Source organism: Triplophysa dalaica, chromosome 16 (assembly GCF_015846415.1).
Source record: "Triplophysa dalaica isolate WHDGS20190420 chromosome 16, ASM1584641v1, whole genome shotgun sequence".
NCBI lineage: Eukaryota > Metazoa > Chordata > Actinopteri > Cypriniformes > Nemacheilidae > Triplophysa > Triplophysa dalaica.
The window spans coordinates 7,508,921-7,569,868 of NC_079557.1; the positions used below are offsets into that span (position 1 = coordinate 7,508,921).

Genomic DNA, 60,948 nt, shown 5'->3' on the forward strand with positions numbered 1-60,948 from the left:
CCTTTTACGTTCCATCCTGCCCTGCTCTCCTTTCTGGCATTCAGTTCATTTGAGAGGTAATGATGCCTCTTCTCCACTTTAAAAAGGGACACAGAGAGAAAGAGAGAACAAGACTGTTCTAGGAGGTTTCTTGGAGGGCAGGTGAGTGAAAAGACCTTATCGTGTTTTGCACGGGAGGGGTTGTATCTGCTCGTGTATGAGCGCGTCTAACCTTATTTCCCTGCCAACCCATGCAGCAAGACTCCATTAAAGAGAGAGGAAGAGAAGAGAGTGAAATAAAAGAGGTGATGTGAACAGGATGTCCCTGCGTTCTATAAGTGATCTCTGGTGCCCTCCTTTTCCAACTCACCCATGGATAATAGCACACCTCTGACTCAATGCCTCAGAATAGGGGTTCAAGAAGAGAGATGGAGAGAGAGAAACAGAAGGACTACAGATATGGAGGGTCAATGACACATCTGAGGCTATATCTGCCAAAAAACGGAATTCTAGAAGGTGATAGTCAAAGTCCATATTCGTTTTTAAAAAGGGAATGACGTGTAAAAAGAAAGCCGGGGAGGGTTGAAGCAAATGGATGGGAATGATCACTCTGCCTTTTTCTCTATACAAAACATAAAGCAAAATAGAAAGTGAACAGCTGTGATTGTCTTTCAGATAGCCTCGCAGTGATGCACTCGCACTGGTGACAGGTCATCTTTCAGCTCGGCGCGTTCGTGTTCTTTATTGTTTTCTGTTGTGACAGTACATTTTTAAAACTTTCTCTGCACCATTTTTACAAAACTACTCAGTCACAATTCTAAAGCTCCTCTCGCCGTATCAAAATAATAAAAAATCAAGCCTTAACTCAACACAACTATCGATATTTTGAGAATATTGGTCAAGCAAACAATGGCGGTACCCATTCGTTTCTTTTGTATAGAACAAAAAAGTCAATGGGTACCGCCATGTTGTTATCAACACTCTTAAAATAATCTTCTTTTGTGTTCTGCAGAAGAAAGAAAGTTATACAGGTTTGGAATGACAAGAGAGTGAATGATGGCAGAATATTCTTTTTTGGTTGAACTATCACTTTAAGGTCCACCCTGAGCTTCTCCCACCCCTTTTGTTTCTAGACATTTGTATGAATTGTGCTTTTAAACTTCCACTGGACGTGATCAAACAGGCAGTCGTTGGTACACGGTCATGCATACAAATACATACATTTACACTTAAACCACTTTTACTTGATTATAGGTTTCAAGGTACTATGAGATTGCATTAGTAAATCACATTGTGCATGCTCTTGCAGTGATCCAAACGCAGCACTCAGTAGACCGTGAAGAGCATTATTACACATGGGCATAAACTACCAAGCACTCACCGTGTTCGATTTCCACACCAGTCCAACACTGATTGACTGTGGGACAGTAATAACAATCAGGCTTCAGAACACACTCTGTAATATGTTGTATAAGTCTCCATGAAGTCTAGAAAAGGACACCAGTGATGTGTAACATTATGTGTGAGTGGTGGCCACAATTGCAAACCTCGATCTGAATCTTTAGGGTTTATTTTCTCCCACATACACGTGTGTGCGCGTGTGTGCAAACACTGACACGGATACAACATGACAACAAATGTGATGCCATATAGCTAGACAAATAATGGCTGAAGATAGTGGCTGTGTCTTGAATGCAGATCAATCTAACTTCAAATACAAAAATTAAACAGTTATTTTCTTAAATGCTTATTAATTTATTTTAACATTTTCACCATTTAAAGGTAGAGTTTGTAATAAATTTGCAGTAAAATATCCAAAAACCTTACAATATCTCAAATGTTTAAAACTGCTTTTAATCTGAGAAAATCACCATTCTAAACAGTGGACCGGGGCCGTTTAGTTGCTTGTCAATGGCGTCATGTCCGCGTTACAGTTGTTACCGCCTTTACTGACATAGCAACCGCGTGACACTGTGGTAGACAGATGCGGAAGTAGTTAGTACTATCGGTCCGTCTAGCATTATTGCAAATGATGTGGGTACATACGAAATAACTTTTACTATAATTGATTTGAACACTTAAAACAGTGCAGTGTTATCACAACATCGAATTGGACATACTAAAACATCTATTGACTAACAATTTAGTTTTAAACCATACATTACTCTGGTCTAATTCATTATAATGAAATAAAATGATTTCATCAAACGCAACATTTATAAAACTTTATTACTTTACCTCCTCAGCTAACATGTTTCTCGTTCCCGTCTGATTGATGTATCAGCGGTACCATCAGCGTGAGTTGAAGACAACATATCTCATCATTCCACGCTTCACGCAGCGTCATCAAGCTACGTGATTGTTGTTGTTTTGATCGAGCGTTCTACAAACTGTACCTTTAAAGGAATAGAACTTTAGTTACTCAATTCTGTAATTAGTTACTCACCCTCTTGTTATTTTAACCTGTATGACTTACTTTTACAGAACACAAAATATTTTGGAGAATGTTGGTAACTAACTGAACAACGGCGATACCCATTCACTTCTATGGACTCAAAACCAATGCAAGTCAATGGGGACTGATGTAGTTCAGTTACCAACCTTATTTAAAATATCTTATTTGGTGTTCTACAGAGGAAAGAAAGTCATGATGATTATTGGGTGAACTATGCCTTTAATTCTGTTCTAATTTAAATCTAATCCATACAGCCACCTGGTCTACAATGATGGAGTTGAGATAAACACACAAATTGAGGTGAGTCGTAACATAAAGAACCACTAAAGTAATTTGGGGTATGGTAAAACTATTTTAATGAGTTGATGTTTTACACTATTCTCCCAAATTAATATTATTGGATTAATGTTGTGATGAGGGCCGTAAAATGCATGTGTGTTCAATCAATGCATGTGTGTATGAGCTGTTTCTTCTCCCGTGGCACTGTGTGTGAATAGTGGAGGTTTGTGGTGTCTGACACTGCAATGCAGGCTGAGAAAGGCAAGCAGAGTTTATAAAGTGATATTATCAGTTTACGGCTGTACATCATCTCCCAAATCAAATCACCCCCAGGGGGCTTTTCCCTGGCCTGCCCCATCCCCCTCAGGCCCCACTCTGAGATGGAGCTTTTTCATTTCCGTAATCGCCCGACTGCCATACACCACCACCGCTGCCAAGAGCCTGCAACTCCATTACCGTTGTGACAGCGTGTAAATGTGCACGTATGTGTGACCATCGAAGAATCAGTCCCACAGGAGACTGAATTGAGACGTTTATAACTTAGGGGCAACTAAAGAGTGAAGATACCAATGTCGATTTGAACAGAAAATGCTTCGGGACATTGTTTCCGTTTGATTTAAGAATTTTCAAGTTTGTGTGCCACTAATCTTGGAAAATAAAGAGTTTTGTTTTTCCCAAATGGAACTGAGGTTGCAAAATACTCCTGGGTATTTGTTCAGCCTCCAAAGCCAAGAAAGTAACAGATTGTGTCGCAGCAACAAATGCTCTGAATGAATAATCAGGAAATTAAACAGCTTAATATCTAATGACAGGAGGTGTGGAGGTGCAGCGGATTTAAACTTTGAATTAAAGTAGTTTTTCAAACGCAACACGGCGGCTTTTAATGGAACGAGCTGCCATGCCCTTCCACACAAGTATTCTTCTCTAGCGCTACAGAATTGTTTTGCAAGGGTGGTCCGAATGAAGATGGAGTGTTGTGTCAGGAGGCGAGCTGCCTCATTTTTAGGGTTAGTAATTCTTATGGAGATGAAAATGGCAGCCACCGTTACAGAATACAGCTCAGATAAACTCAAAGCCATTTCCTTTCACGCTCCAAAGCAAAAAGCTACCTCCATCTGGCCCGTGAATCATAAACGACCTTTCTCTGATGGGTTTCTGGGTATTTTTCTTTCTGATTTTCTGTTTAGATGGAATGTGTTCATTTTCTCTCTTTGGAGAAGGAAGGTTTCCTAAAAAAGTGGTAATGACTAGTTGGTTAAAATCTACATCTGTCATTATGGAGAAGTCATGTTCAATGTGTATTTGCCATTTTTTGTCTGAAGAAGAACAGAGTAAAACCACATTCGAATGTGATTTTCTTTATTCTACGTTAAACACATACAAGTGTTACCAGATCTGTCTTCTGTGACCTTATTTTCTAGAATCATTTATTTCAGTTATTGACTAGCCAGCCAGAAGCAACAGCAAACAAAATCTCTATTGATTAAGTGGCATTGTACATTAATGTTCCAGTATTAAAGGAATAGTTCACTCAAAAATGATTTTTTAACAACATTCTAATCATTTTTTACACTAAAAGCTATAGTAGTTCAAACGTACAATGTCAGTTTATAGTGACCATGTGTCAATTTTTTTATAAAAGGAACATTGTAAATGAACAATTGAAGTGGTCTATATGAGTCTCAAACTAAATTTAAACTAGCATTTTTTAGTAAACGCTTTTGACATCCTGCAAACGCCACAATTTTATGTGAATAACATGCATCCATGGCTTTATACTGGAATTTAGCGCGTACAACTTTGGACTATTCAATAGTTTATTGTCACATTTATAGCCTTCCTATTTAAGTAAGTTTGACAGCAAAAAAAGGAAAAACCTGTTATTACTACATTATTTGTAATATTAATATTTACATGTATAACATGAAATAGCATAAGAGAGATATATCTTCATTGATTTTATCCCCAATTTTTTCTGTCTCACCATAGGACACTTGTCAACTACTCCTATACAAAAAACGTAAAGATTTCTGTGTTGGTGTACGATTCTCCATGGAACTCCATTCCACTGAGCTTTTCTGACAGTTAGTTTTACAGTTGAACGATGTAGTTTTATGAATAAGGTTAATTCGGATCAACCCTGTCAGCTGCTAATGCAGAAAAATGTCTGTTTTTGGAATATTGATTCTCTTTGCGTGTCTCAGTGATTACTGCTCATCACACTTGGTGACTGTCTTTAAAAGTGCATTGCTGAAAAGCCTGGCAGGTGACATTTGAAAATCACTAAAGCATGCATCTGCAGAACCAAACAGCATTTTTATATGACGAAAGATAAAGATACATTGTTGGTTATGGCAGACCGTTTGCAGCAGAAGACTCTCAACTAGCACAATGTCTAATTAGCTGGAAGCTTGTTGTAAAGTGCACTTGTAACCTCATTACGTGGGTTGCGGTTTTACATTTTAGAACAAAGAGAGGTGTTTACATATATTTGACCTCCACGCAAGAATATGTAAATGTATTATCGGCAGAAATTGGCCCCGTGCTGACGATGTGGCTGAAGTTTGGGGTGGGAGTATGCGTTCCTTGATTTTATCAAACTGTAAGCAATCTCTCAAGGTCATTTAAGGGATGTTTTGTCCCATGAGCGCATTCACGGTCTAATTAGATGTTGTTGTTTTTCTTTTTCCTTTCTGACAGTCATCAGAAATAAAATGTTTAAGAGGCGGCAACCATGAATACAGGGCTTGCTGACTACCTAGAGACACAAACCGGCTGAGGAGGAGGTGCTTCATCTTTTAACATTACTTGCAAAGCTTTTTTGGAATATAAGGCATAATCATTTAGCTGTGATTGTACACTAGGGCAGTCATTACTGTGGCCCCTAGAGAATGAATGTAAGAACATAAACCCATAGTGGCTGGATCAAAACTATTCATACATCACACTGGGGCCAAAAAATAAAACGGGATCATAACGATATGCATTCATAAACAAGGGTCTGAAAGACGCATAAATGGATTGACTGCATAATGAGGAAGCTTGGACTAAACAGGTTGTTTTTTATCTATAAATGCGGCACATATAACAATGCTAAAGTGCATTAAAAATGTATTGAACACTTGGGTTTGGTTAAATTGATAGAAGGGCAGGTAAACATACAACTCTATAGTCTCACTGTGTATATCAATAACGTTACAAGTGCACAAAAATGCCATGATCTCATTCTTATTCATAAGTGCATAAAGTGTGGTTCTACCATATTGCATTTTTTGTGCTTTTGTGGATAGACACTGAACACTGTACTTTGTCAAACAGATGTGCTTTGATAATAAATTAGAGGGTGCAAATGGCTTTTCTTATAACAGTCCCATCTTTGCAACATGCATTTAAAAATTACATTGACAAGTTCAATCGATTTTTAAAGAAATTCTAACAGAACTAGCACAAGCGTGCACAAGAAACAATGTGCATAGCTTGATCACAAGATTCATGACATCAATACGTAAATCTGGAACACACATTAAAAAAATGATTGAGTGCTCATATCCACAGAACAACAAAAAAATGCCCTTGAATTGATTAGGGGCCAACGACTATAAAATAAGAGATTAATTTGTTTTTGAGATGAAAATCACTGTTACCATTATAACGGAACAGTGAGTAATGGAGTGTGTTGTGATTGGGAATCGCTCCACAGCTGCAGAATACCTGTCAGGCCTCACAATACCGTGAAATCAACAAAAAACACAACTCGCATCATTGCAGCAATTATGAAGTACAATCACACTTATACATAAAGTTATGCATTAATCATAAAGTAGGTCTTCCATCATTTTCATGTTGGCACTTATAGGCAGTCGAGCGCACTAGTCTTTGGTGTGCAACAGTGTGCAAAACAAATATGTTTGAAGACTTATACTGAACATTACACTACAGTATGAAAAAATATTCCAGAGATAAAATATAGCCTGTACAAAAGACCATTTTTGGGCATGTTTGTGCCAGTTGCTTCATTCTTTTAGTGAATCCGGTACACTCATTTGTCCAAATATCTTTCTTTGAGTTCATCCGAATATTGAAAGTTATGGAGGTTTGGAACAACATGAGGGTGAGTATTTTTTGGTGGAGTATGCCTTTAAGATACACAACAAGTTTACTTCCCAGAGAAAGAGTGTATTGCTCAGAAGTCTGGAGATTTCAGTGTTTTTCAGTGTTGTGTCCAGGATAAAACGTACAAATGAGACAAATGATTGATTGTTTGATGAAGTTTTTACAATGAGTACAGTGATTTTTTTTAATTATTTTGATGAGAATTGTTCATAAGAAAAAAATTAATATCTAGGCTACTCTTTACATGTCAGTTGTCAAGCAAGGTCATATGGTTGCCACTGTGAAAGTCTTCAAAAATAGATATAGGTAACTGTGTTATTGACCTTCTAGGGTAAAATCCTCAGCACAGAGGTCTGTTGGAGACAATAATTGAAACAGCAGTTCATTAGGCCTGAGATTGCAGAGAGAGAGAATTGGTTTGTTCATCTCATTTTGGACATCCAAGGAGAATTGACCTTGGCCTTCTGGAGTCAGTGTTTGAGAACAGTACAAATGAGACAATTTGACCTAATTGAAAGTCAGATGCACTCAATTCATTTAAGCACTGCTAGTGAACAAACATCTGGTCTATTGTTTGTTTTAAGAAAACTATTCATTAAAATATCCTTAACAATTTAAATCTTAAAAAACTGTGTAAACTGTGTAAAAGTGTAAACAGAAGTCATTAAAATATTTAAAATCAAAAGTAAGACCAATTTATGTGAAAAGCAGTGCATGACGCAAAATGTTTGCGTATGAGAGTATAAGAGCGCGAAGAAGCATATGTATGTCATATACAGAGAGTTCAGGATGCATCAAGTGTTGAGAGGTGAGGTCACATTGTCCCAGTCTAACAGCCATCAGCTTAATGTGCTATGATACATCATTAAAAACCCATCCTACTGGCTGTCAATCATACCGCTAATGTGAGACAGAGGAGTGGAGAGAGAGGCTTAGGGAATAGAAAAGAGGAAAGCGGTTTGTGAAGGGTAGTCTCCACCCATTCGCTGCAAAAAAGTGATAGTTTGAGGGGGCTGACCGTCATTCCATAGAAAAGGATTAAAGGGATACTTCACCCAAAAATGAAAATTCTTTCATCATTTACTCACCTTCGTGTTGTTCCAAATCTAAATACATTTCTTTGTTCTGATGAACATAGAGAAAGATATTTGGAAGAATGCGCATAACCAAACAGATCTTTCGACCCATTGACTCCTATACTATTTCTGTTTAAACATTTACAAAAACTACTATTTATTGATGGTATCTGTTTTGACAGTTTATATGGAGCTATAATCATATTGATACTTAATTTACTACACAAGTACTTGTAGTATTTCCATACTACCATGTCTTTAAAGTGATAGTTCGCCCAAAAGTGAAAATTAATCTGTTAACCTCTTGTCATTTCAAAACTGCAGAACACCACAGAAGATATTTTAAAGAATATTGGTAAGCAAACAATGCCGGTACCCATTCTCTCCTATTGTATAATGTAATCCAATGTAAGTCAAAAGGTACCGCCATTGTTCGGTTCCCGACATTCTTCAAAATAGCTTCTTTTGTGTTCTGCAGATGAAAGAAAGGGATACAGTTTTGAAATGAAGTGTAAGTCGTTGTCTCGGGTGAGCTATCCCTTTTGTGTGAACTATATTTGAGTTATTAATCTGCATTATACTTTGCTACTAAATAAGAGTTTGGATTTTCTTGGTTAAATTATACATACATGGTACAGCACATGCCTTAAAAGTCCCTTTTGTTTGTTTGCTACAATTTGCTAAAAGTTATCTGTGTCTCCTCTTCCTAAGCCTTGCTGGAGGTATTCCAGTCCTTAATACAAGCTTCTCTCCCTGTCATTAAAGTTTATCTTCAGCGTAATAAGATTTATTGAGTGTATTATATGTGTGAGTATGTGCGGGTGCATCTCTGTTATGAGCTGATATTGCTCTCATTTCAGCATGGCTGCCAAGAGGTGCCCACAACATCACCTGTGAATCCTATTAACTTCTTATCATTCAGTGATTAATGTTTGCCTTCAGCCAATACAATGGAATTTGATATCCATTATCAGCCACATCACAAAATATGTTGACATTCTTTGACATTGCAATAAACAATGCAATTATGACTGTGTGAATAAGTGTATTGCTTGTGATGGGATCCAGAATGGTGATTGGGTCTTTTCTCCCATTTAAATGGCACATCATAAGCAACTTCAGAAGTTTTTTGTGCGGTGCAGATTCGTGCTTGGTGTTTGTTTGTGTGGGTGTAGGAATGAGAGAGAGCGAGAGAGGGAGACAAGAAGTACAGAGAGATGGAGCGACAGAGACCTTCAGCCCTGGACTCTGGCATTTTAAAGGTCAACGGTGAGTATAGTCTGAGGAACGAGATGCTCCGAGGCGCAAAGAATGTCTGAGGAATGCTCATGCGTTGAAAGCCCATAATGTACAGACTCACAGCTGAACTTATTACTGTCAGAAAAAACACAAGATGACTATAATTAGAATGACAATTCCATGAATCACACAGAAAGGCTTAGACATAGAAATTTATTAGGTAGGCGATGCAAATTAGCAGACCATAATTAGATGTTTGTCAAACTAGCCGACAGACTTAACACTTAGCCACCTGACGTGCATCACGAAACTGAAAGTAGTCGGCACATTCTGCAAAATCTCAGCTTTGTAAATAAGCATGAATTTTTGCTATTGTGGACCACATTTTTATGATGGATGCTTACAGATGCCTTCGCAAAGCACTGTGGTAATACCATGGTACTTTTTTGTTGCTATGCTGTGTGAATCTTTACTGCTTGCCTGAGAAACACAATAAAAGAAAATTTCCACAGAGGACTAGTAAATAAATACTTTATTGGGTCCACTTACAAAAAGTACCATTACAATTATATAAGTCGGGGCAGAGCCTGCGCCGGCTCACTATACTCTCAGAGTAATTGAATTTCTTTAACGGACGATATGAAGAGATTGAGAAACACCCACAAACCATGTGAGACTTGTTAACTGCTATAACTGCTAAACATAGGAAAGAGGTTATCCAGGCATTTCTTAGTGAATCATATAGATACACTGCACAGTGGAATATAGTCTTGTTCTCTTTCTCTCCCCCCTCTCACCTTCTCTCTGCAGGATAAATTAAATTTTAGAATAGAGGGGTGTGAGAATAGGCCATGCGAGTGGATAGGGTGATGTCGGGTGAAATGATGCAGAGTGGAAAGGCAGAATGGGATGGGAATTACAGCCGGACTTGGTAATGGGAAGCCTGGAAACAGACCAAGTTAATAAAGCCACCGGCACTCTGGTCCAAGCTCCAAAGTGATTCAGGCAAACTGCCCAATCCAGTCATTAAGCTGATGATACAAATGAGAAGTGAAAAAGGAGTGTGCGCGTGTGATTGTGTACGCCAGTGTGTGTGGATGTGTGTGTGTGTACATTTCGAAGGGACATTGAACGGCAGACTGATTGGTGCCTCTTCAGCTCGAGGAAGAATAGTCTTGATTCTGGCTTGCGTCCTTGTCTTCAGCTTCTGTATCTCGTGATTAAAAGTAATTACTCTCTTGACTGAGTTCCACTCCACAGAATACGCTTGTGCACAGTATCAACAGTATACAACCGTATAAACAACACAAGCTACTGAGATCTCACACGCTTAAAATGGGGAGCTCCACTTCAAATAGTCTTGGACTTTAGTAGTCGACCAACTGCAAAAAAAAACTGCAGAACTCAAAGAGCTGTAGATATTATGAACATCAAGCATTTGATTTTCTCATTTCTTTTAAGGCACGAATTAAAGGGATGTTCACCCAAAAATAAAAATGTTGTCACCCTCTTGTCTGTATGACTTCTTTCTTCTGCAGAACACAAAAGAAGATATTTTAAAGAGAACTGAACATGAGATCACGAAAATTACACGAAAATTACATTTCATGCAGTGTGTAATGTTGCCGTGTTTGAAAGTAAGCAGCCTGCCAAGTTGTAAATCCGAATGTGATGAATAAAGTTATAGGCTTGGACAAAAGGAAGTCGATCTGAATCACGCACAAGAGTCGACCCTTGCCTGCTTCGTGAACCGCCGCGGATTTACGTCACTACATAAAGTCCCCTCCTACATTTTGCTAGGACTGCCCACAAAAACTTCACTCTTCTCCCCCAAACACTGTAGCTCAATTCGTGGTAGACCAATCACAGCACACTAGATTGTCTGACCAATCACAGCACACTAGATCATCTGACCAATCACAGCAGACTAGATCATCTGACCAATCACATCAGACAGGGGTATCGGAAAGGAGGGGATTAGACAGATGAATCGAGCATCAAACCATTTGAGAGTCAGTGAAGAACTAAGGCAAGTATAATTACCTATTACGAAATAATAGTGTTTTTACACCATCTCTGTACATAAACTTGTTGTTGGACTCCATGAACCAAAGTAGGACCTTAAAAATCCCTAGATATGTACTTTTTAAAGAATGTTAGTGATTGAAAAACTTGCATTGGTTTCTCTACGATAGAAGGAAATGGGTACCATCATTGTTCGGTTACCAACATTCTTCAACCAGAATATAAGGCGCCTTGAGGTAATACAATTCCTCTTAATAAGAAATTGTCACATATCAAATATGTATGGCTTTATTTAGTGATAACGTGAAGATTCAAGATTGTAGTCTTGAGTCATTTAACAATCATTATGAAATGCATTGTTACAGTGCTGGACGTGTTTCGTTTTATTCAACAATTCAAGCATCCTAATATTTGCAATATTGTAACAGTCATGAAATAAAACACCTGTAGCTGTATATCAAACCAAGGCATCCATGAGGACATCGACACTGAATGACAACAAAAGGAAGAATGTGATGATAACAAAGACCATATCTTCTACACAAATGATGAATTAGGCTGAAAAAAAGCTTTCATGCAAAATTGTGTGATTTAATAAAACCTTTTATTAAAGCAAAAGGGCACTCTCTGCATGTCATGCCTAAGTGCAATGACTATTTCACTACTTATGGTTAATAGGTGGGGTTTCCGAGAGTCCTGCGAAATATGTATATTTGACATTTAGCAGACGCTTTTTATCCAAAGCATTTCTAATGCAGAGGCAGTCCCCTGGGAGCAACCTGCAGTTACATGGGCGTAGTGGTGAAAGGTGAGCACAGCAAACCCCTTTAGGGGGTTTTGAAGCTTCGACCTTTTGGTTACCAGCTCAGATCTTTAACCATGGCACTACCACATAACAGAGGCATTTCTCTGCATTCAAAACATGGTATTGATTCCCTTCCCCATGGCTGTTTTGTTCTGCATACAATTGTGTGCAGAAACGCATTCAGACAACAGTAAACAAAGCATTCTCTTCTATAAAAGAGCACAACATAATTGTGTGTGTATTCATGTGCCTAGGAATGATTAGGTGGCTCATATCCCAAATAATTTCCTGCCGTGTGTCAGAGTCTGTCAGGCAGGTGGATGTTAACCCAATGAAGTTTCTTAGTTTCTTTTCTTAATTTGGTTCCCGTTCGTTTACATTTTTACAGACCAAACATATGAAATCAACAGATTGCTAACTAAAACACATGCATTCGATTAGATTTAGATCTTATTTAGCTGGTTCATGTGTGATTGTATTTGTTATAGATAACAATGTCCAAGAAAGTAGGCGATGTTTACAAATGGTATAATGTTCTTCTGCAGCATTCTGGTGAACTTAAAATTACGCCGTGTCTGTACATCTACACAATTCATCCTTCAGAAAATGATAAATGTTCCTCCCACATAAGGTGAAAATGTGACTACTGAGGTGTGTAGATGAATTATCAAGTGTGGAGGCATTTTTTACTTAGAAATATCGTGTTTAGCAACAGTAACTTACAAATTGAAGCTGGTTCATTTCCAAATCTTGATATTTATATTACCACCAGCCAGAAGGTAATGTGTCAGAGTGACTCTGCGCAGCAAATTTTACATGTTGTGTAGTAAATCTATGATATTTATTATTTCACAGCTCAACCCACATGGTTGAATACTTTTAGGTAACCAACAAAAGTCCTATTACTGTTCTAATATAATCCAACGGTACATTCAAATCGTAACCCTGCATGAAAATTCACCTATTGCTAATATAAATGTCTAATTCAGTATACAATAGTATTACAGTATGTCAAAAACCTGCAAAAAAACATACAAATAACTTGATGGTCTACTAAAACACTTAGATTTCTCAGTATGCTTTGGATACTTATAATTCTTTTCTATCCCATGAGACTAAATGGGAGCTGAGGGGCAGCCAAAAAGATAAACATTTAAGTACAACAATTCCAGAACACTGAGCCTGAGTAAAATATGTTCACTGTTGTTGTTAATATGTCATCAAACATATGGGACACATGACAAAAACATGGCAAATGTTAAATGTATTATGTCCATGCACCAACATACTGTACTATATAAAACCATCAAGAATTAGGTAATTCAACTAATTCAGTGTCTACTGTAGTAGCAGCTGTATGCTATTTTGGATGCGCGGTTCGGTAAGAGTTGCATTGCAATGCGTTAACGTTAACCAACTGTGAAGGTCGACAAACAATCTTTTTGTGTGCTGCCATCTATCAAGGTCAGTCTCCAGCCTTGTGATTTGGCTTTAGGAAAACTCCAATCTACATGAGTTATGTCATAATGGAAACGTGTGATGATGAAGTCTTTTGTGCCGGTGCTCACACAAGTGACTCACTAGTTTGTTTAAAACTAATTTTTGTCACCGCTTTTTTCCTCCTAATATTCTTTGGGAGACGCATCCAGTCATTCAATAACAATCTTATCTAAAGTGTTTTGTTTCCTTTTAAGGTGAGAATAATGGGCTACACTGCAGCAATGAATGAGAAATAAATTACATATCTGTTATGTGTATGCCAATGCACAATACTAATGTCTGTAAACTCAAAAAGACAGCCTTGAGGTGGAATTAACAGATAGCTGTTAGTCTTATCTGACCTCAAGTGAGATAAAGTGGTTGATGAAGCCATATTTAAAGATGAAGACAAGTCTACACACACACGTCTGATACATTTTAGGGAAAATGTCAAACCAAGATTAAGATAAGGATTGTTTACAAGACTGATACAGATTTTACACATATTCTACATGTATTATAAATAAAGCTAAACATGTACAAAACTATACTACTTCACTAAATGACAAATGGCTTATGTTTTATAATAAATCTCCTATTTAAAATAAGTCAGTTTGAGATTTATTAAAGATTCATTTAATATTTTAGGAGTTTTGTTCAGTGAGTGGCTTAACTGCACATTAACCACATAGACCAACAGTGCCATCTATTGGTGAGAAAATTATTTCTAAGGGTTTCTTCCGCTTGTTCACTTATCTAGCATCAACTCACATGTCTGTTTTTTTTCTTTTTATCTGTCTTCTAAACTTGGAGCACTGTCCAGCATTAAATGAATTAATACAGAAGCAAAAGTAAAGAAACCTTAAATAACGCAGAGTTAAAGATAACACAAACAAACTGTAATTTTTTTTTAAATTTAATATGGAGATAGATAGTACATTACATTTACATTAAGTCATTTAGCAGACGCTTTTATCCAGAGCGACTTACAAAGAGTTAGGGAGCAACAAGCGATAAGTCATACAGGAAGTACTTGTAAGAACGTCATGTGCAAAAAATATAGAATTTTAAAATGAAGATCAGGAATTTACTACAACAATACAGATTGAATCCACATATGCAGATTTTTCACTTCTGTTCTTTCCTTTCACTGCCGTGCAAAGAAATGGGCCATGTCTCATTGAAGTGCTCAGAAGTAGCACTCCAAATCCACCAAACACCGCACTTGTCTCTATTCTAAAAACCAGTCAAAATAGGTTTAGTAGGAGTGTCAACTGTGGAAAGTAAAACTGGCCACTTGATTTACGGCAGCCACCGGGTCAAGTGCATGAAAGCCCATTGAGTTAATAATGACAGCCCTAACTCCAGCAGAATGGATTCATGCAGGTTTGTGTATTTCTTGGAAACAATCAACGAGCAACAGAGCAAGAATTCTAGAGGTTGCATGGCAACAGGAGTATAAAGTTTAAATGTTTTAGATGTTAGAAACCACAGCGGAAAGCTTAGCATCCAGCTTATCATCCAGCAACAAAAATGAGGTAGATCATTGTTACACAGGATCAAGGAGTGTCGATAAAGGACACAAGGAGGGATTTATTGGGGTCAAGAGAAACGCTATTTCCAGATTTGGTTTTTGTAAGCGATAGACAGACACCTGTCACCTGAGGACTATGAGAGTTACTGAAGTCTGCCAGTAGTGACACACATGAATTCACACAAACACATAATTTCTAGTGTCCTCTACTTCACATCACTGTTGTTAAGATTATAGGCTTGCGATTCCTTTGCCTCTCTATGTCCTACTTTTGATCTTTTGAACATTTACATATGTACTCAGCTGTTTTTCCACAATATTTAGCCAATTCAAGATTTCCTCATGTATTGGAGATGTACAACAGGGTTGCATCGGGTTCCTTATCACGCTGTCAGGATTTATTTTGTGACACTGTAATCACTGGCTGAATGTACAAATAAATAAACTTGAAATTGGATTTGAGTTTAACTTTTTTTTTACAATAAAGTGATATGAAAGATGGGAGACTACAATAGCTATGCAGGAAATGTGTTGCATTGGAAGTTAATTATAAAAATATTTGTGGGGAGCAACAAATCAGAATCAGGTATTCGAAAGAGTCGTGAAATACTCTAAGCATTGATAGACAAAATGACCTATATATGCACCTAAAATGAATGTGTTTTGGATCTATATGTAATGATTAAAGGGATACTTCCACCAAAAATTAATTACTCTGTAATGAATAACTCAATCTCAATTTGTTCAGAAAGAAAGATTTTTAAAACAAAAAATGTTAGAAACTGAGATTTCTTGGGCACCATTGATTACCATGGGAGACAATTTTTAATATAGTCAAAGGTGCCCCAGGACTGTTTGTTTTAAGAAATTCTTCAAAACATCTAATTTTGTGTTTAACAGAACAAAAAATAATATACTTTCGGCCTGGACTAATGGTTTTAAACATGCACTGACACACACCAGAGATTTAAAGCTTTAAGTCTCTCTTATCTGTGCCTCAAACATCTTTAACCTGATTTACCCCGCGTTCCCTCTCTTCCTAAGTGGCCCGAGCTGATGAACGTGACACTGTTTTCCAAACTCTTTCAAAAAACGTCATGCATTTAAATGTTATGCACTTTTAAATGAGGCAGCAGATCCTCCTGCAACCAAAGCCAGAGCTATTTATTTTCTATTAAAGAACATTAGCTCAAATAGACCACTTAACGAGATCCTTTTGTCAGTTGATGTTCTGTGATTTAGCACTGCTGCTACAATCCAAATTTCTCTCAGGTGGTCTCTGTGGGAATACTGTCAATATTTAACAAGTCTGTGACAATCTGGATTGGTCTGCAATCAGACCCATGCCTCCAAACAGCTCAAATGATTGCATTCACCTGATCTTTTTCTTTTCATTGAGTCTCTCTGCGCTGCACAGCGGCAGAGTTCCAATCGAAAATGTCAGGAGAACAGACAATTCTTTTCAACAAGTGTCTAGTCAGGGTACGATTTGTGTTACCTCTGAAATAGTTCACACAACATCATCACGCTAGACAATAGAACATGGCAAGTCAATACCTAGCTGGTATCAGAAATGCTTCAAAACAACTTTGCTGTAGAGCATAAGACTAGCAATACAAGTTATGGGGCTGATTTTCTTGGGGAATGTGCATACGGATTCGAAATAAAGATAAAATAAATGGATAGTCGGAATGCACTATAATTCACTTTAAGTAAAAGCCTTTGCCAAATGCATTAATGCAAATATTACTTACTGTACTGCTTTCGCTAATAGTATAAAAACTTAGGGTTAGAAAAGTGCATTATACTTTAACAAAGAGGAAATGAAACAGACCGTCCTATTGCTATAAGGTACTGTTAAATCACCTCCCACCATCCAACTAAAGAGTGGGTGGATGCTGAGGACATCTTCATCCCAGAAATCTAAGCAGAACTGCCAAGGGGTCCACGGGGGTGGTGAGAGGCCTATGTGCGGTTTCTCATCCCGCGCCAGATCGCCCTGGGAATCCGCATCGTGTTGAAGGAAAGAGGGAGATGAAACCATAAGCCACCCTCCTCCACCCCCTGTCCCCCAAGAGCTTCTGCAAATGCAGAACTCATTTTTGATTCATGAACAAGGTTGCAATGACACTGGATTGCATGACTAAAAATAGAGAAATTAAGCAAACCAGTTTAAACATTTAATCTTCGTCAGCCATGCTTATGACAAAATCAGAAATCGAAACACATAACGCCTGATATAAAAGGCTGATTCCATCATCTAGTCTTCTGTTTTCTACTACGTTCAAATGGAAGATATTAAAAGATAGTGGTGTGATTTTCGGCTTTGGCGTGCTTTTAGTCTTAGGTAGAAGAATTTGCAACTTTTGTAATTAGGAAGATACTTAATCTGAGCTCTTCAGAGTGCTTGGAAAAACTTGAAATTAAATGACGCCAAAATGGATCTTTGAGAGAATTCTGATGGAAACTGGATACGTACTTGGAGCACCACCTACTGGTACAGCCGTATATGACTCAAACCAGATGAGAGAACATGGCAGAGCATCCAAACTGTGTAACTTACCCTGGAAAACGCATGCTTGACGAGTTTCTTGAGTTCTGAACATCTGAAGGATGTATTTTCTTTTACTTTATATGCATACACGTTTTGCCTGTGTGACGTAATGTAATATTGTAATGCAACGATGAGGAAGAACGGCACCAAAGTTAAGTGTGCTAAATGTGTTTACTCTTTTATTAGGAGATGGTCATACATTATGTAAGCAATTTTATCGACTTGCAATGCTGTTTTCGGCGTGTAAATGATACTAATGTGCGCATGTCTGGCCGTAAAGCCTACCTGGAAATCAGTACGCCAACTACTGTCAGAACACCAAAGATGAGTTGGGCTTGATTCAAAGTCAGTTCTTTTCAAATACTGCAATGTTCTGGCACTTTTTTTATGCACTTAGTATTTAAACACAAGGCATGCCGAAGACTTCAAGCGCTGATAAACCAATCAGAACTGTAATTTTAGTCGGGTTGAAAGTTGTCAACCAATCAGATGTTCCGTTTGTTCTCGAGGGCGGGACAAATAGTTTGCATCTCTTCAGTAAAGGCTGATGGATGCTAACTGTAACAGTTGCATGTTTAGGATGCTCTTCGAAACGTAAACATTTTTGCGTTTGTAGCCAATTTAGGCCACACGCTTTTCTTTTTATGGTGATATTGAAAGCCAAATTGTGGTGCTGGTTAGACCGGTTGATGTAAGACTGACTTTGGTCAATGTATGAATTGTTTATGCCAATTTTGAACTACACATGCGGGAAACCTATACATTGTGAACCTTACATGTATGCCCGTGGATGAGGCAATAGATGGGACAAGGCCTGATCTTCATGCAGAAGCCTAGCTAAGTCAAATGAGACGTGTTATATAAGATTTAGTTCATTTGCGTTGGAAAGTGGTTATTTTTTTCGCTATATGCCTATACGCTATATTCTTCGTATTACTAGTGACAAAATGAATATTCAACTATACATTGATAGTTGGTGTACAACTTTAAACAACCAGGCAGCAAGTGTTCCGCCTGAACTCTGAAGTTTAGTAAACTTGCGTTTTGATTGTTCTTATCTACGTGCTTGTCATAATACATCTCAACTCTTTCCATCTATTTTTGCCAAAATGGTAAGTCTTGTGGGATCTAATAATAAGGTCTACTAAGTCCCAATCAATAATCGCTTCATGGTGCATTTTGTAGAATTGTGCTTGCATCGAGTCTCATACAGGGGGCGCTCGTACTTAATGTCAGCCCGTCTCCAGCTGTTGGGTTGGCGGAGCGCTGCTGTGATTCACAGCTGTAGATCTTCAGTTCGCTGCTCGGTCAGGGATGCTGACGGGACATGTCAAGAGAAGAGGCGAGTGGAACCTAACTGCTCCTGGACTTCTTTTCTTTTACAACAAACATACAAACCCATCTCAAAGGACGACCTGACTGCCCAAGAGGGTTTAAAGGAAACATAATCATTCTGGTGTTAAATCCTTTAACTTTAAGCTGCGGAGCGCATTTTGATATACGTGAGTACATACATTTTTCCCCCCACTTACACTACATTGAAATATTACGTTTTTCGTTTATCGGGCATTGCAATCGTGCGCTTTAACGCGACGCGACGGACTAAAGCGCATAATCAACGGCGAGTACCCTATAGACGGGTTGTAGTTCTCCGCGTCGCGTCAAACTGAAGTTTGGCTGTAAAACGTGACCGGCTGAATGGTTAAAATTGTTATGATTTTTTCTCTTAGTGGTGGATCATCGTAATGTTTTCAGAGGGAGGAAGCTTGACTTTTCTTACTGGGCTTTTGATCTTGGCGCTGTCATGTGAAGCGAGAGGTGAGTCGTGGTATTCATTCATTAACACTTTATTAGAGACTGTTTCCTCTGATGATACACAACGTTAACAGTCTGAATTGACTTTCCATTCTGGGCTTATAGATAACATCTCATTATCTGTCGGGTAGGACAAGATTTTCTGTGTTTAACTTTTTCACCTTTGGTCCTAGTTGGAAGAAAAATCTTGTAAAATTAATTATGATGAAGGACTCCAAATAAATACAAATTAGTTGGAGAAAAGCTGTGACACTTGTGGAATGTGCTACAGTATAGTATCACTGTAAAAAATACAAATAGACTTTGTATATAAAATATATAAAACAATTTGGTATTGGCGACAGAAACTGTTTTTTAAGTCTCGGAAAAGTAACCTTTTGCCGTCCAGTTTGTTTATGGACCATGTTAAGCACATCAGGGAGTGCACATGTGCATTCCTACATTTACTGACACAAACAGGTTCGCCGTGGGCACACAAAGTAGTTCTTTTGAAGTCACATACAGTATATCTTCACTGGGGTGTATCAGTCCAAACAAGAGGTCCCTTTAACTGCATTAGACATTTAGAGGTACATAACTCTGTGCTCCCTGCCAAGTTTAAAAGAAGTTCACATAAATCAAAGTGAACCCAGTGTCACCTACTGTGCTGGAGATTGTGTACTTTTTCCAAAGAGTCGCTTTACTATGAAAAGGTGTAGACTTTATCAACATGTGTCATGACCCTGCTGTGAGCCTACATAACACTTTACTGTCTCAGACAATAAAAACAGAAAAAGAAAAAACATCCCTAAATGTGCTAGCTCATTAAGATATTTCTCATTAAAATAATGCCTTGATTCATGCCAGAATGCCCTGTTTGTGTGTTATAGTCCCACTGTTTGTCTTATTTATATCACTCATCTGAAACAACACTAAGTCCACAATAATAAATCTGGAAGTTAATTCTAGTATTTACTCTCTTAAAGGTGATTACTTTTACTGAGCCCATAAGAATGTCAGGTTAACCCCTAGTTGAAGGCCTGACCTCTGCTTAAGCAAATAATCCATTGTCTTCACTGTTTATTGGTCCATCTGTTGACACTGTTTCTCCCTGATTGTGTGCTAAATGTGTGTACGAGCCATTCTTGAGGGGCCTTCACAATCGGTGTTATCCTTGGATTGCTCTTTTCCCCATACCACAGCCATTCTTGGAATGCTGGAGCCCAGTGTTTCACACTATCTGTGTGTTTAAAGGTGGGAATGAGGAAACAGGAGTCATTTATGTGGCATGTGGGTTAGGTACATTTTGCAATCACACATTGTGGTACTTCAGCAGACAGGTAAACATATTTGTTTGGTTTGAGTGTGGTGTGCTTTGGTGAAGTTACTTAAACAGTGGTGTTACCAGTTGAAGCTTAGGTACATAAAGATTAGTTTATTGTTTGATAATATATTTTGTTCTAAATTTCATCAGTTTGTCAGACAAATATGCCCTTTTAAGAGGGTTGATTTTTAGTTTAAGTGACTATTATGAGGTACAGAAACGTGAGATTGAGCCCAAGACAAAAGAGTCACTTTGTAATGATATTTTGGCACATGGTGTCAAGATTGTTGTTGTGTGACACTTGTGGCAGATTGTATCAGAGCAGGTCTTTCCGGATCAAATGCCTACTACATGCTATCAGAGATCTCCATTTACCAGCACTTGGCAAAAAAGTTTTCAGATGCTTTGAAGATCTGCCTTCGAAAAACGGAGAGAGAGTAAATACTTTGAATAAAAAAATCTCATCTTGGCCATCATCGTACCACCTAGAGTGTATTTAGCAAAATACAGATTAAGGAACTGACCACAATGTGATTTAAATCTCAATTCCTCACTAGTTTCATTGAACATGGCCAACCTATGGACATGATTTTGCTCTAGAAACCCCTACAAACACAAACACCAGTCAACTCGCAAAGTGTGAACACAGCGGTTTGAGAAATGTTCTTGCTTTCTCTCGTGTGGTCAGATATTTCCTGTTTCTCGCTAACTTTCCTGCTGGTGGAAAGATGCTGACAGCCTTCTGCCGCGAAAGGTTTTGGTTCTTGTGGCACCTCGCCCGGCCATTATGAGCCTCAGCTTGACGTTTGCCCAGTTTTCTAGACAGCAGTTCTGATCTGGCACATGATTGCTGCCTCAGACCGTTTACATGATGTCGAAGCGAAACAAACCGTAACCTTGCTAATAAATAAAGAGCTGTGATTTATGCACTTCACTGTTCGTAGGGCTTGATGAAAGCCAAAAAAAATCAGCAGTCACTGTAGTTACCGGCTGTTTAGAAAGGCACGTCTATCAAAGCCTTGGATCATACTTTATAAAGAGGTCAGATATGGTAAATCCTTTCTCTGTATTATAAGGCTGTCTTCCCCTCTCAAATATTTAAATCAGTTCCAGACTCTGGGTTTTTGAGGAGGAGAGGTTGGCCCTCATGCTCCGTTAACTTCAATGATCTGCCTTTAAAGTAGAAATAGCTTTGATAAGAGCGGGGAAAACAGGCTTTGGTTATGCTGCGCCGCCTGGCTTCTCGGCAGGTGTCAGGATCTCTGGGTTTATTAGACAGATAATGCAGAGCTGCAGACGGGCTCTGCTTATCAAACAAATGATAATGGGGCAGCTCTGTTGGAGCCATGCTGTGTCTGTGATCTGCCTCTGCCGGACAAACAGTAATGCAGGCGTCAGTCCCCGGGCCACTTTGGCCAAATAATAGAGAAGCCAAAAGCACTGTAATAGTATAGGCTCATATATTCAGCTATGAATTAGTAGTCCTGAACAAGAACCAAGACTAATGAATTATTTGATAGGCTTTCCAGCCACCAGTAGTACTCATAGTGGCTCTATTTAACACAGTTTACCACATACCATATTAAAATACATTTGATTTCTTTTCTTCTCAAATTTGTATATAAAATGGGCAACAAGTGAACAGAATCCTTGTTTAACCAGTAATTAATGCTGCCATGGATTGGAAATGTCAGGCTACATAAAGTATCTTTTCTTCATTCTTTTTAGTCATTTCAGTCATTTTGTTACTCAATTTGGAGTCTAGCCCAGTTCTCTTCATTACATTTAAAGTTATCAAAACTGCAAACATTTTGCAACAAATTCTGGCAACATTTACTCACCCTCTTGGCATTTCAAACCTGTATGACTTTCTTCTACAGAACACAAGAAGATATTTTGAAGAATGTTGATAACCGAACAACGGCGGTACCAAATCACTTCTATTGTATGGACACAAAACCAATGCAAGTCAATGGGTACGGCCATTGTTCGGTTACCATCAATCTTTGTGTTCTGCTGAAGAAAGAAAGTTTCTTCTCTTGTTTTCACCACAAATCTATCTTTCACTTTGATTTGTACTGTACAAATTAGGCTGTACAATTTGAATTCTCCTAATTCTACTGTATGTGGCTATTACAGTTTGAAAGTGTTACACTCAGGAGTGATTTCTGAATGTAATGTATTCTGTGTTCAAGAAATTATGTACCTGGCACAGAGTTGAAAATGCCTTAGGATACAAACAGCTGTAACCAGAGCAGCTCTTATCTGCCTGTCTGTCTTAATATACTGGAGACAGTTATCGTCTGTCTGTAAAGAACAAACTACATAAGTTAAACACAACACAGACCTTTTGTTTTGCTGTGTCCAAATTGTAAGACGAATGGTTCAGCATGCTTTTGCAAGAAGAAACATATTACTTCACACATTATACAGCCTTGACATTATTTTCCTGCTGGGAATTTTCGTCTTCCCACAGGAAGTGAATTTTGTTGAAGTGCGATTAGTGGCAATTGAGTTGTTCCCCTGTTGTACTGCTTTTCTGAAAAATGATAATTTGGCAAATACCTGTGTTTGTGCTTATGTTCCTTGGCATTGTAAAAGCTCAACGATTTAAGCAGCACATTTCAATGGGGAATAGTGGAGTTGTTAAATTTGAACATGATTTCAGGTCCTGCAGTGAGCGGAGAATTCAAGCATTTACGCACACATGCTAAAACATTAATGTCAAGACAGCACGAACCAAAAACTAATTTTGGGAAAACTAATGCCGGGTTTAACCCCATCATTTTTAATCTTAGATGAAAACGAGAACCATTTCCCATTATTATTCTTTTGAAGATTTAAGAGCTTGCCTTTGTAGTCTATGATGTTACACGTGCGCTCACATCACAAACGCTGTTGGTTTTGGGGGTGAAAAGTCAGTTTACGTAAACAAAGCAGTTAATGAGCTGCGTTTGTCGGCGCTGTATCGGCTCAACACTGCTCTTTCAGTGTTGGTATTTATGGAGGAGGTTTTAAAACATGAAGGAATAGCGCCAAGCCTTTGAACATTTTTATAATCAGGGCTTGGTTAGAATGGTTTAGCGGTTGAATGGTTTTGAGAGTTTAACGGTGTGTCTTTCCTTGTATGTCTGTGTCGTACCTGCGACCTACCAAGCTGAGGTGTTTGCGCAGGTGGGAGAGGGCAATGAGAGATCGAGAACTGCCATCCCACTTTTGTTTCCCCCATTCCGGTGCACTGAGCTTGTCAGAGCAGAGTCCTCATACAAGACCAGGCCTTGTGTTCGTCATGTGCAATTTGCTATGTATGGGAGGTTCTCTGTGTTAGTAGATGAGGCATCGTGGGAGTTTCTTTATCCCCCATTTAAAAAAGGGATTATGTAGTATTTCACCGCAGGATTACAGGTGTCTAACATAACAAGCATCAACTGCTCACTGTCAGCTGTATGATTTCCTTGCCACTGTCACACTGGCTCTAAAACAGCACATCGCAACTTTTTTTACTTTTTGTCCACAACAATATTTGAAGGCTCATACACTCACAATTTCTAACCAAATAAAATGTTTCAAAGCTTTACACAACTAGAAAGATAATTAAAATAGCCAAATACTAAATACAAATGTACTGTATATATAAAATGCACACATATATGTATATATTTAAGAATTATATATAAATATATTTAAACATAATTTAAATTATGTATAATATTTAATTTTTAATACAATAAAATATGAAGAGACCATTTCTAAATTAATTTACTATTTACAGCTATGTGTTTAGGTAAAATGATCACGTTTGTTTTATTCTGTGAACTACTAACAATATTTATCCTAAATTTCAAATAAAAATATTTTCTATCTTTTGCATACCAGAAAATGAAAACTGTAGAAACAGGTCAAAATAACAGAAAAGATGCTCTGTATGTTTAGACCTCAAATACTGCAAAGAAAACAAGTTCATATTCACTTTTAAATAAATACAAGAGTAATATTTGTACATGTATTTAGGAAAAGATCAAAAAATATTTGTATGTGTTCACCTTGATTTCTTATTGCAGTTTACACGTCTTGTCATGCTGTCACTCTCTTACATTGCTGTTAGATGACTTTGTCCTTCCTGAGGTTTGATTTTGCTGAAATTCAACAGACACTGGACTGGACTGTCCACAATACTTATAGAAAGGCTGATTACATTGAAATTTATTTTTTTGTTAAACGTGTATGTATGTGCATTTATAAAGTATATAAAATGTACATATATTCTATGAAAACAGACATTTATTTGGGAATTTCTAAAGTCAGAAAGAAACAGTTTGAAAGAAACCTTTGAATAATTGGCTCTTTGGAGACCAAAGATGGTTCTTCTATGGCGTCACTGGAAATAACCTTTTGTAGCACCTTTGTTTTTACAAAGTGTGAATAACACTCATCTAAAATTAACCCCAAATCCCATTTTGTCCATTTGAGTAATTGACATTTCTATTTAGCAGTAATCCTATAGAGGATCTCATTTCTTACCTTTTGGTTCTCATGTTTTCTCACCCATATTGATGACTTGGGCCCACTTTCCGTGGGTCACTGCAGCAGGTCAAAGAGTGAGGGCAGAAGAGGCACCTAGGGTGTTAACATAAACAGTGACCGTGCTGTGTCCTGTGGCATAAAGGAGATGTGGCCCCCTAGTTTATGAGGTACAACACTTACATAGCCAGGGTCACAGGTTCGAATCTTATGAAACGCACAAACCGATCAAAACGACTCTCTTTGAATGCAATGTAAGATGAAAGCGTCTGTCAAACGCTTACATGTCAATGCGAACTTTGGCACTTGGAACTTCTGACAACGAGAAGAGAAAGTAATTCAAAAGGGGTTTTTCTGTTCTTAGTGTAACGCAGGGTCAATTGTGATTAATAACTTTAGCTTCGCAGATGCGTTGTGTGCAGTCTTGTCTTTTGCAAACAGCTGCGTCTGCTCTAGCATGCAATTCTGTCAGTGTCGTTGCAAAAGCAGTAGCTCGCGCTGCGAGGCATAACTCAACATGTAAACAAAAGAAGGGAGAAAGCCGCGCGGAGAAAAAAGAGGCGAAGCTAAAAGAGAGCCAAACCAGGATTAGAAACGTTGCGTGTGATAGCTGTCGGCTGGGATTTTGACACAAAGGGCAAGCTTTAATAAGCAGGTGCTCATTAAGGTGCTGGAGCCCAGGTTACTCAACATAACCCCTGAAACCCTGCGGAGCTGTGGGTCTGTTTACGAGGCTGCGTTTGGCATGCTGCGTTACCCTTCCCTGTGGTCTGAAAGTTGCTGGTGGTCTATATGAGGTGAAACAAATAGGCAATGCTGAAGAAATAGGATATGCTGTCCTATATTGAGAGGTTCTGAGGTTGTTGGATCATAACCGCACATTTGTGGGGTCTGAAATTCTGAACATCAAGTCAGTATTAAGTGTAGTATTCCTAATAAATTCCAATAATTACAAAAGCCTTGAAGAAAATTCAGGAATTACATAAAACCATAAAGCCATAAAACAGGAAATTACTATTAAACAATACATAGTTTAAAAGCAATATTCTAATATTGTCCAACTTTTGGTCAATCTGTTGTAAATGGAAACATGTCGACCCAATAAAAGTTTGGGACACTCTGCATAGGTCGCTCACAGCCACTACTTGAGTCTCATCTTCAGCTCTCAAAATATCCCCGTCATGGGTGATGTTTCAGGGGGTTGAGGGGGCTGTAGTGTAGCACACCAAATGCCCAGCTGCCAGCTTAAATGTCAAGGGATCACCTGAGATCATTGGCATCCCATCCTCACCAGCCAGTGAGCTTCATTAGGTAAGATGAATGTCATAAAGGTTGTAAGAAGATGGAGTGAAGCATGACAGCCTTCACTCAATGTAATAAATGGCTCAGTGGATGACAGCTGCTTTGCGTCCTCTTAAATATTTGACAGGAGCGAGACCCCAGAATGGCCTTTAGGCACCAGAGGAGAAGTCAGTGCAGGAATGGCAGTGTAGTACATTGTGCGGTATCAGAAAATGTGTTTGCTCAGGGGTTGCTTTTTCATTATTTGAGAGAGCTAATGGAGTCCTCAGTTGTGTTTCATGAAGGCATCAATGTTACCTCATTTGTTTTTAGTAATTCAGATAATTAAAATAGATATGAGAATGTTAAGAAAGAACAGGAATACTAATTATGCAGAGGATTATTTAGAAGAATTTGTTAAGAAATATTTTATAATGAAACATTTTGAAACAAGTCTTTACATGTGCCATATATGTCCTATCAGAGAAGCAAAAAACTCCTTGTCAATTCAATCTCACTGCTGTCTAGAACACATTAAAGCGATAGTTCGCCCCAAAATTAAAATTCTGTCATCATTTACTCATTCTTCTTTTATTTCAAACCTGTATTGACTTTATTTCTTCTGCGGAACACAAAAAAAAGATTTTCTGAAGAATGTTGGTAACCAAACAATGGTGATGCCCATTCACCTCTATCGTCTAGACACAAAACCAATGGGTCAATGGATACAACCATTGTTCGGTTGTGCTGTATGACTCTCTTTTTTCTGCAAAACACAACAGAAGACATTTTAAAGAACAACATTGACCCCCGTTGACCTCCATTGTATGGACACAAAAGACTTTTCTCAAAATATCTTCTTTCGTGTTCTAATTAGAAGATAAAGAGTCACAGTTTTAAATATCTCGAGGGTAAGAGCATTGACAGAATTTGTATTTTTGGGCAGACTATCCCTTTATAGAGCTGTCTTTTGTGTTTTTTATGGGGTGTTATTTCAAGCTGACAGCTCTTTCCACGCCCTCCAAACAAACCTTATGCAATCGTATGCCCTCTGCAAATCTATCCTTTGAACATGCCGTCAAAGCTTTTTCTAGCATGTAAGCGCCTGAAGAATCACACACATGTCGTCAGACTGCAGCGAGGTCTTATTGAGTTAGCCTGGCTCCAGAGAGCAGTTGATCGAGGCTCAAGATCTGATTACACACAGTAGAGGGACAGCTGAAAGCTTTGAGAGACCTGGAGCTTTACGTTAAGACTGCATAAGTCTTTCAGGGAGAACTAAAGAGGAGTGCAGGTGTAAACAAACCTGTGTACCTAGTCATCCTCTTAAAGTCTGTGTCGGAGTTGGTGGCTCTGTGCAAACAGCATCAGGCATCAATCTATGGCATTATCTCTCAGTGATAAAAGAGTCACATTCCATACCCAAGACCAGGCATTGCAGTGTTTGGTCTATTTGCCTTTATCATTGATCACATGCAGAGTCTTATATCAGACTTTTCAGCAGATTCATCAATGGAGAAGATAAAGCAGTAAAGCTGCTGCCTAGATCACATGACAGCTGAAGATCAAACTCTAGATGACCTGGCAAGAGCTGCTCTCTGATTGGCTCGGATTTATTTTAAACAATCATGCAATATTTTACTTTTTTATACCAACAGAAAAAATAAATAAAAAACATTCAGAATTTTCACATATTTTGAAATAAGTTGAAAAAAGTAAAATTATAGAAATAGACTGCAAATTAACATTGGGTGTAAAATAACCTGAAAAAACTATATATATTTTATTAGCCTGTGTGTTCTCTGCAAATCAAAGCCATGAGCTTGGCACTGGTAAAACCAGAACTATTAACTATTGCCACTTAACATTTCATATAATCAAACACAAAGCATTTCTTTATTAGGTGAACATAGGCCTTGTTGAACAGATTCGTAACAGCAACCGGGTGTTTTTAAGCAAAAATAATCTGGGATGCTCTGACAGAAACATGTGCTGCATGGACCTTTGCTCTCACAATGGTTTGTACTGTTTGGTTGTTGAATAGATCGTGTCCTCTGACAGCAGCAATGAATTAACTGGCTGCCATGCCTGAATCATTCAGCCAAAATAGTTTTCAGTGTAACTCCTGTTCCTTCTCTTATACACCCCCTGCCCTCTCTCTCTATCTCTCTCTCTCACACACACACACACACACACACACACAAAAAATGTTCTATGCATCATTCTGTCAAGTTCGGTTTAAAGATCCTCATGTGACACTCCTGATGTTCATCTAAATCTATGAAAGCTTCCAAGGCTTCAAAGTACTTTCACTGCGGTCTATGAGGCACGAATATAAATTCAAGAATTTCAAAACCCATATCAAGATGTCTAAAACAACGATGGCCAGTAAAAATGATTATATAAAACACTGATAATCTATAAACGTTTTCTGACATTTACTGTTTATAGAGCTTTAACTGGTTATATAATCGATTGATGCTATACAGTTATGATCAAACTTTCATTTATGTCTTTGCAGTAAATACAGTATTTATGAACGTAGTGGAGCATCAGGTCATTGATCTGGTCTCGGATGTGGTGTAGAAAGTTTTCTGGGAGGTCTGTCAGAGAACCTCAGAATGCATATGGAGACAAGATGATGTCTCTTCCATTATCTCTTTTTTTGTCTCAGCTGTTGAGCTTTTATGGATACACAGTTCCTCATGCACATCAAACATAAAAAATAGTTACCAACAGATAAAAAAATGATACAACACTTGACAACATAGCTGATTCTTCATATAAAGATGCTAAGGTAAATGAGACAAACACGAGGTTGGTAAAGTCCAAATACTTGATTCTTCACCTAAGCTTTTGAGTTTGACCATGCTACACAAACACACATCAGCCCTGTTGTTTTTCACCCAGCTCAGATAGGAGACAACCTTTTCTGCCATGAGTTTCATCCAGACCATGTTTTTGGTTTATGGGACGTGTGTTTGGCCCCATTATCCTCCCGTCTTTTCCTCTGTTGTGGGTAGTATTTGTCTGTCAGCACGCATGGTGTATGACGCCTCCTCCCTCCTCACATCAAAAAAGCTTTTCTGTCAGTTTAGACAACCTGAGTGATGGATGGGACCAGATTTTAAGTTTTTTGTCCTGTTTATTGAGTCTTGGCCTTTTGCTGACACTTTTTATAGGGATATTTCTTAGAAAAATATAAAATTCTGTGATTATTATTTACTAATTTCAAACCTGTATGACTTTTTTCTTAAGCAAAACACAAAAGAAGATATTTTAAAGAATGTTGGTAACCAAACAACGACGGCACCCATTGACTTGCATTAGTTTTGTGTCTATACAATGCAAGTAAATGGTACCACTGTTGTTCAGGTACCATCATTCTTTATACAGGTTTAAAATGACAAGAGGGTGAGAAAATGATGACAGAATTTTCATTTTTTGGTGAACTATCCTTTTAAAGCAGCCACGATGTGTACTGCATATAAAAACTGTGGAAGAAAGAGTCATGAGCTATTTTTAGCTTCTGGTTTATTGTAACCAGCAGATTGTTTTAATAATACTTAAACAAAGGCCATTTCAAGTCACCCACTCCTTTTCCATCAAAATAAACATCACCTGGACTGTACTTTTCAACCATCCCACACCCACTAGCGAGAACATCCATTGTATGGCGCTCTCCAATAATGGAAATCTTCATTATAAAAACACAACTGTGTTCTGTTCCAAAGCCTTTCCAATATTTATCATCATTTGCTCAATTGGCAGACAGGATTTGTGTCATTCTCAGAGCATTCTAGCCCCTTCTTAGTCAAACATTCTGGAATTTACTGTAATTCAATTCCTGCACAAAAACAACCATTTCTTTTAGCCCTTGCCTGCCCTCCTGGCACTTTCCTGGATGGCAACCAGCATATTCAGGTGAAAACGTTTCATTCCAGCCGAGAGACATGAAAGGCAGACGCACGAGGCAAAAAGTACATTTGGGGGCCGTGTCATTTTTCAATTTCCATATTTTTGGCGGGCTCTCATAGCAGCTGCTGAGGCAGTAACAGGATGTGACAGTACCAGGCATGAATGAAAGGTGCCTTCCAATGTACACACACACCAGTGCTAGGCTGCTCAACAGGGCCAAAGGAAATGGAAAGCAAGTGTTCATGGGAGTATTCACAAACTGCAAGGAGTGGATGAAAAGGACGCTGTGCACACTGGGACTTAGCGGAGAGAGTTTCCCTGTAAATTGTTGTGCTTGTCCTCCTTAAACATTTTTTGAAGGGGCAAGGTGTATCTAGATCAGGGGTTCTCAACTTTTTTGACTCCACTGTATTCCTGTATTTGACTCACCCCCCCACTGCATTGAACAAGACTCAAAGGCCCCGCCCCACTGACAAAAACTGAAAATTTCTATCCAGTAAAACATTTCATAGCTTGATATTAACTGATAAAGTTATTATAAAGATATTAAAAAGAACACATAATAAGAACATCCTTGTTTTTATTTGTTTTGAAATGTATTTCAAAGCTCATTTTGTCAAATATTTAATTATTTAAGTCATCCTGAGGCAACCTTGTAAGTCAGCTGGGCCCCCCTGTTGAGAACCACTGATCTCTGGATCTAAATCTTCATGAGATTTTGTGCTCAGGACATGTTTTCGAAGCGTTATCTTTGTAATTTAAAAGCACATCAGTCTTTTGGGTGCAAGAATCCTTACATTCTTTTGTAGCACATACTTTAAACATTCTCTCGTTCATGTTTCCCGTTTCCCATGTAATAAATATGCCAGGAGAAAACAGATGAAATGTTTCGGAAATATGGTATTCATTGTGCCTCTGTGGAACACTTGATTTTTATTAGTTATTCATAACATTCTATATATTTTTATAATGATTATTATACATTTTTATATCTTATTTTTTTATTTGGCAATAAGCCACTTTACCTTTTTTTTACATGTTTTTGTCTGTATAAACTTTATACACTCTTAAAAATAAATGTGCTTAAAAGGTTCTTCACAGTGATGCCATAGAAAAAGCATTTTGGTTCCACACAGATCCATTCAGTCAAAGGATCTTTAAAGAGCCATATTTTTAACAACTTTTTTCGCCACAAAAAACTTTTTGAAACGGAAAAATTTGTTGTTAAAGGTTCTGTATGGACCCAAAAGGTTCTTCTTTGACATCACAGAACCTTTTGAGGCACCTTTTTATAGTAGATGAAGCAATTTGGTAGGTTTAAACTATTAATATTAATATAGAAGAAGAAGAAGAAATGTTGAATGACTGTTTTCCTGATTTTGTGAATTTTGACTTCTAGGTCCACCATGGGTCAGTCGCCAGGTGGAGGAGAGGCCAACAGCAAGACTGGGCCGCACGGTTCGACTGCCGTGCCCGGTGAAGGGCGACCCGCCTCCGCTGGTTCTTTGGGTGAAGGATGGGAGGAATGTGCACCCTGGATGGAGCCGCTACAAGGTTCTAAAGACGAGCCTTAAGATCAAAGAAGTGGAGCTTGAGGATGCTGGAGAATACATCTGCCGCGTCACCAACGGATTTGGCAGCATCGCGCTCAACTTCACACTAATTGTAATTGGTAAGGACAACTCCCACAATTCCACATCCACCGCAACCCTTTATTTCTCTGTTCTTCGTAGTTTTGCTCACTCAGAGGCCACATCAGTCACCCAGACTTAATCAAAGCCTGCACTGTCGCACATGCGATGGAGTTCGAGGTGGGATTGTAGAGCTATTACTACCCTGACTGGCTGGTATTTAAAAATATTTTCAGTCTTGAATCATGAGCTTTCAGGCCAAAAAGAGCAGTCACACTTTTATATGTCCTCACAAAAGGCTAATTGTGACACGAGATGGCAGTCGGATTCATGTGAAGCTGTTGGCAAATAATATTTGACAAAACTGATCGCTGGCACAGTTCTACAAACCAAGTGTGGTTTCAGGCATTGAATAAAAAAGGCACAAGAGAGCATTGTACTGATGGAAATGTATGACTTGTTAGCATTTGTAGGGGCATATGGTGCTGTTGCCATCTTCCATTATCAAATCTAGAGAACAAAGGAGGTCTTCATGTCTGCTGTCACACAATACCTGCTGTTGTTTATGTAGGATGTAATTTAATACGATGTTCCTCCTTTTAACTGGGTACTGGAGGCTTTTTTCATCACAACCTGACAGGAAAGGAAATTAATACACACCTCAAAAAGAATGCAGTATGGAGGCATGTATTGTAGCTGGTGTGAAAGGGAACTGCGACTCTCTAAAAGACTGCTGAGGGACCGTAGCGCAGACATTTTCAGCCAAATTGTTCTGCAGAGGAGACATAGATGACCTGTTGCCTTCTCTGCTATAAATCCGCCCTGGTCCAGCAGAGCCGAGAGGCTCAGAGGACCCATGAGCCCTCAGCTCTTCCTGTACGGCTCACCACACTCGATAGGGGATTGAGACAGCGTAGGGATGCCAAACAGTGATTAGTTTGCCTGGTGAGCTGAAAAGTTTCAAGCCAGAGTTCACCCCCCCCAAAAAAAAATCTGTAGTCATTTGCTCACCTTTGAGTTGTTTCAAAACCGTATACATTTCTTGGTTCTGATGAACACAGAGAAACGTTTATAACCAAACTGTTTTTGGACCCCATTGACTACCATAGTAGGAACAAATACTTTAAAATGTTTGTTGTTATGTTGAATACTAAAGAAGATAAAATTCATGAATGTAGGACAACAAACAGTTCTGGGGCACTTTTGACTACCATTGTAGTTTTTCCTAGTATGGTAGTCAATGGGGTCCAAGAACTGTTTGGTTACAAAAATTTGTCCAAATATCTTTCTCTGTGTTCGACAAAGCAAAAGAAATAGGTTTTGAAAGACTAGAGAGTGAGAAATTCATGACAGAATTTTCATTTTTGTGTGAACTATACCTATAATTGGCCAGCCCAGTGTGTTCCTGTTCCCTCCCCTTCATGTGTTTGCTGTGGGTCTTCTGAATGGGGAGTGATGGCAGCCTGCTGTTTTTCCCGTTTCATCCTTGAGAGCACTGAGGGTCTTGGAGTTATGGTCCACTGGACCGGTTCACTCCCCCTTTGGAATATACTTCCAGAGTTTACAGAGTCATTAACTGCAATGACCAATAGACCTAGAACAAAAGACCCCTTAGATGCTCCAGTGGTCATATGTTTAAATCTGTCTGTCTGTCTGCTAGCTAGCTATCTAGCTGTACTAGTAATAAAAGGGTTAATTACATATCGTTGTATGTAACTTGGAAAGCATGAATTGGGAAATATCTGACAGGTGGTCTTTTGAGAGATCCTCTTTCAAAACACCTTTTTAATACAGATTAATGTACAACAAAAGCAAAAAAGAGCCACACCAGCCGCAACTGATGGTATCAGGAGAGTCATTTGGTGACATTCAATAGCATCTGTTGTCATCAGAGAGGGTCTAATCTATGCCAAGAGTTTTACTCACAGCAGGCGTGGGCAGAACCAGGCTCTTTTATTTTAATGGGTGTGTGCAACTCAGACCCCAAATTTTTTTTTCGTGACTGTGTAATTTTAGATTATTGTTTATATTCAGCCCTTATCAAACTTGGATACTGATGGCTTGCTGTAATCATTTGGCAATAAACCCAGCTTGAGGTAAACCTTGGTTTTTTTCTTTCAACCACAATCTTTGTGCCACATGTGTAAAAAGAAACACTTTTTGTTTTAGAAACGATGTCTGCATTTCATCATGAGAACTATAGTAAAGCTAAAAGTTTTAAATATAGACAGAGATTAGAGCTGCTTTATAGCTTTAAGGCATTTTAATAGGATTGTTAACTTGCTGCTCACATGTTTTGTGCTGTTTGCATTCTGGCACCGGGAATTCTGGGAGTTTGGGTTTGTGAGAACGGGCTATTAAGCAGTCACTTAAAAGGTTCAGTTTACTACAAGATGTGACAGATGATATATGTAAGATGCTGGTTGATGATTCAAACCAATCTCATGTAGACCGTATTTAGTTCCATGCTATAACCATTCATACTTCAAAATGTCCTATAGCACTTGGGCCTCTTCCTTGCATCCCCTCTCCCTCCTTCCCAGCGGTGGTCTCGCAGTCTGACCATGCACCCCTGCTGTTTTAAACAGCACCACACACTGCCAGCATTGTTTTCTCACAGCACTTCTTTGCAGGATTCCAGAATAAAAGCTTTGACATGAGCAGGGACCTGAAGGTTGTTCTCCACAGCTTGAATAAATAGTTTTGCAAAAATACAATTTATGTCATCTAGTCAGTCATATTAATGCAAACTAGTATGATTTGACTTTTATAAATACATAAAAGGAGAAATGTAAGAATTCTTTTTAAATAGGCCAATAATAAAAGTACATGGTGACCACGGCACGTCAAACCACCATGAAAGCATGTGATTATCAATGAGTGTATCATAAATTGTTAGTTGCCTTTACAGTTTATGTCTGCTATTATATGACTTTGAAACATAGCAGAACTATTATTGTGAGTATTTGTGCTTATCAGCCCCTGGTCACCATTCACTTTCATTGTATATAGTAATGTGTACATCCTGACACATACTAACATCTCCATTTGTGTCATACAGGTTTAGAATGACAACAGGGTTCTCATTTCCATTAACTTTCGCCATTAAGTTATGAATATATATAAATACACACTTTTCTCCAATTTATCGCTGTAACTAATAGCATCTATACATGATGACACTGTTTAAGAACCTTTAGGTTCTCAAACATTGGCTCCTATTTGTCTGCATTGCTCACCTATAGTGAAGCCTGCGCTGTGCAGGGACGCAGCGGGGGAGACTGTGGCTTCCACTCAGACAGTGGTTTGGGCTGCCTGTTTTATGAGGGGACTGATGGAGAACTTCCAGCAGTAGCCTTTTGTTCTTTGTTTGCAGGCCGCGGGTTACATGTGTTGCAGTTTAGCCAGCGTCCTCCTCACCTAAATGGATAATTGTATCAAAATTGCACTCGCAAGCCAACCCAAGACTGTAGGTGGGATCCGGGAGGGGCTCAGTGCGGGACCGCAGGGTCTTCCAGCACTGCACAAAATCCTCTGAGTCACACAGGTACCACATTGAACAAGTTTGGGTCCACCGGGAATCACAGCACTGGCGTTCATTCATTCGGGATGGCACTCGAAACCTCTCCCGCTGCTAAACTCTGACACAAACTCTTTTCCTTTCCAGTACACGTGCGTTTACTCATTTGCTATGGCTGGCCGGTGCACAGAACAGACTCACTGCCGCAGTATTTGTGTTTAGTCTGATTTACGTCCGTTTTCACGACAGCTCCTTTTTCGGATAATGCCTCCCTTCTATTTAAACAGTTCAATTCAGAAGAAGCATCAACTGTTAGAGCTGGAGAAAAGAATTGTACAGTGAAGAGTATTTATTTGTCTGATGTCTAACAAAAGAACTGAAAGAACACTTTCATCACAACAGCCGCACTCTGGTGTTATTTGTAATTCTGATTACTTGTTATGCGACACAGAGCTTCACAACTCGGGCTCTCAAAAGCGTGTTTGTTTTATTTCTTTCATTGTAGTGAAATAAGCTCAGGCAAGTTCAAAGCACAAACACATGTGGACACAAATGAATTCATGCTTGGGAGTAACAGAAGAAAAGACCTAGCTGAAAAAAATAAGATGAAAGGATCCTTGATAGAATTGAAACCAGTCCGGTCTCACATGAAATTAAGCTGAACAGAGGGACAAAGAGTTAGTAGTGCCACATACTGTAGTAGTGAGTTCAAGCAAGGTTAGTCAGCTGAGCAAAACAACCGTAGAAGCAACCGTCTGTAAGTTCTGCAGCAGGACACCAAATAAAAGATGAGACAGTTCAACTTGGTTGAGGATGAAAAAACAATCTTAAGAAATTTTGTGCTGACTGTGAAATGTCATTATTGAGTTATTTGCTATGTTAGTAATGCGTGACGGATTTTAGCATTAAGCTGAATTACATTGGCCTAGCAAAATTTTCAGAGCGCTACTATTTTGTATAATGTATATTATATACTGAATTGGTGAGGAGCTGTTTCTTAGAGGATGTGCTTTCTTTTGATAGATCACTCTGAACTGAAAATATTTCTTAAATATATTTTTTTCAAAGTGATTGGCCAGAGACAAATATTGCTGATTTGATGGAGAGTTCCGTTTCATTAAATAAAAGCTTAGTCTCCCATGTTTCTTCTACAATGGCACAAGATAATTAAAACAGAAACAAATAAGACAATTGTTAAAACACATGTACTGTAACATGTGGATGTGGACAATTAATGTAGCTTGTACACTCTTAAAAAGTAATTTGTTTACTTTAATTAATGCAATTGTGTACATTCGTTGCCTTGATTCAATTAAGTAAGCTTAACTAAACCGTATTAAAAAATCATGTTTAACTTAAAAAAATATTTCTTACTTTTCTGACTCAAAATTACTTAAATGAATAAATTTGAAATTACTAAATTTTGCCTGTAATTTTATGTTAACTAAACTCAATTATTTCGGTTTCTTCATTTTACATATATCTAAGTCTTGATAGCACACAAAGCCGACGCGTTTGCTTTTTTGGAGCTGTTTCTTATTGGTTGCTTGATATTGATGCATTATTTACATTTATGCATTTGCCTTAAATGTAAATCACAACCCCGTCAATGCCATGCTCTACTAATTGCGCTAAAGGAACTTCCTATTGCAATACTTTATATTAACTCAATGTTTATTACATTACTAATTTAATAATAATTGTTGTACAACAGCACTCTTTCTTATTTGATACTGCTCAAATTATTTAATTTCTGGAATGATGTGCATGGTTTTCCTACAACCGTATGTGCAGTTGAACAGAACACCATGGCTTTGGTTTCATTACGTACAACTAAGCTCTTTTTCAGCTGCAGCGACAGCAAAGGTTTTAATTAAACTAAAAGGATGCAAATCACCCACCTTCATCAGAGTGTCACATTAAAGAGCCTTTCATCCAGCTCATTAGAGGGGCCAGAGGCTGGGCCGGTCCCTCTGCAGGATGCTCCAGGCCCCCTCCACTCATGATAGAGAGGAAAAGAACATTACGTTTGGCCAATTTCCTCCCGGGTCACCCTACGACTGTTGCTGCTACCCACTTATGGCTCTATAAAAGACACAAGGAGACTTCTAATTACCCTTTTCTCCTCTGCTCCTCAATGTCTTTTCCCTGCCGTGAATGCACCGACACTCTTTAATTTGCCTTTCCGACTTTAATCGCCACTTATGATTGTATGCCAAATATAAAGTCGGAAATCAGACATATGTGTAAAGCTAACAAAAGTTCATCATGTCACATCGTTGGCAATAAATATCAAAACACATTTTTAAAAGCATGGGCACTTACCTACATTACCAAACTGATTTGATATTTTTGGCAGGGTAACTGCTTGCTTTTCTAAGAGTTTAATCTATTCTTCTGTGTTTCCCTTTCATCTCTCGCCAGGGTTTTTTGAATACATTTGAATACATGAGAGGGGAAAACTATTGTCTCTTATAAAGATTAGTTTATCAAGGACTTTTTGCAGAAACAAAACATTGAATGGACTCAAAAGGACCGGAAAGCACTCAAGTTAAAAAAAGTTCCCTTTATTTTTCTAAAGCCGAAAAATGTACCAGCTCTTACATTTTTCATACTTAGTTCTATAGTCATACTATGGCAAACAGCACTGGCAGTGTTTTCCTTTGATTTAATGGAACAGGCATGGTTTTAGTTAGTGAGAGATTATTACCTTCAAATACACCAGGTTTGTTAGCCAAAAGAATTCAGTGTTTCTCCACAAACTCCAATTTTACGAGATCTTTGATAAAAGAAATGTAAAAAGACCTCTTTCCTTTGATGTTTGTTTTATTTAGATGTTCCCCTCATCGATGAAAATCACCAGTGACGTTTCACCCTGCTTGTGTTTGTTTTGCTTTCAATTTTTTTCCAAGCATGTGGAGCTTTATATAACAGAACCGCTGCTATGTATGTTTGCGCATAGGTATGAATGGAGAATGAACCTTTTTGAAGGTGCTGCTTTCAAGTCCTTCCCAAGTTGGAAAAAAATATGTGAGCTTTATTAACACAGAGTCCACACGAAGATCATTTGTAAGCTGATCTGTAGGGCTCCCTTTAGACATTTCTGGACCAAACCCGCCTTCTTTGCCAAGCCCCTCCCTGTTGTGCCTCTGGGGCTGTGGTAGAGGTAGAGGAAAAAAGACCTTGTGTCTGCAGTTTTTTCCTCTCACACCTACAGTAAGCCGGAGCGTAAGTGCACAGACGACAGTGAATCCAAAGTGTCCCAGCCAGACTAGCTTTAATCGGTAATCTAATAGATATGTGCATAGTAATACCCATGATGCATTGCTTCCCCTTCGAGTAAAGCCGCAGCTTTAGAATGCTGTGTCAGTAGGATCCTTCATCCTTCTGGCCTCACGTGTAGAGAATTCAGACACACCAGAAAATCAGAAAATGGAGAGCACAGGGATGGGCTCTAAGTAAGACCCCTTCAGCCAACATAAAGCTCTGCTGATTCCACTTTGCTCCTCCTGAACAGTTCTCCTCCCCTGAGTGCCATCGGCTTACTTCTCCTATACCCCGGGGCCAATGTTAACAATGGGCTGAAGGCTGGTGAAAACACTTTTTCTAGCTTTGGCCTGGTCTGACTGAATGTCTGCGTTGAGCATGCAAGGCCGAGGCTCAGCCTATAAGGATTAGCGTGGACAAAGACAAGGCGCTCGCTCTGTACCCCAGCTATGCACACAGCCTCAGGACAAAGCATGAACTGTAGAGAAACAGACAGTATGAAAACAAATTGGCTTGCCTGGATGAAGGGCCATCATGTTAAATATTGTGAAAACGAGAATACAGCTGACTCAGAGACAATTGTAAAAACGTTCTCCCCTTTTAAAGGGATTGTTAACCCAAAATGAAAATTCTTTCATCATGTATTCACCCTCTTGTCAATTTAAACTTCTATGACTTTCGTCTGCAGAACACAAAAGAAGATAATTTAACAGTGGCTGTACCCAGTCACATCTATTGTATGGACACAAAACCAATGCAAGTGAATGGGAACCGCCATTGTTCGGTCTTTTTTGTTCTCCTGCAGAGAGAAAGCTATAGAGGTTAGAAATGACAAGAGTGTGAGTGAACGGTGACAGAATTTTTTTTTTTTGGGTCAACTATCACTGTGAATATTGTAAAAGCAGTTTAAAATAGGATTTGAAAAAAATAGCACCACAACAAGTTTAGACATAAATAGGATTTTTTTTTTAATGCAATGAATTAAATGCAAGCAAAGTGGTGGCATTGAGCATATAACACTTTTGTTTAAAATGTTAGATTTCCTTGCATGCATAAAGTTTTGCAAGAACTTGTGCCAAGTGTCTAGGCAGCCTGAGTGCTTAAGGTTATTTAAGCAAATCCGGCCCGGGACATACTAAGTTTTCAAGGTCATCTTAAATTTCAGTTTAAGCTTTTCTAAAACATTTTTATACTCACACTTTGAATAGAACAAGTATAAACATACGTATGTTTTAACCATTCATTGCTTATTTTTCAAACCTTTTGCCACCAAAAAGTGTATGTACCCAAATTTTCAGACTGATACCACAGTTAACTCGCTGTGTTTTCTTCTGTAAGTGTAGCACTGGCTGTACCAACCACTGATGGTGAAGGTTAAGAGCCGTGTAAAGAATTCCGGGAGGGCGCATTTCATTTCGTAGTTTCCTCATGTGAGAGCTATTTGTTGGTTTGGTATTGCCCAGAATAACTACTTTTGTGTACATAAAGATGTTCACATTCATACTTGTGCATGTGCGTCTGTGTTGGTTCTGCTCTGGATTCGGGGGAGTGAGAATGGGTTCTCTGTGCATTCCTGTGTGCTGGGCCAAAGAAATCTATTCCTAACAAAGAAGGGCTCTCAACTCTGTCTGCGCAGTTTAGGTTAAAGTCAGTTAATTGGTTTCCTGTCCAGGGTTAAGTCAACACAACGTCGCGTCTTAAACAGTGTGGAAACTGGAGAGAAGAAACAATATAGCAGTGTTTGCTCACCCCCGACTCGCAAACACCTTTAGAATAACACGCCGGTTTAGTTTGGTTATCGTTCCCATAGAGTTCTTAAACTTCACTTTTCCGGAGCAAAACACGCCGCCCTTCACACACCTTTCGGTCCACGATCTCCAAGCTGAATCGATCGGTTTTTGCACAGAGTTCCGTTGGCTCTATGAACACAACAAATAAATCTCACAAAGTGTTGACCTTTGCATTAACCAACTCATTCAATATGATTCACACAACGCCGTTTGTAGCCTTTTATAGTAGGTACGGAGATGAAAGAACTTCTAGAAAAACATCTGACTGCTGATTTACAGGCCAATATCTTAACAATCCTTTAAAGTGTAGCTGAGAACGTAAGGATTTTGGTTTGAAATGTAAGACCAGGGGTGCTAAAGAGTTTAGGGGTTCACTTATGCTGTAAAGTTGAAATGGCTTTGTACTGTTTTATCCACGAATGCTGAAACACACAGACGCTTAAATTGCTCTCTGCAATACAGTGATTCGTTTGACATTATGTATCAATAAGTCTTGGATCTTTTATTTATTTAGAATGAGACCAGGATGTCATTAGAGTTTTTAGTCAAGCTTGGCAGACATCATCTGTCCTGTGATCTATACTGTATACACAAGACCGGGGCTTGTTGTCACAGGGGAGATGTTGCACTTACTTCTTTCCATTGTAATGAATTGATCATCAAACGTCCAGCGATGGGGACTGACATGTTACGCAAAAACGTCAGTTTGAAGCCTGGGCATGCGCAGAAGGAATCGTCAGTGGAGACAGAGTCTGCGAACAGTACGCAGTATCAAGCTTTTGAAAAGAATAATTGGATTTTATAGTGTGGCTCCTGTTGTTTACATGGAGAGGGCGGGGTTTATATACTGTACTGCAGCCAGCCACCAGGGGACGATCAAAGGGCCGGCATCTTCACTTTTCAGGACGTGTGAGGCACCCCTGGTTAGGATATAAATTGTGCAATCATTTTTACATTTTAAAGTTAAAAAATAATTTTAATTAACTGCCCTGGTTTCCCCATTACAGTACATATACTGGTTTCCCCTTTACAGTATATACTTACACTGTACATGGAAAAAATATTTTAAAATCTATCTGATAATCGAATCTTTCTGTTTATAATTAACAATTTCTGTGTATAATGCTGGACTAAAAAATGCGTCTGGTACAGTAACTTCATTCATTCAAATAAAATCTTTCAGATGATGCAGCTGTGCAACCGAACCAGCCTCCCCCAGCCACTGAAGAACCAACCGGAGAGCCGTGGGGTAAGTGTATAACGCACTCCACTTTCACTCTGCATTACACAACACATGAGGTCATCGGCTTACGGCAGAAAGAATGTGATAAAAAAGGTGATTTAATTTCATCAAGATTTCTGACTACTCGACACAAAATGTTCTGTCATGCAATCATAGCGTCATGCTTTAGCTGTTTTTTGTTCTTTCGCAGTGAAGCCACGCTTCAGTCAGCCCACAAAGATGCGCAGGCGAGTTTTGGAGCAGCCTGTGGGCAGCTCGGTGCGTCTCAAGTGTCTGGCCGATGGCATTCCAACACCGGTCATCACATGGTGGAAAGACCTGACTCAGCTGCCCAGCCCGCACCAGAACAAGCGCCCACTGTGGACTCTGACTCTGAAGAACCTTCAGCCTCAGGACAGTGCCAAGTATACTTGTCACGTCTTTAATGTAGCTGGGCACATCAATGCTACATACAAAGTGGATGTAATTGGTGAGTACCCACAATAAATGCGTGTATTTGACCAACTGCATTGATTTGGATAATGGAGTAGTGTTCCCATTATTCCCAAATGTTTTTATATCCAATCTGTCTCCCAACTTTTCTCCACAGAGCGCACAAACTCGAAGCCCATTCTCACTGGTACCCATCCTGTCAACACAACTGTGGAGTTTGGTGGAACAGCTTCTTTCCAGTGTAAAGTTCACAGTGACGTGAAGCCAGTGGTCCAGTGGCTGAAGCGAGTCGATCCTGGCACAGAGGGGCGCTATAACTCCACGCTGGAGGTTGGTGGTCAGCACTTTGTTGTGCTTCCCACCGGGGACGTGTGGTCCAGACCTGATGGTTCCTATCTTAACAAACTGGCCATCATCAAAGCACGAGATGAAGATGCTGGGATGTATATCTGTCTTGGGGCTAATACCATGGGATACAGTTTTCGCAGTGCCTACCTTACTGTTCTCTCAGGTCAGTAAAAGAAGGTGGAAACATTTGATAAAGATTTTTACTCACCTCATAGAAGCGGCATAAGCTTTTGTCTTAAGCAAATAACACAAAATTGTTAAGAACATGGTATAATCTATTGAAACTGTGGCTTGATTTTTCGGGGAATTATTAAATGCAGTCCTTATAATGACATAAATTTTCTCTTTAATAATTGAAGAAATTATTAATAATTATTAATTTAAACGATGAATAGACAACTTAAATGAAATTAATAACGTAATAAAAATTTATTAAAATAAATCATTATTAACTATTGTTCAAATAATAATTCCCACATAATTAATAAAGTTATTACAATTAATAATTGAATTTCAAAATGAACAATGCCGATAGAATTACATTTTTTACTATATTAGCAATAAAAGTCTAGTTTAAAGAATGTGAATAATGTAATTTTACCAATTTTGACAAAAATGTTTACATGTCCTTGGAGGTTTTCATCCACTCTTACAGTTTAACATGCTCAACGCATTTTAGACATTTTGGAAATCAATTTGACCAAAATGGCCATTTTGTTTACAGATCCCAAAGAGGAAAAGCCAGTTATTCCGCGGCACATCAGCCCCGGTCTTCCCTGGCCCCTGATTATTGGCATCCCAGCTGCAGCGCTCCTCATCGTTGGAGCCATTGTGCTCTGGCTGTGCCACAGCCGTCGACGCCAGAGCGCTTTTCCTCCCAGACCGACGGTGTATCGAGACCACCATATTCCAGACAAAGAACTCAGCATCCCCAGCAGCATCATGCCTGACCTGCCCAGCCAAAGACTAATGGGCCCTCCAGCCCTCAGTTGTCCACCAAAGATTTACACCAAGGTCTACACAGACATGCACACCCACACACACTCCCACGCACACATGGAGGGGAAAGTGCACCAGCATTTTCATTACCAGTGTTAACCGGTTACCTACAGCTTTATCAATTGACTCATGCTGCTCTCAGTCTTCCCACAAGCTAAGTGCCATCACTTGAGGACCACAAACTTTAGAGTAGAGCTACATAGGAACCCATGAGTAGTGATGAAAGAGGATCTGTGAAATTTGGACCAACATTCTTGATGTGTTCGATCTGGTGGATCCCCTTTACTTTATGATGTCTCAGGTCAGGAACAAAAGCATCACTCTGTGTGGCCCTAACATTTCTTTGAGGTTCTATGGTTCAGCTCAGAGAACTGTGAAATAGAAGAAGCAACTACAGAGGACAACTACAGAGGAACTTTTTAAATTTAGAGAAACTGTGATGATCTGTTATGAATGCTAGTAGCACTAGCAAAGCTGTTTACAATGCGTTTTGAATTTGTCCGTACATAAGCAAGATGTGGTGTTTTCTTTGCTCCTTTTCTTGTTTGTTTTGTAAAGATGTTGTGTTATTGTGTGTTATTGTAAGACGTTGATGTCAGGGAAACTGGATGGATGACTAAATGGAAGAGGGGGGTAAGGCCTTCTGTATTTTTTGCATTGAGCTCATCTTTTTAATAACTACAGTATTACTTAAACGTACCTTCTCTATGCCAAAGCAATCACACTGTTTTTGCAAACCTTAATATTACTCAACTTTTAGATGGCTGTAACCATAATCATTGAAACCAGAGCTAGTCACCTGTTGCTGCCTTCGTGAGCCATGCTCTCTACAAAATCTATAAATGTGAGAACTTGTTTATCTGAAATACTGCATGCTGAAATTGTACTTTGGTGCTCATGTTAGTATATTTTAATAGTATTTTTGTAAGAAATAAATCATTTTCTATTTTCTCGTGTTCATTTATAGTTTCAACCCCAAATAATTCACACTAATGTTTGCATATTTTCAATGGGAAATGAAAGCTGGATGCCATCGCAGTGGCTATTGACTCACTGCACCCTCCCCAACACGGCCTCAGACCGCTGTTAGTTCAACAGGCCGAGGAATGCGATGAGAAATCTAATTATTCTTTTCGACACCAGAAAAGAAGGGAAATATTCCCAGCAGGATTTGATGGGTATTAATATTGTGATAGGGTAACGCAGGAGGGCTGTAGTTCAAGGTTTCCTCTGTTTTCCCTTTGGATGAAAAAGGCAAGAAAAACTCTCGCTTAACACCAAAAGCCCCAAAGTTGAGTTCAGACCGATAACTGGACATTTTACCTCATGAAAGACTGAAAGAAAGAGATTGGGTTATGCTGGATAAATGTAATGAAGTAATTCTGATGATGGAAGAACAGCGAGTACCTGTGAACTTTTTACACAAACTTTGTTGCCAAGGAGGGTTGGGGCATCACCTAGAGGCAATGTTTGGTGTTGCGAGTAAGTACAGTATGAAATCCTGCTTTTTTCAACCAGATGGGCGGTTTCTCAACTGAAACGCAACAGAGGTGCAAAGGAAAATACAAAATGTGTTATATGTTGCCTCTGTGTGGCCCACAGTAAAGATTTTAAATAGACACAAAGACAAAAAGGTTTTTGTGCGGCCAATTTTGGTATTTCCTTTTGAGTAACCACAGCACATTAGAGTTACAATTCTAAAAATAAAATACCACCAACTTCACATCCTCTGTTTAGACCCCTCAGACCTTTAAAGAGAGTTTATATTTTATATAGATGTTTCAACAGACAAAAAAACAATAAAAACAACAGTGATGTGGTCTAGAAAGTTATAATTGGTTTATTTGGTATCAGTCTGTTTCTGGTATTTTATAAAGTGAAAATGACCTGTTTTTGTCAGATATGGTGACCCTAACCAGAAATGTGACTCTTTGGTAAATTGCTGTATGGTCTTGAAAGCAGTAGATGCATATGTTATTTTTTTATGCTAGATGTCATTGACATTCAGCCTTTAATGCCACAGAATACTTGATGGCGTTTGATCTGTACATATTAAAACTGGTTTTGAACAGTAGGAGTATTTGTGAAGCGCTTTTAGCCGCAATATGGTATAGGTATCATACAAATCAATACGATTTTTTGTAGATTAAGTAGATTAATTTTGTTTGATCTTCTTCATAGTTTAATGTTTTATTAATGAATGTATTTTTTCTACATCCTATGTTATAGTCATGTGATCCTCAAGCTTTACATCTAAAGTGTTCAGTGTTTATAGAGGCGGTGCTCAAGTTTTTGTCTCTCATTTGGATGTCAATGCAACTGAAATATGCGGCCCAGCATTTTTCTGCTGCTTTTCAGCCCCGTTTGTAAGTATCATTGAATATTTCTTTGGATTCTAAACACAGAATTTTAACCACTAAATATTATACATTTTAATGTACGTACTCCACTTTAATTAAGACTGTATTAAATATCTATGCTCGAGAAGGGATATTGGTATAAAGAAAGTTTTTCTTATTCAGACTCGAATAGAAAACAAATGCACAACTAACAGTCCAGGTAAAAAAATATCCAGCAAATATCTCTTTCTGTTTGCAGAATTTAAATTTGAGTGTACATTTGTGTCATTTACATTGCTTAATTTCAAGCTCTTATTTTTTATATCTCAGATAAAAACAATGGAAATATACATTCCTGTCATTGTATGTCTCTGTCAAGCATTGTTGCTTTCAATTGCTGTTAATGTCTACCTTATATGCATGACAAAATATAGAGAAGCATGTCAAAACTTTTACAGTAAGTACTGATATTTCATACACGTAGAAAATATGTATTTAGTTATATTTAAATTTAAAGTTGTGTGCTGTTATCATTTCAGCTCATTATTTTGCTGTATGGTGCAGATCTGACACACCAAATGACTTGAATGATCAGGTAAATTTTTAGCGTACGCATAGGCAACTGTTTCACAGTAGAGGATAGCATTATGTGATCCAACATAGGTCTACATCATAAAGTTATTTATAAGATATTCCTAACCAGCAAAAATACTGAAATCATCCATATATATGTTTGTTTGTAGGTTCAAGCTGATGAAACCCAAAATTGTGCACTGAATATCTGTAGTGACAATACAGAAACTGATAGACCACCTGAAGAGTGTGTGTACTCTGATGTGAAAGTATCTTGAAAGGAGTGAAACGGCCACCTGTAAAAGTTACATAGTCTTGACATTTTTACCCTACTTTTAAAATGGCAAAATTGTTAAGACGGTTATTGAGTATGCATTTATATTCACGTCCTCTTCTGAATGCTTGATTTACTTTTTTCAATTTTGGTTTAAAGTGTAACCAAACATCTATTAAAGTAAAACTTTTAAATCAGATTAGTTCATATTTTTATTTACAGGTTTTGCAGTTTTCCGCTTTCAACTTGAATAATGTCACATCATCCTGTGTCAAAAATAATTGTCATTTTATTTGAACCAATAGATGGTTGGATGAAAATTATATATGTTTCTCTGCAATATATTCCAAATGGTTAAATCGGCATGTAGTTTGTTTCACAATACATTTACTGTAACCATTCAGCAGTCCACAGAGCAGAATGGAATAAGACAACATAAATCAATTACACTTGACAATGTTGTAACATTTCTCAAAAGGCTTTTGTTTGTTTTGTTTGAAGAAATAGGTAAAAAAATCCATAGACACCACTGTACGAATGTGTCATTGAATGAAGTGCCACTCGTCTGTAAAGGATTGACACATACTGACTATCAGAATGTAATAAAAATTTAATTGTTTTTGTAGCATATTTTATTTTAGAAATAGTCTACATAAATGTACATAAACACACCTGATGTCAATATAAAAGTATTTAACATGAAATGTATTTTGTGTTGTGCTGTCATTGTATTGTTGTGCAATTATGCAGTTCTAACATTTTTAAACGAAAGAATGCATGCATAGTAAAAAAAAACTAATGTCTCAAAATGTAAAAAATTGTTCGAAACTGTCCAAGTTCATTGAATCACTTTTTTATAACTGCAATCCCCAAGCATACCTGAGGAGGGCACCAAACCTTAGCAAATGTTTTAAAAGGAAATGCAAACACAATCTTACATGATTATTCATAATTTGCAGAAATTAAAGATTTAACGTTTTAAAATGTATTGTAGTTTATTTTTTGGTAGATGGCACATTACAGCATGCATAGAGCTGCATGCATGATGCTTCAGACTGCGGCTTCAGTCTGGACTTCTTTGCTGGTCTCAGTAAGTTCCCCTTGAGGCTGCTGGATGACCTCAAACCTGTGCCTTGTCTGGCATACTTGAACCTTGAAACAGAGCATAATACCAGCAGGGTAGACCAACCAAAGACAAGACAATGGGCCTACTTAATCAAGTGCATTAAAAGCAACAGTTCTTTAGACAACATTTTATGAAAAATGTTTCTCATTTAAAGCAACAAATTGACACAAAGACTTTTACCACCCTTATCAACTTAGCACCTCTGTTACAACTTGACCCATAGCCAGTATTTATCAAACATCTTCCACAAGAACTTACAGATAACACAGGAAATAAGAGAAGTAACAGGAAACCCACTTCTCTATTTTGCTAATGTATCATTTCTCGATTGCATCAAAATGATCTTTTTGCAGACTTTCCAGGCAGTTATGGTGTTGTTTTGGCCTTTAAATATATATTTTTTGTATTAACCGTATTTCTTTATGTTTCATACTCTAAAAAGAGTGCTATACAGTCAGCATTTTTTTTTTATTCAAAGGCACTTGAATGTGTTTTATCATAGTTTGAAGATGTTATATATATATATATATATATATATATTGTGTATGTATATAGTTAATATAATCTGATTTAGTTTAGATTTAGACCAAGTTTAGTTTAGAAAATGATTTCACACACACATATTTTTTTGGTAAAATAGTTTATGTCAATGGCTGTTCAGTAGTTTTAATGAATATTTTGAAATCAATGTGTATGTTAAGTCTTTATTATTGTGCTTTAAACTGAGATCGGGTTTCAATCTCAAAATCTGGCAAACAAAAAAAATTTTGGTTGCACTTGTCATCTTTCAGTGCCAAATTGTGGGAATATGTGCAGTGTGGATTGAAAAGCAAAAAGATATGTATGGAAATATTTTAAATCTCTTCTGCAAATGTCTGGCCGCACTCATAATATCTAAATTGACAGTACACTTTCCCAGTGATATGTAAATATTTAGAGATAGCAATTCAAATACAATATGCGTTTTGGTGTGTTTAATTTATTTTTTGTTTAAACAATCTTTAGCTTCATCTACAGTTTCTTTCACTACCTCCCAGCCCTCATGTTCTCAGAGAGACAACAAGACCATCGATATTGAAATGTCGGATATCGAGGTAAAGTTTACTACTCAAATATATATAAACAGACAAAATACAGAATCTGTTCATCTAGTACTTTCAATAACGTCACAACGATGTGTAAACAACTGCTTCACACCACAGATGCAGATCTCCAACACATTATGTGCTGCTGATGCTATAATGGGGAAGCAATAGATGTAAATGAACGCAATAGATGGTCATTCTCAACTGTGACACCTCAGAAAAAAATGTATTGTGTATATTTTGTAATACAGGACATTACTACAATTTAATGATTTACCTTGACATTTCAATATCGTGAACGGTATATAATGTAAGCTTGTTCTAAAATGGTCACAAAATCTTCCTTAACAATAACTGCACACATGGGAGAAGTCGGCTAATGCAATTCAACAATATTTTTAAGAAGCTGTTCTGTAATTAAACGGCAAAAGTGCATGTTGTCTAGCTACGGCATTTATTCATTTAAATATTTTACCAGCCCATCCTCAAACTGTTAAGCCCCTCCTTAGCATCTATAAGAAAACGTCCTTGCGCCAGCCCTGGTCATCGATGTGGACGCAATGAAAAGATCCACACACTACTAAAATGCCGGTGACTACACTGTATGGTGTACCTATGTAATAAGTTCTACATGTAGTTTTGACGTATTTCAGTTGATAGTACAGAAGCAGAAGTTAACCACAACTGCTCTATCTTTTATGTTTTAGAAGCTAATAAGTCTGTTATATAGTAGTTTTTTTAAGGCAAGGGAATGTGAAGGTTTAATCCTGTATAAGAATGCATTGCATTTTTCTGTCTCGGATTTAACAGACTTCACTGTTCTCCTCCAGCCTGACAGTGACAATGTGAATATGCAATGTTTCTATGCGAAATGTCTGTGCAGATGATCCTAATGCTAATGATAATAACAACAGACTCAACTGAGACACCCCAACAAAAAAATGTATTGCCAGTATTCCTGTGATAGAGCATTTCAATATAATATCACATTCTTGACAATCTTGACATTCCAACATTTTAAAGTAGGCCTACATATTTGAACATGTACCTTGACAAGACTAAACTTGAAAATTTTATCTTCGAGTCTAAACTTTAAAGTTTACAATTATTAAATCGCATTTCCATCGAATCTCGACATAAACCTTCCCTTGGCATGAAGATTAAAAAACAAAGTCGCAGATGTTAAGATGTTCTATGATCAGAAATTCGGATACATTAAAAAAAAATTAAGTCTTTCAAATTTTGGTTTTCAAAATATAATATAGTCCAAAATATACCATTTGCTAGTAAATAACTGCTACACAAGTAAGGCAAACATTTCCAGTGTGATAGAATCAACAGTGTCTACTCAATCATCCTATATTCAACAACACTGAGATTATTCAGATGGCTGTAAACACTGTCCTGAGGAGCTTCTTGTCTTCTCATTCTTCTGTCTTTACCCTTCTTAAAATCAGGAGCTGCATAATGCAAATGCTCTGCATCAAAGACCTGTGAGAGTAAAATTTAACAGTAAAGAAATAATATCTTCCTTTAGAAGTGAATGCCTTCTGACTGCAAACATATTCCCTGAAAGACAAAATATGAATCTTACCTGACTGGAAGGATGTTCTCTGTCAGTGTCTTGAACATTATCTGGTTGAAAGATCAAATAATAATAATAATTGACATGATCATGGCAGGATAATGTATAAGCAGCTGGCTGTTGTCGCCAAATACAGTAAGCCCCTTCAGTGTGATACAAGAGGTGTATTTCTGCGAAATCAACAGTACACTTTCCCTTACTTACTGCAGAGGTACACACATAAAAGCTTGCAACATTTTTTGTGTTGCAAGAAATAAGTACTGGTGTATTTGGTTATTTTATGGAGACAGCGTATGTGAATGAAATTTAATGCTCACCTCTGTTGTTGTTATATCTTTCTTTTTTATGGTATGACACAGCTTGTAAAGTAATCACAACCACACAAACACCCAAGAGTACTCCCAATATAATCACTATAGATTCCACTGGCTTTTCTATAAAACAGGGCAAACACATTGTGTATGTCAATGTAATGCAATGTTTTCTGAGACAGAAACATTTATGGCATCAAACATTTGTGACCCTGGATCCATAAACCACTTCTTAAGTTGCACGGGAAACTTTTTAGTAAAAGACAAAAATACATTATATGGGTCAAAATTATAGATTTTTCTTTTATGCTAAAAATCATTGGGATATTGAGATCATGTTCCATGAAGATATTTTGTCAATTTCCTACCTCATATATAAAAACTTAATTTTTTGGAGTGGATGGCCTTCTACAGTGACCCTGATTAACAACTTTTTTGCTCTCTCAGATTCCTGAGTTTTAAACAGTTGTATCTCAGCCAGATATTGTCCTATTCTAACAACTCAAACATCAATAGAAATTGTATTTATTCATCTTTCAGATCATGTAAAAATCTCAATTTTGAAAGATTTATGTTTCACATTTATAAAACTGCTTGTGTGTCATTATAAATATAGACATTAGCATCTATTTAGGCAATTATAAAATTTCTAATTGTTTGTAACAGTAATTCAGAGAATCCAACACAAATCACAATTCAACAAAAAATTTAAATTCTGTCATGAATCCTTCCCCTCAAGTTGTTCCAAACTTGTTTAAATTTGGTAGAATGTAATTAACTGACAATTCAGGGACATCATTGACTACCGTAGTAGAAAACATTATATGGTAGTCAAAGGTGACCCAGAACAGTTTGCTTTCATAAACTCTTCAAAATATCTTATTTTATGTTCAACGGAACAAATAAAAATATGACATCAATTTTCATCAATGATGTCCAAGAAATGTCAGTTGCTAACATTCTTCCAAATACTTTTCTTTGTGTTCATCAGAACAATGACATTTTTGCAAGTTTGTAACAACTTGAGGGTGACTGATTGACGATAGATCTTTCATTTTTAGGTGGAGTTTCCTTTTAAGGCTTACTCTCATTTTCGGATACTACACATGTACACAATCCTCCATTTTACACATTTACACATTTGATAGATTTTTTTTATCTAAACCGATACAGTGCATCAGCATCTGTGTTCACTGAAAATCAATTCTACAACCTTGCACTGTACTCGATACTCTATCAACTGATATACAGCAATGCCAAAGATACTCCTAATTTAACTAGTTTAATAAGGTACTTACCCACATGAATTTTTGTCCCGTTACCAAACATAATTTTTCCACATGTGATCAGAGCACAATAATACATGCCAGCGTCTTTCTGACTGACAATGTCTGTGTACATATTGTTTGTACAGTTTTGTGTAGCAGAATAAATCTCACACTGATCACTCTGATTATAAGTGTAAATGATCTGTGGAACAGACTTTTCTGAATCAGATCTGAACCAGAACATCTGATGTCTGATGATGTAAGTTCAGACAGCACAGAGCACATCAGCCTCACTGTGTCTCCGGGGTGGACAGACACTGATGCAGGACGCTGAAGAACAGACACATTCAATTTATGCTGATTGTTTTGTAACCCTAAAGAAGAAATGAAGACATTTTTATACCAAATCACATTATTCATTTCAAACAGTGAAATAATAAAGAAATAAATAAAGATAACACTTTACAATAAGGTTAAATTTGTTATCAATACCAAGAACTAATAATGAACCAGATTCTAACTTCACGTTAATTGTAGTATTTACTTATACAGCAGTAAACGTGATTTAGAAATGTATTCAAAATACAGATTACATCTGAATCTTCTAAAAAAAGGAAGATTTACCTAATCTTAATAATATTTACCTTTCAAATTCAAATATGTGCCTCCAGCAAAATAAATCTCAAACTTTTTCCATCCACAATAATACATTCCTTCATCAGATGCTGTAACATTTGTAATCTTTAAGTGACACTGTCCAGTTGCTTTCTCAACAGAAAAACGCTTCTGCAATTTAAACTCATTGTAAAAGTCAGGAATATCCATGTATTTCTGTGTCATTGCAATGATATAAGGCTGCTGTCTTAAAATGTGCTTGTACCAAACAATAGGATCATTGATATTTTTCAAAATGAAGCAACGCAAGATGACATTATCACCAACAGAGACAGACATCACTGGATCTGGTTGACTGACAACCCCATCCTCTCGTGTATCTGTACAAGAAATAATTTCGATTTTAGTTATGTGGCAATTGACGTATTAAAAAGAAATCAAAAGCAAGTTTCTGTTAAAGGTTTACATATCATAACATCTTAAACAATATTAATAATATAACCTTAAAACATGTCATTTAGACACTATAAAACGTTTACACCTTGAATCAGCAATATAACGAGAAAAAATAACATAATAAATAAATACTCTAAAATCACTGCAGAACATCTAGCCTACTCCGCTCATTAATTTAGAACTAAAGCTTTTAAACAAAAACTAAACGTAAAAATTTTGCAAAAATAGCAAGACTCTGTGTATAAAATAAAAAACTTATATTATGAGATTTCAAATGCAAATCATAAGAAATTGGCATACACTCACACGTAAGTTGAAAGATGATTGAAACACAAATTATGAAAGAAACCCACATCTTCACTTGTCTTTGACGGTTTGTCCTCTTGAAAAACTACTGCAACATTATATTGTACATCTGACTGATGTCACAAAAAGCCTGACATCACAGGCTTCCTGTTACTGTACCTTTTCTTGTAAATGTTTTTAGACCACAACAATGGTATTGGCAAAATGGTAACAATGTTACGGTATACCACACCAAGAACAATATGATAAAGTGATTGTTGTGATTTTTAAATATGTAAATTAACCATTTAGAATTTGTTTTTCAAGGCAAAATGAATCAGCCATTTTTGATGAAGGTTTCCAGCAAAAAGATTATATGAAATAAAAAAGGAATAAGTCTTTTTATTTTATTAACTCTATCAATTAACTGATCTTGTACAGAAGCCATCAGTACACAGCATAAATTAATGTAATTTTTTTTATTGTGAAAAATAATGAAAAACATTCCATCAAAAAAAAAACATCACCCTTTAAAGATTAAAACTGGACTATTTAGTCCAAACCTACAGTATACTATCACTTAAAGCAAAGCAGCACAACACTCAAACAAACATCCTCTCTGCTGTTCTCACATATATTTTTGGTGCACTCCACCCCTAAAAACTTGTGTACAGCTCCTCCTTTCCTGGCCTGAGAAGGTATAGGGGTTACGTCTGACATCATACCAGCACAACTCAACCTCATTGGAGTGGATAAACATTTGACTTGTCTTGAAAAACATTTCTATGTAGAATCAAGCGAGTCAAAATGTGGCATTACTGCTAAGATAAAGAAAACGTGCACTCTTTTTTCTCACATTTTTACTCTAGAAGCTTCTGGGCTCAGTGAAAGGAAACTCTGTGTGCTTAGCTCCTCCTGCCTCCACCTGAAAGCCCTATGCTGTCTTGCAGATCATAACATACCTCATACCAGCATCACCCAGCATGATCTTTTCCCTCCAAACCAACATATGCTTTCAGTAACAGTCAACGCAATCTGATTGGTGTACAGGAATGGCATATTTTATAATAAGAATAATTTTTGATCATCACTTGCATTCTCCAAGCTCACCTTATTAGGCCACACTTAACAAATTATCTGCATCAGCAATCTCATATGGATATACAGTAAATAAAAGTAATATTCTTAGCTATCATGATAATTCAAAGCAAAGTTTTTTTTAACATTATTAGTAGATGATTTTGGGCAGATGACTGCCTTGCTCAAAAGCTGCAGATTCAGTGAGGACCTCTGCGGTGGCCTTTTTATCAGTATTATTTTGTTTTTTGTTTTCATTTGTCTGCTGGATGTATGAGGACATGCAGTTTATCCTCATTCCTGTAGCTTGTATGGCATATAGTGTAGCCATAGAATACCAGCAGGGCAAACCAACCTAGAAAATGGGTTTTCAAGTGCATCGATAGATAGAAATTATTCTTGTTATCCTTAAAGATCTATTGACAGAAATGCAATATAATATATATATATAACTATGTGTTCAGAGGTGTATAAAGACCTTAACAAAGCGTTATGCTTTTATTATACCTTAGAATGAGCTATCTACATACACTGCGGGTCCTCTTGCATGGATGTCGCCATGTTGTTTACAGTAGCCCATAATGGACAAACTGCTCTACAGAGTGTTTTTTGTAAATCAGCAACCTGGTCGGACCAATTGCGAATATGCCTGCTTGTACCTGGGTGGAGAGCAGCCATTTTAAAATGTACATGAAGAGGAAACACTGAAATAATTAAAATAATACTGTTAGGTTTAGGGTTTGGGTTAGGGTAGAGGTTATAATATGCACGGACGCTAACATTAGGTTTAGGGTTTGGGTAAGGGGACAGGGTAATGAGACAAATGACTGTTAAATATGCAAACACGCTAATTGGCGTATAATATGCACGCAAAAATAGGTGTATTTATGCACACAAAATCGCAATTTGGCGTCTGTATTATACGATAATGCACAGCGCGTGTTATTTATACGCAATTGGTGAGAATGGGCTGAAATACGTTACTATTGGCAAAAAAGATGATGATGCTTTCTTATTTCAATGCAGCCAACACATTGCGTTGAAAATAGGGTGACCAACTGAAGAAGGCACTATTGCATGTCAGCAGGCGTGATTTGCGCGACAATGACGACAGAGAGAAAATTTACAGTAATACTGTTATACTACTGGTTCTTGTTCAGTTTAAAGCTTGTTTTAATGGTTCAGCTACATCATTGATAATTTGCAAGCTAAATTCACTCTTGACAGCCGGGTGTGTTTTCAGTTAGTGCCATCAGTGAAATCAAACCACGTGTTTAAGTAAGCAAGCGCTCAAACAGCATCAGTTTTATCACGCTTTGGCTTTAACAAGATAACGCCTGCGTTTCGCATGTGGGATGTGTTATTTTTTTATTGCAGATTTTAATTAAAGGAAGATGAAATGAAATATTACAAAACTAATAATAACAATGATAAAACATACCTGTCAACACCCCGTTTTGGCCAGGAATATCCCGTTTTCCAAACCCATGAGCCCCCACCCTCCCTTTTTGTTATTTCCCCCCAGATTCCTGTTTTTCTGTTATTTCTCCTGTGACACTCCAGGAACACGATCCCGGGTCTCCGGGATTTTGGTAGCCAAATGGTGACATGTACTGTACAATATGTAATAAAATACAGACAAAATTAAATGCGGGACAGTTTTAATGACTTGCGGGATGTGGGACAAAGCTTCCGATGTCAAGACTGTCCAGCAAAATTCTGAAAGGGAGGGTTGGAGTGAGCCGTTGATTGCAATTTGCACCCTTACCACTAGATGCTGCTAAAATCTCAACATTGCTCCTTTAAAAATATTTATGAATCTTTTCTTTTAAATACTGTATATTTGCACATACCTGTAAAATAATGGGCTTTCAGTTGGAAATTGCAAGTATGATGTTTTCAACACACGGTTTATGACACAAGTTGTGTCTCAGGAAGAACTGGACTTTTTAGAGATGTTGAATAGTAAGTCTTAATGAAAAGACTGTGTTAGGAACTTTTTTAAATAGTACTCATAACTAACATTAGCCTATACTGATGCCAGTGTAAACAGAAAATACATCTCAATTTGCTGTTACAACACTATATAACCGTTCAGTTTGATGTGATCATGTGGTTAATAGATTTTCTCCATCCACAGTCTTCCAGCCCTTCTCCTGTTCTCAGACAGACCATCTATACTGAATCTGATAATAAGGGAAAGTTTACTGCTGTTTGTAATTTAACATCACAATGTTTAAACAACTGCTTTGCACTTTTAAATCAGACTTACATCCCCAACACAATCTGTGCTGCTCATGCTAATAAGGAAGATCAAAACCTGAGAGGAAAATCATGACACAATAGAAGATCATTCTCAGACAAAACAGACACCCAAGACAAAATTTCATAGTTATGAGCTGTGATTAGATTTCAGATTTCAAAGGGATTTTTGACACTGCATAAACCTTCCCTCAGCATAAAAACATAAAAAGCATTTTTCCTTTTTGAACTATAGGCGTACAGTACATTATTTGATAGTGAATCACTGCCTCACGGGTGGGGCGTTTGTTACATTTCCTGTTTGATAATCTGCAGTGTCTACTCAAATATAGTGTGATCACTCATACTGAGATCATTCAGATGGTTGTACACGCTGTCCTGAGGTGTTTCTTTTCTTCTCATTCTTCTGTTTTTCCCCTCCTTAAAATCAGGAGCAGCATAATGCAAATGTACTGCATTACAGTCCTGCGAAAGTAAAACAAAACATTAAATAACATAACATAAATCTCCTCATCTAGAAATAAATGTCTTCTCACTGCAAATACATTCCTTGAATCAAATAAATATATGTATGAAACACCTGACTGAAAGGATGTACTTTGTCGATGTCTTGAACGTTTTCTGGTTAAAAGAGAAAATTAATACCATGGTCAAGAGACCTGCAGTAAAGAAGTTTAAAGATTTTTCTTGATTTTAAAAGGCTGGGTGTATTTATTTTTTCTGCACTAACCTCTGCAGTAGTTATGTCTTGATTTTTTATGGTATGAGACAGCTTGAGCAATAATCACAACCACACAGAAACCCAACAGTACTCCCAATATAATCACTATAGATTCCACTGGCTTTTCTGTAAAACAGTACAAATAAAACACATTGTGTATGTCAATGTTATGTTTTTTTTCTGTGAGACATTCTCGCATTGAAATATAATCATATGACACATGAATGAAACTCTTTAAATGGGCATTATGTTCTATTCTTCAAATACAGTAAAATTGCAAATTCATTATGTAAGTCACAGAGGACTGATTGTACATTAAAACTCACACACCAACTATACATTATCTTTTTACTCAAATACAATATACAGTTTTAGGTGTGTAACTTACTACAAAAAGTAATTAACAAATATATCCCAATTAACAAATATTTCATTACTTCCACATTTGACATATGTTTTTTTATCTGAAGTGACTTACAGTGCATTCAAAGAATACATATTTATCAGCATCTGATAAAATTATACCCACAATCTTTGCTCTGTTACTTATTACTCTAACAACTGAAATAAAGATATACTTTTCCTTCTGTAAGGAGTTCTATTATAGAAAATATTTTAGAAAATAAATATATAATAAAGACATGCCGAGTGAGTGACTATAATTTAAAAGATATACAAAAACAATTCATGTTTTGTATACTTCATACAAAACGTTTAATTTAAAAGAACTGTTTTGGGCTCTGTTGTCTGTTGTGGCTGTTATATAAACTTACACCACAACATTCCTAAAATAACTATTAAAAAACATCTTTATGATAAACAAGTATATTCTATTGATAAAGAAGTATCTATTATAATTATTTACATAATGTTATAATGTTTAAGAATGAGGAGGTTTGTCACTTACCCACATGTATTTTTGTCCCGTTACCAAACATAATTTTTCCACATGTGATCAGAGCACAATAATACATGCCAGCGTCCGTCTGACTGACAATGTCTGTGTACATATTGTTTGTACAGTTTTGTGTAGCAGAATAAATCTCACACTGATCACTCTGATTATAAGTGTAAATGATCTGTGGAACAGATTTTTCTGAATCAGATCTGAACCAGAACATTCTGATGTCTGATGATGTGCGTTCAGACAGCACAGAGCACATCAGCCTCACTGTGTCTCCGGGGTGGACAGACACTGATGCAGGATGCTGAAGAACAGACATATTCAATCTATGCTGGGTATTTTGTAACCCTAAAGAAGAAATTAAGACATTTTTTATACCAGAGCACATTATTTTGTAATATAAAATTGAAATTAAATTAATAATGAAATTGAATTGAAGCGTTTACCTTTTATATTTAAATATGTGCCTCCACCAAACAAAATCTCATAATTTTTCCCTCCACAGTAATACATTCCTTCATCAGATGCTGTAACTTTTGCAATTTTCAAGAGACACATTTTATTTGCTTTCTCAATAGTAAAACGCTTCTGGGATTTAAACTCATTATAAAATTCTGGATTTTCCACATATTTCACCATCTGCACCAATGCAACAATAGAGGGCTGTTGTCCTGAAGTTTGCTTGTACCAAACAACTGGATCATCATTATTATTCAAAATAAGGCAACGCAAAGTGACATTATCACCAACAGAGACAGACATCACTGGATCTGGTTGACTGACAAACTCAGATTTGCTTGTGTCTGTAAAATAAAGAAAGAATTGAGTAAGGAAAGAATTATTAAAAAAAAAAAATATCTTACTTATATCTGGGTTATGTCAGGGCTTAATAAAATAACCCATCACTGTAAAATGTTTTGTTTTATAAAAGTATTTTTACATTACATTATTGATCAAAATAAGTAAAGCAATTTCAATTTGTTTTCAAGTTACAACTGCAACAAAATAATTTAAGGCAGCAAAAATGTATAGTATGAAGTTTTATTTTAACATACATTTTTTACGTCAAGTATCTAATTGTTTACAAGTATCAATGTGTATAAACTAAAAAACAAATGTTTTAAAGTCCGTAGCAATGGGAATTAAAGTAATAAACGCTTTAAAATAACCACATTGTTAAATTTAGATAAACGTAAAATTATTGTTTAAAAATTCTGTCAATAAAACTATAAAAATCATCTTAAAATATTAGGTTTCAAGCCATTATACTAATCATTAAAGTAAGTTATATACATACACTTACACATATTTAGTAGGATGACAGAAACACAAATCATGAAAGAAACAGACATCTTCACTTCATAGTCTTTAGCTGTTTGTCCTCTTGAAAAACTACTGCAACATTATACCGTACATCTCACTGATGTCACAAAAAGCCTGACATCACAGACTTCCTGTTAGCTTTTCTTGTAAAAAAAAATTCTAGACCACAACAAATGTATTGGCAAAATTATAACATTCTTTGTTTTACACAGAACATAAGAAGACTGTGATTATATGATGTAGGCTACAGCCACATTGTTATTAATGTTATTACAGAACAAACACTGACAGTGTGATTTGGACCCATGTAAAGCGGAGGGTCTTATGTCACACTCAGTGAGATCAACTGTATTTTACGATGATGAATATAGACCTTCTTTGAGGATAACTTGTATGCTTCTGGTTGTACCCCAAAACATGATAAGTTGAAAGAGCAATTTGATTTCATATTTAAAAAATTGTATTTCATGTGTTATTAATAAGATTGTGTTTAATTAAGATGGTATACTAAACTGCACCACTAATGATGACTCTTGGTACCAGGACGGTGAGATAATTTTGAGCGGTTGTTTCAGAATCTACCATTTTTGCTAAATACATACTGTGAATAACCATTTATAAAAATAATTGCTTATTTCAGCGACGATTTGACGGCAAATTTTGGCAACATATGAAATCATTACAGGGTAAAATAGATCAGCCATTATCGATGACATCACAAACTTGTGGTAGCTCTTCAAGAATTCCAGCGTCAGGGTAACATGAAATTAAAATAGACCAGGTCTTGTTTTAATAACACTACCTGATTATTTTATTAATGGACCATTGTGTTATTTTTAGCTCCATATCACGGTGATGTTGTGAAATGCAACAAACCACTCACTCCAGCCCTGCGGAGGCAGAGAGAGGATTATGATTTCATCATGTTTCGCTTCTTTACCGAATGAGATAACGTATTCACAACACACGTTCTGTGGATAAGTTTGTCTATTTAGGTTTACAGGAAAAACAAAATGGCGACATGGCAACAACGGGGACCCGCGGTGTAGATAGAAACAGCTCATTCTAGGGTCGGAAAAACATAACGTTTCAGTATGTGAGGTATAAATACACCTCTGAACGCATTGTTGTATGTTAG

General features: G+C 37.4%; 2 protein-coding genes and 1 pseudogene across 2 annotated transcripts; 1 reads left to right on the forward strand and 2 right to left on the reverse strand.

Moving 5' to 3' along the window:
- Positions 1-18,144: 18,144 nt before the first annotated feature.
- On the forward strand, positions 18,145-44,554 carry fgfrl1b (fibroblast growth factor receptor like 1b). Its single transcript, XM_056769857.1, has 8 exons — positions 18,145-18,650; positions 18,724-19,040; positions 19,269-19,356; positions 31,776-32,048; positions 41,768-41,833; positions 42,018-42,296; positions 42,417-42,770; positions 43,332-44,554. The coding sequence occupies exons 3-8, from the start codon at positions 19,284-19,286 to the stop codon at positions 43,703-43,705; spliced, it is 1,419 nt and encodes a 472-aa protein (XP_056625835.1). The 5' UTR covers positions 18,145-18,650; positions 18,724-19,040; positions 19,269-19,283; the 3' UTR covers positions 43,706-44,554.
- A 5,470-nt stretch (positions 44,555-50,024) lies between these two features.
- On the reverse strand, positions 50,025-53,597 carry LOC130438222 (uncharacterized; annotated as a pseudogene).
- Positions 53,598-56,862: 3,265 nt separating this feature from the next.
- On the reverse strand, positions 56,863-59,837 carry LOC130438192 (uncharacterized). Its single transcript, XM_056770017.1, has 6 exons — positions 59,791-59,837; positions 58,934-59,290; positions 58,491-58,835; positions 57,593-57,709; positions 57,443-57,483; positions 56,863-57,327 (listed from the first exon to the last, which is right to left on the reverse strand). Exons 1-6 carry the CDS (start codon positions 59,822-59,824, stop codon positions 57,181-57,183), a joined length of 1,041 nt encoding a protein of 346 aa, XP_056625995.1. The 5' UTR covers positions 59,825-59,837; the 3' UTR covers positions 56,863-57,180.
- Positions 59,838-60,948: the final 1,111 nt, after the last annotated feature.

What these genes read in the sequence shown, in the direction of transcription:
- fgfrl1b (XM_056769857.1), top strand. Translation starts at nt 19,284, where the DNA reads ATGTTTTCAGAGGGAGGAAGCTTGACTTTTCTTACTGGGCTTTTGATC. An exon ending in ACCAACCGGAGAGCCGTGGG is followed by an intron (nt 41,834 to 42,017) that starts GTAAGTGTATAA and finishes GTTCTTTCGCAG; the next exon opens with TGAAGCCACGCTTCAGTCAG. An exon ending in CTACCTTACTGTTCTCTCAG is followed by an intron (nt 42,771 to 43,331) that starts GTCAGTAAAAGA and finishes TTTTGTTTACAG; the next exon opens with ATCCCAAAGAGGAAAAGCCA.
- LOC130438192 (XM_056770017.1), bottom strand. Translation starts at nt 59,824, where the DNA reads ATGATTTGTGTTTCTGTCATCCTACTAAATATGT. An exon ending in CGGGACAAAAATACATGTGG is followed by an intron (nt 57,710 to 58,490) that starts GTAAGTGACAAA and finishes ACTGTTTTACAG; the next exon opens with AAAAGCCAGTGGAATCTATA. An exon ending in AAGACATAACTACTGCAGAG is followed by an intron (nt 57,484 to 57,592) that starts GTTAGTGCAGAA and finishes TCTTTTAACCAG; the next exon opens with AAAACGTTCAAGACATCGAC.